The 61,756-nt window shown below is 64.1% G+C and overlaps 2 protein-coding genes across 2 annotated transcripts; both read left to right on the top strand.

The window, feature by feature from the left end:
* Positions 1–10,091: 10,091 nt before the first annotated feature.
* On the top strand, positions 10,092–25,852 carry LOC104141624 (uncharacterized). The gene is made up of 8 exons (XM_068933857.1): positions 10,092–10,597; positions 11,205–11,318; positions 12,830–14,203; positions 18,516–18,762; positions 21,292–21,656; positions 23,025–23,441; positions 23,968–24,081; positions 24,454–25,852. Exons 1-8 carry the CDS (start codon positions 10,381–10,383, stop codon positions 25,491–25,493), a joined length of 3,888 nt encoding a protein of 1,295 aa, XP_068789958.1. The 5' UTR covers positions 10,092–10,380; the 3' UTR covers positions 25,494–25,852.
* A 1,365-nt stretch (positions 25,853–27,217) lies between these two features.
* Positions 27,218–52,164, top strand: LOC104141626 (uncharacterized). The gene is made up of 11 exons (XM_068933859.1): positions 27,218–27,252; positions 30,064–30,190; positions 30,576–30,719; positions 30,888–31,037; positions 31,690–32,971; positions 41,842–41,935; positions 46,816–46,933; positions 47,169–47,291; positions 47,795–47,899; positions 48,227–48,316; positions 50,750–52,164. The coding sequence occupies exons 1-11, from the start codon at positions 27,229–27,231 to the stop codon at positions 52,153–52,155; spliced, it is 3,663 nt and encodes a 1,220-aa protein (XP_068789960.1). The 5' UTR covers positions 27,218–27,228; the 3' UTR covers positions 52,156–52,164.
* The last annotated feature ends 9,592 nt before the right edge of the window (positions 52,165–61,756 follow it).

Consider the following 61,756-nt stretch of genomic DNA (forward strand, 5'->3'; position numbering starts at 1 on the left):
GAGTCTCCATCCTTGGAGATGTTCAAGACCTGACAGATGTGGTCCTGGGCAGCCTGCTCTAAGTAACCCTGCTGGACCAGATGATCTCCAGAGGTTCCTGCCAACCCCAACTATTCTGTGTTTCTGTGGCTGCAGTCGAAAGCCGTATAATCAAAAGAATCGCAAAACATAACGGTGGCCCAATAAACTCCTTCATCTGTTTCACTAGCTGTTTCTTTCTTTCAAGAGTAAGTCTTCCATTACTCAGGCTTTTTATGAGTTTATGCTTCTTTTGGGGACCCTGATACAGTGTTTTGTCAGAGAGATGTTTCCTTTTAAGGCATGGAGGGCTGTTTTTGAAAGGACAGCTACTAAATCACCTGACCTTAGTAGAGCCCTTGCAGTTGGAGGAGAACAGCATAAACAGTTTTAAAAGGGCCCTATTCCTTTCCACACAACTGCATGTTTTTCTCAACAGGCTGTTGTCCCGGCTGGAGGGCAGACCCACTCTTAATCCTTAGGAGTAGAGACTGTTAAATCTGTCCCTTCTCTCTGTTCCCTTTGGGTACAAAAAGGATCTGGATAGCCCTCTAGTTGCATCTCAATAGCTTCTAGAAAGAACCCGTGCACTCGAGGATGCCTCTGACTCACCACAGTTGCAAGCTGCAACTTTTCCCAGGGTTTTTTCATCGCAGTCATGTAGGCTGTGTTTAGATTAATGCTACAACTCCTCCCCTTTGACAGAATATACCCTGGGCTGTGTTGGTGAGACCTGGCAATGTGCATGCTTGGTCAAGGCTGTGTCGATTTTGTCATTTTTTTCAATAACAGAGTCCATCATGTCATCTGTAATAACCAGATTTTTTTTTAAATTGCCTGAGAATAGCTGATTATCGCTAAGAGCAAAAGGAAGCTCTCTGCAGAATTATAAAAGGACGTTACCGGGCAGTGTTTCCTACAGTTGCCCACAACTGTAGAGCACACAAAATCTTCAAGTTTAACAGAGCATTTATTTAGTATTATCTACACTGCAACACAGGGGTAACTGTGTTACAGAGTAGATAAAAGGTAACACAGCTGGGGAAACTCCCTCAAGTATTTCAGGGGGAAATTTCTCCATATGCTCGAAACAGAGATTTGAACTTTGATAAACTCACAGGGGCCAGAAGATGATCTTTGTTGTTTAGGGTTTTGGCAGCATGCCTGCTGTGCTGCTGTCTTTTCGGGGTCTTCTCCAAATGTGGCAGAACAGTCAAGAGCTACTTCTTTGCAACTGTCCGTGTGAGGTTTTTCTCCCCACCTCTCAGGCTGCGGAGTAATCCCTTTGACTTGTGTGGAGGCCTTTCTGTCTGACAACATGTCCCTGCATGTTTTGGATGTGCTGGCACAAGCGCTCTGATTGCCGATACAACCTCGCTTGCGAGGCGTCCTGAACCAGCCCCGGAGGAGGCTCCCCGCTCTGCCGCTCGGCGCGCGAACCACGGGACGGATGTTGTGGTACAGCAATGACCCTGCAACATCTCTAGCACGCACTGTGCTTCCAAGCAAGAGGCGGCGACACGTTCGTATGAGCAGTGTCAGTGTGACGCTCTGTGGCATCCTTCCAAGATGTGCCCTTCATTTCCTTGCTGATACTCACATAATGAAATCTCATATCCTGGTGAAAGCTAATTACACAAGGGTTAATTGGGTTCTCTGGTGTGGGTGTCCCGGAAGTGTGATCTTTAGGCAAAAATACCTGACAAAGGTTTCTGAAACAATTGAGCAAGTTTTCATTCAATTGATCAAATTTTGCTGGAGATTGTGACATTGTCCTTCTGTTTTTCTTCACTGGTACCCAGGCAGAGTGGGTGCTAGAGAGGGTCTATACATCATTTACTGTTTTAAAGGAAATGTTAACATTTTCTTTCCAAGGAAGGCCTTTGGTGTCATTGTCCTGATCTGTCCTGTGCAGGATGCAAGCCTGCCTCAGCATTTTGATGTTCTGCTCACAAGACCAGAGCAGCTCCTTTGTGAACTCAGAAGTTGTATCTCTTGTTCCGTTGCCCTCCTAGAAATGTATTTATTTATTCTGCCAACACCACCGTGCTGCCCTGCAGGCAAAGGTCAGATGATATTCTGATTTTTTGATGTAATAGAAAGGTGGAAGAAATGTCCTTTACAGACTTCAAACCCCATCATCTGGAAGAGTCTGCAGATTCTTCATGGGTGGCAGATTCAAGCACTCTGCAACATGACTGTCCAGAGACTGCACTTCTGTGAATACCGGGTTATGCCCCTGGGTAACCACATCCAGCCTCACCTTCTCCTTCAGTAGCTGGTTAACCGTGATGTAGCCCCCATAACTGTTAGCACTGTATGTGCTAAGTACAGACCCAGAAATTTGTGTCTTTAATGGTATTAAGAAAAGGATGACAGACATGCTTCTGTATCTTATATTTCCTTGGTCCTTCCACCTTCAGTCACGTTGCAAAAATATAATTGGGAAAATGTCTCCCAGTCTCATGTATTCATTCAGAATTGAAAAAAAAAAAGTAATTTTTGGACTTTTCATGATTCTATTTGAGTCATGAAGCACAAATGAGTTTTCACATCAGCGTGAACTGCAACACTGTCCCGTGCTTCCTTTCACACTTCCCACCTCTGTGCATGTGATTGGCACTTAGCAAACAGAGTTTTAACCAAGCATGTGGCCTGGTTATCAGCTGTCGAAACCCCTCAGACAGCCAAGCCCGTTTTAGAATGACAATACAGCCTACAACTAGGGCATCCCAAAAAAGCCACTTGAGGTCATCTGCATACGTCGCACTCAAAGATGACACAGAAACGGCAAGAGGGGCTGTATCTGTGTAATGACTGGCATAAATCATGAGAGCTTCCTGCTCCAGGTAACTTTTTTTACACCCAGAGCGCCACATTAATACAACTATTCGACAAGATGGAAGAAGTCTTTGAGTACCCGTGAGTCTCTCATCTTTTCGAGAACTCCCAGGGTCCGTTCTCTCTGCACAGCACAGCCTGAATACTGGCCTGGAAATGCTTTTCAAACACTGCGGCATTGTTGAGCATGATCTTTTCTTAATCCAACTGCCCCAGTTTCTCCTGCAACTTTCTCACCCTGCCTAACAATTCTGTACCATGGGGTCACCAGCAGATGGGGAAGACATGAGGCTGCCTGCAAAACTGAGGGGTTTTTATTCCTTTTCCATGATATAATACAAGTGTGAATGTTTGCAATATGTCTCTTTATACTTGATGCAATGCCTCTGGCTACTGTTTTTTAAATTCCGTGTGCCGTGAGCTCACTGAAGCAGCCTGGCCTGCTTGTTACAAACCAAGGAAAATAAAATCCCCCAATTCATGCTTTTGAGGGATACATGTGTGAAGAAGTCTGCAGCTAAACTCTTGTGGTGCTGGTCATAGCTTAAAGGAACAGGTTTTCTAGAAGAGAGGCTGTAGCACGTTTGTCAGCCATCAAGAAAGTTGTTCTCCACCGGGAAGGAAAGCGAAGCACAGGGTGGTTAGCGTGCAATTAGGGCAGCATACGGACCACAGAGACACTGCCGCGTAGAAGGGAAGGCAGAGGCAAATCTTTACGCTATGACGGTGAAGTGTGCTGCCTCCCCAAGCGTGCCACTTCTATTCTTTTAACCTCCTTTTTCCCACAGTTTGCCTTGCACGTGATGATCGATGTCGGTTCTGAATCCTGACGGGGGCACGTGCTGTGCACGGCTGCAGGCGACAGTAACCTGCGGCGGTGCTGGGGCCTCTGCGCCCGGTGTCCGTGGAAAGCGGCTGCCTCCCTTGCCGGCGTCTCGCTGAAAGCCCGTCTGCGGCGAGGAGCTTTCCAGCGAGGGCGCTGGCGGTCGGCCCAGCCCGGAGGAGGCCGTCGCCCAGCGTGCTGCGGGTGAGCGGCATGGCGGTGCGCGCTGCCGAGGCGGCCGAGACCGTCGTCAACATCAGCGTTGCCTTGGAGTTGTTGCTGTTCTACCTGGTCCTGCTGCAGCCTGGACCGGCCGCGGGGGGACGGGCGCGGGACGCTCCGAAGAGGGATGCAGCGTTGCCGCGTGCTTCAGTCTGCACAACTCTCTCCCGACGCACGGTTCCAAAATCTCCGCCGCCAGCGGCTGCGTTCCCGGCAGGCTGCTGGCCCGGGGACGGCGGGATTTTCGCTGCCTCCCGGTTACGTAAGCGACGGCGGTGCCGGCTGCGCCACCCGCTCCCCGGGCCACCTTCCCCTGGGCAGCGAGGCAGCACCACGGTTTAACTGCGGCTCTGCACCCCCGGCAGGCGGGAGGCCCAGCCGGCCCCCGGCACAGCACGCAGCCCCCGTGGCGCCTGCCGCCGTGCGAGCCGCGCGCCCGCGCTCGTGCTGCTGCCGCGTCCCAGGCGCCCACGGCCGCTCGGCGAGGTTGCTCGTATGTGAGAACGGCAGCTGAAGCTGAGCTTGGAGACGCACGTACCTAACGCGGGTGTTTCAGCTGTCTGCAAAATCTCCTTTTGCTTTTGCAGAAAAAATTAAGGAAAAGACACATAGGATGCAACCAGGCAGCGGTTTCCAGCCTGAGGATGTGGGATGTGTGCAGGCAGCGGTTTCCAGCCCGTGGACAGGGATGTGTCCAGGCAGCGGTTCCAGCCCGGGGACGTGGGATGTGCAGAGATGTGCTGGGGCTGCACTGTGCAGAGAGCAGCTCTCGGCTGCCTGTGCCAGCAAAGCCCTTCTCCGCACTCTGCACCGCGGGGAGGCGGTTTCCTCGGCGCTGGGCGTGCTCCCGGCTTCCCCGTCTGCTGGGTTCACTCTTTGGCTTCTCTCGGCTCTGGGAATTTCGCCACAGCCCCTGGTGCCCGGAGGAGCGCCGCGGGCTCCCTCGGCAGCGCCGCGTCCCTGGGCTGCCCAGCCCCGCGGCACCGCTCCCCGCGCCGCCCCTGCCCGCCGGCCTCCTGCAGCTGCAGCGCTCCAGCAAAAAACGACTTTGCCGCCGGCTGTTCCCGCCGGGGCTCTCTTTGCTCCCTGCGCAGCCAGCTGCTTCCCGAAGGGCTGGTGCTGGCGCTGGCATTTTCTGGGCTGTTCTGGGGCAGGCAGGGCAGCACTGTTCAAGGATATATCTATACGTGCAAATATTTAAGATTTCGTTGGCCTTGCTGGGTGGCGGCGGAGAAGTGGCGATAAGAACACCGGGGGAAGGAAGGGAAGGGAATTTCGCTGAGCCTCCGCCGACCCACAGCCGCAGCCCGCTGCGCCCGCGCACCCCGCCGGCCCCTGCCCGGGGCACAAGCATCGCCGGCTGCCGGGTAAGAGCACGGCAGAGCTCACGCCTTGTGCAGGCTGCGCAGGGTCAGCGCGGAGGGCAGGGTGCTGGGAGGACGGACGTGTCCCCGGGAGGCTCCGGGCTGCAGTTGCTAAGGCTGCCGTCGGGGGAGCGTCCCCGAAGGCTTGCCCGCTCTCCGAGCCCCGTCCTTCTCCCCCAGCAGGGCCGGCAACGCGCCCTCGGGGCAAAGGCAGCCGCTGCGGCTGCGTTAGGCTGGGCATTGCCAGCCGGCGGAGGGAGGTGATCCTGGCCCTCTGCTCAGCCCCGGGGAGGCCTCGCCTGGACTGCTGCGTCCGGTTCTGGGCTCCCCAGGACAAGAGAGACCTGGAGCTGCCAGAGCGAGTGCAGCGGAGGGCCGCGAAGGTGATTCGGGGGCTGGAGCATCTCTCACACCAGGAGAGGCCGAGGGAGCTGGGTCTGCTGAGCCTGGAGCACAGAAGGCTCAGGGGGATCCCACCGATGGGTCTAAATACCTGACGGGGGGGTAAAGGGGACCCTGCTGCTGTGGGACCCCGGCTGCTGCAGGGCGACGGTTTTCTCGGGGCTGCGGAGACAGCGGCACCGGGCAGGTCGCAGCTCCTTCCGCAGCAGTGGGTGGACGTGGCGGAGGAGCAGCGGGGGCAAGACCAGGCTGCGATGAGCAGGAGCTACGAGCTGGCAGCCTCCCGGGGGGAGGATCCCGGGGGTCTCTGCAGCCGCAGCACTGGGGCTGGCGGGGGCTCCATCTCGCCCCGCGCGCCCCGGGCCGCTCCTGCTCCCCCGCGAGCGGCTGCAGCGGATGGTGCAGAGACCCGGGAAGCAGGTGCTTCAGGGACTTGCCGGCGGAAGGGGATGTTTGGATGGTCTCTGGGTGGCATGTTACGGGACCTGCAGCCTTCCCTGGTGCGGGGGGGTTAAAAGCCGTTATCCTTCCGCAGCTGCAGCCCGGGGCTGGGCCCCTTTCTGCCCCCTTGCTGCGGGTGCAGGGGGCTGATGCAGCGCTGGGAGAGGGCGTGCGGACTCTCCGTCTCGTGCTCCAGGTGACCCGACTCTCTGCTCTGGGGCATTTCTTTCTTGTGGGGGAAAAGCAGCTAAGTGTTAGGTTAGGAAGAAGAAAATCCCAGGCCCAGATTTCAGCGTAAAGCCCTGCTCACAGCACAGCCAGCCCCGATGGGTATGAACAGGCCTCCTGGCTGGGGTTTGTGCCTGTAATGGACACGCTGGTGCCAGTCCTTGCCGGAGCCTGGCTTGTTTATTTTTCTCATTCCTAATATTGTGGTCTCCCTGGCATTTAAATCACATGCAGAAACAGTGAGAAATTGGAGAGGTTGCAGAGAGGAGGTGCAGAACTGGTCGCAAGGCCAGAGAAAACTCCTGGGAGTGAGATTCCCTAGAAGCTAGGCAGTAAAGACGGCAGTGAAAGCAGCCGCCCAGGACTGAGAGCGCTCAGGCCAGCCAGGTAGGACACGAGAGATAACAGCGAAAAGCCAACCACGTTTCAAAGCAGAGGAGGGCCAGGTTTTGTAACGGGGGTGATTAACTGGCGGACAAACTGCCCGAGCCCTGGCTGGGTGCTCCGTCTTGGAGGACGTGGGCTGGCTGCACCTCCTCCAGCCCACCGTGCTCCCCAGGAAGGCGACGGAGACCCGGGGTGGGCAGGGACACCGAGGCCGGGCAGCCCGAGGCTTCAGGAAACCCCATCCGACCCTGCAGCAGTTCCATTATATTTCCACCTGCCTTAGATTTACGATTTCCGGGGTTAGTTTAATTTAGCGCTTGGAACATCAAGACAGGGGATTGCACAGGGTGAGTGATCACTAGGACTGTGCATCTGCTTGCAGCGCGGTTTTATGTTCTCTTTTATTAGCAGCCCCCTGCATGCTGTTATCTTTGGCCGCGCGCAGGCCATTCAAAGCGCGGGCGGCTCAGCGGGAGAGCCCGTAGCCTGCTCTGTCCTACTCAAACGCTCCTCCTTGAAACTCAGTATTTTGCAGTGTTTCTCGTCAACTCTTCCGCCAGTGCATGGCATTATAATTATCCATTATAATTATTTCAGCCCCTGCACAGCAGCAACACCTCCAGGAAGCGTGTTCCTTCCCTGACTCTAGCGAGAGAAAAACACCTCTGTATCCCTGACGGAGGACGATGGCTCCCGCTGCCCCGCCTGCGAGGAGCAGTGTCCTGCCGGTGGCAGGCAGGAGTTTGCAGGAGAGCTGCCGAGCGGGTCCCCATCGCAGCTTCAGTCTCGCTCCAGCTCCTGCCTCTTGCCTCCCCAGCAGGCTCCTCGTCCTGCCCTTCTCAGCGTCCCTTCGACTCTGCCCGGAGCCGGGGGCCCCTCAGCCTGCTCTCTCCGCGTGCTGCCCTCCCGGGGAGCGGGGGCATTTCCACGTGTTTCTGCTCCCCCTTCTTTTGTGCAAGCGTTGCGGGTTTTTGGTCTTCGGTGCTAACTTTCCCCGTTTCCTCGGGGACGTCAGGCTCATTAATTCTCTCCTCAGTACTGCTCCCCGTACCTCCCAGGCAACATTTTTAGATGTTTGACCTATATACAAAAGGCGATTTATTTTCCTGTTTGATGACATCCCAGACAGCAGCATCCTTCATCAGGGCGGCCCGTAGCTTCCAGCTGCTGCCAGCGGCTGCGGGGTGGCCCGTCCCCTGCTGCCTGCCCGCCCCGGGCCCCGCGCCCTGGGCCGGGTCAGCCCGCCGCTGCGGCCGCAGGCGGGGGCAAGGCCGGAGTCCTTCGCAGGGCCGCGAAAGGCCCGACCCCGGGAGAGGGCACGGCGAGCGCCGCGTGCCCCCCGCCCGAGCGGAGCGCGTGCGGGGAGACGCCGTGCCTGCGGTGCTCCCCTCCCAGCCGACTGCTGCCCGTGGCGGGGTTGCAGCTAACGGTGAAAAGGCAACGAGCAAGCGCGGCTCGCTGGGGTGCCCCGCGCAGCCCTTCCCGGATCACAGAAACCTGCCCGCATGCCTCCAGCTTGTACTTTTTTTAAGGGACGCTTTGCTGCTGCTGCTGCAGCTGTGGGAAGGACACGTCCTGTGGACCGCTGCAGCTGGGGCCTCGGTCCCCTCCGCTGGCTCTCAGCTCACCCTCAAGGCAGGATCCCCAGCAGTGGCGTCCCCAGGAGCAGGGTCTCCAGCAGTGGGGTCCCCAGGAGCAGGGTCTCCAGGAGCAGGGTCTCCAGCAGTGGGGTCCCCAGGAGCAGGGTCCCCAGCAGTGGGGTCCCCAAGAGCAGGGTCCCCAGGAGCAGGATTCCCAGGAGCAGGATTCCCAGCAGTGGGGTCCCCAGGAGCAGGGTCCCCAGGAGCAGGATTCCCAGGAGCAGGGTTCCCAGGAGCAGGGTCCCCAGCAGTGGGGTCTCCAGCAGTGGGGTCCCCAGGAGCAGGGTCCCCAGGAGCAGGGTCTCCAGCAGTGGGGTCCCCAGGAGCAGGGTTCCCAGGAGCAGGGTCTCCAGCAGTGGGGTCCCCAGGAGCAGGGTCCCCAGGAGCAGGATTCCCAGGAGCAGGATTCCCAGCAGTGGGGTCCCCAGGAGCAGGGTTCCCAGGAGCAGGGTCTCCAGCAGTGGGGTCCCCAGGAGCAGGGTTGGGTGCTGCCAGCCCGAGGCTTGCCCTTCCTGCCCTTCTGCACAAGCCCATGCGTGTGACCGTCCCGGACAGGCCTGGGGACGGGTTAGCAGCAGAGGGGGGCGGCTCTGGCCAGCTCAGGGGACCAGACACCACAGGGGGGCAGGCCAGGGGGTGCCCGTCCGCGGGCACCGTGCAGAGTCCCACTCAGCGCCAGGCGCAGAGGGGCGGCCGCAGCTTTTGGGGGCCGGGGCTCAGCTGTGTATGGTGCTGCCGGGCTGCAGGGCTGGCAGGGGCTGGCAGAGCAGGGGTCCTGCCCCCCCCTCAACTCTGCAGCCCTTCCCGCTTGCTTATGGGACAAGTGGCAGTGCCAGGCCGGCGGGGGGGGGGGGTCACTGCAGCTCCCAGCAGGGCTGGGCGCCGCCAGCATCCCGGGACGCGGGCACCCCGGCCCCGCTGCTGCCTTCAGCCATTGGCCCCCCCGGCACCCCGCTAGCCCCGGCCCCCCGGGAGCCCCCGTGAAACCCTGGCACCGCCGCTGTCCCGATCGCCCCGGGAGCTCACGCACCGCCGCCCCCCGGCACCCCGGGGCCCCCAACAGCCCCGGGACGCCCAGCGCCCCCCGGGCCCCCCAGCATCCCGAGCACCCGCTGTCCCCCGAAAACCGCTGCCCCCCCGCGGCCCCAGCAGCCCCGCTGCCGCGGGCAGGGAGCGCGCCGCCAGGCCCCCCCCGCCGCCGCCAGGGCCCCCCCGCCGCCGCCGCCTCCCCGGCCCGGCCCGGGCGGCGCCTCCTCCCGCCCGCCCCCGCCTCGCGCGCCGGCACCGGCGGCACCGGCAGCAGCACCGGCGGCACCGGCAGCAGCGGCAGCAGCGGCAGCAGGGCCGCGCGCCGGGCGGCCGGACCGGACCGGACCGGGCCGGGCCGAGGCGCTGCCCGGCGGCGGAGGATGGCTGCGGGCACCGGGCCGCGGGTAGGGCCGGGCCGTGCAGCCGGGGGGGCGCGGGGCCGGGAGCGGGGCCGGTGCCAGCAACGGGGTCCGTACCAGGAGCGGGGCCGGTAGCAGGAGCGGGGCTGGTGCCGAGAGCAGTGTCGGTGCTGAGAGCAGTGTCGGTGCCGGTGCCGGGAGCGGGGCCGGTAGCAGGAGCGGGGCTGGTGCCAGCAACGGGGTCCGTACCAGGAGCGGGGGCGGTGCCGAGAGCGGGGCCGGTAGCAGGAGCGGGGCCGGTGCCGGGGGCGGTACCGGGAGCAGGGCCGGTAGCAGGAGCGGGAGCGGGGCCGGTAGCAGGAGCGGGGCCGGTGCCGGGAGCCGGACGCTGTCGCAGCGCTTTGTCTGGGCCGCCCCGGCGGGAGGCGGCTCCCGGGACGCGGCTCCCTTTGTCCCCGGCCTCCTGCCCCGGCTCCCGGGGACAGCCGGTCCCGGCTCCCCTTCCCGGCGCTGCTGCCCCGGCCTCCGGGGCCCTCAACCCTGCGGCCTCCGCGCTCCCGGGGGCTCCCCGGGGACCTAGCGGGAGCGGGGGGAAGCGCTGAGCCCTGGCGCAGACCGACACACCGATGCCCCGAGGCCCTGGCTGCTCCCCCGAGGCCCCCGGCTCTGGGGTCTCCGAGACAGCAGAGGCTGAGCTGGAGCAGCCTGTTTTCCAGGAGCCGGTGACCTTTGAGGATGTGGCCGTCTACTTCTCCGCGGAGGAGTGGAGGAGGCTGGCAGAGTGGCAGAAGAAGCTTTACAGGGACATGATGATGCAGAACTACCAACTGATCACATCTCTGGGTAAGTCTTGCTTGTCCTACCCCGGGCAGGGCCCCCTATCCAGCAACCCCAGGTTTCCTCCTCGCTTCGGGCCCTGTTTGGGGCATGTCTGCACTGCTGTTAAACAGCCCTTCCTGGAGCTGGGGAAGAACCAAGCCAGGACTGTGAGAAGGAGCCAGAGGCCAGTGGGGAGGGGGAAAGGGGGTGCCAGGGGGTGGCAGGGAAGACGAGGTGTGCTAAGGAACACGGCTGAGGGGCGTCTGCAGGGGCTGTGTCTGCTCCCCGCGCAGCCAGGCTGGCCCACGGCTTTCCTTCTGCCCCCCACAGCCCCCCAGGAGCGGGGGGCTGGCGGGAGAAGGGCTTGTGCTAGCGATGGCGCAGCCCACGCGGGGACGGGGAGGACGTCGGGGTGCTGCATCGGGGGGGGCGGGGTGGAGACGGCCCCCCCCTCGCCCGTGGGGACCCGGGGGGCTTAGGGCTGAACGGCCCAGAGCAAGTCGCGGCGGCCAGGTCTCCTGCGGCGCCGGAGCCCTCCAACGTGCGGGGCGCTGGTGCCCTGCGGCCCATGGAGCCGTCGCAGCCCCGGGGGCACAGCGGAGACGCGGCTCTGCTTCTCCCCCCGGAGCAGGCTCGGCGGGCCCCAAGCCAGAGGTTGTCCTGAAGCTGGAGCAAGGGGAAGATCTGCATCCCGGGGATCCTTCGGACGAGTGCGTGGCAGAGAGCTGGAAGGCCCCCGACACAGGTGGGTGACGCGCAGGCCTGCAGCCCCCGATGGGCCAGCCCGGTCGCCAGGTCGGAGCTGGCCCCGGCTGCGCGCTCCTCCCCGTCCTGGTGGCCTGTCTCGGTGCCCGCGCTCCTCGCTGTGGAGCAGGGGTGAGTTGCCTCTGTCCAGCTCTCGGACCGGGTTTTGCAGGGGTTTGCAAGCTGCCCGTGCGCTGTGCGCGGGAGCAGCGAGGGCCGGCTGCTCCGCGCCGGAAGGTGAGCCGGGAGCGGAGCGCGGTGACAAGGCCGGTGCGGAGCCTGGACCAGCACGGAGCTGGGATGCAGAGCGGCACGGCCGGGTCCGGATCAGGGTCAGAGACACTGACACAGTCACCCAGCCGACCCGCAGTGATGAGGCAGGTCCGAGGCCAGGCCAGGGAGCCCAGCCGGCGGCGGGTCCAGGTCTGGGCAGAGCTGGGATGCAGCACAGGCGGGGGCCAGCGGTAAAGCCTTGGCATAAAAGCAGCCCCCAGGGAAAGCAGAGGCAGGCCTTCCAGTTTTTCTAGCTTTCTTCACAACAGTGCTTATCAGCCGAGGAGCTGACCTTGGACTCAGCCACTGAGCTCTCTGCCTTCGCCAGCCAAACTTCTGGAAGGGGGACGCGCTCCGGGCCCTGCCAGGCTGCTGGGTGGGAGGTGCTGGTGTGGACACCCTGGCGTCTGCGCGGCGCATGCCTGGGCTGAGCAGCGCCCCGGCTGTACCTGAAAGCAGAGGTGCAGCTGGGGGCATGCGCCGATGCTCGCGGAGGAAAAGCATCTCTGTTCTCGGAGGGTCCCTCTGTTTCCCCTCGCCCCGTCTCCTTTGCAGCCTTTTTTGCACCGCTGTCCGGCGCTGCAGGCCCGGTGCTCCCAGGCTGTCCTTGCACAAGGGCCACGTGCTGCTTCTCCCTGATCCCACCAGCAGCATCTCCTACCTCCTGCAGCCTGTTCTTTTCCCTCCTTTGCACACATGTTGCAGCACAGGAGGCTAAATCCTGCCCAATGAGAGCTGCTAAGGTGCTTTACAGCACTGATTCCTTCTTGAACATGAACCTGCTCCTGGCAGAGCTGTCTGTGTGAGGGGGCTGCCAGCCCCAGGCCCTTGGGTGCCACACGTGCAGGGGGAGCCGTGCCTTGCCGGGGGGCTGGCAGGGAGACCGGCCCTCCAGGGTCTCCACGTGGTGCTGGAAGAGGCTGGAGGTCTGTGGTTGCAGTGCAGGGAGCTGAGTCTGCATCTCTGTTTTTTCTCCCAGCTCTGTGGTTGAGCAGCACCGTGACTCAGTTTCCCCATTTGCAGAGGGGGTCAGTGCTATTCAGCACCTCCCAGGAGGGCTGTGAGCACTTTGCTGAGGTCGTGCCAGGAGGCACTGTGGGCAGGAGCTGGGAGGGGAGAGGAAAGGCTCTGGGGACAGGGGGTGAGGGCTGCCAGCGAGGAGCCCTCCTGGGCTGAGGACCAGCCTCGGGCAAGACACTGTGCGTAGCCCCGGAGCCTAACAAGGAATCTGTCTTGCAGCGGACTCCTCCAAGCAGCAGATCTCCTGCTGCACGGCCACCGTGGTTTCCAAGAGGAAGGAGCTCTCCCTGGCCGACAGGGTCAAGCTGCTGCAGGCCCTGGAGTCACCGTCAGCCTCCCTCTCCAGCGTGGCCAAGCTCTTTGGCATCTCCAAGAGCCAGGCGGGCCGGATCGGCCGGAGCCGGGAGCAGATCCTGGCCGACTGGCGCACCAACGCCAACCCGCTGCGCAAGCGCAAGCGTGAGGGCAAAGGCGGCGAGGTGGAAGACGCGCTCTTCGCCTGGTTCCAGCAGGCGCTGGCCAGGGGCGAGCGCCTCTCGGGGCCCATCCTGAAGGCCAAGGCGCAGGAGCTGGCCTCAAACTCCGGCCGAGAGTTCGAGGCCACCGATGGCTGGCTTTGCAGGTGGAAGACCCGCCACAACATTGTCTTCAAGCGGCAGCACAGCGAGAAGCAGGATGCGGACATCAGCAGTGCCCAGAGCTGGGTGAGCGAGGTGCTGCCTTCCCTGCTAGCCAGCTACAGCGCCGAGAACATCTTCAACGCGGACGAGACGGGGCTGCTATACCGCAGCTACCCGGACCGGGCACACACATCCCGGGACCTCCAGCTGCTGGGCGGCAGGAAGGCCAAGGACCGGATCTCCATCCTGTGCTGCACCAACCACACTGGCACCGAGAAGCGGCGCTTGCTGGTGGTGGGCAAGAGCCGGCGGCCTCGATGCCTGCCCAAGGACCTGCGTGCACTGCCGGTAGCCTACGCCAACTCGGCCAACGCTTGGGTGACGGCGCACATCTTCCAGGAGTGGGTTCTGCAGTGGGACCAGGAGCTTCGCCGCGACCGCCGCAGGATCGTGCTCTTTGTGGGCCACAGCAGCGCGCACCCTTGCGAGCTGAAGGCCAAGCTGCGCAACATCAAGCTGGTTTACTTCCCCCCCAACACCACCAGCATCACCCAGCCCATGGACATGGGTGTGATCTGCAACCTGAAGGGTCACTACCGGGCGCTGGTGCTGGCCAAGGCGCTCCAGAACCCGGAGCTGGGCCAGGCAGGGCGGGCGGCCGAGATCGCCGGGCGCGTGACGCTGCTGGACGCCATCTACATCTTGCACCAGGCCTGGAGCTTGGTCCAGCCGGCAACAGTGCAGAGCTGCTTCCAGAAAGCTGGTTTCCACCTGGTGCCCTTCGAGAGGGGGGAGGCCGACCCGGCCCCGCTGGCGGACGTGCCCCGGCCGCCCTTCATGAGCGAGCAGGACTTCCTGGAGTTCGTCAGCATGGACGCGGAGGAGCCGGCCGTGGGCGAGATGACCGGCGAGGAGAGCTGGCTGGCGCAGCAGAGCCAGCAGGCTGCGGCTGCCGACGGAGAGGAGGAGGACGGTGAGCCGGACCCCGGGAGCCACGTGACGGCGTCCGAGGCCCTGGCGGGGCTGTCCGCCGCCATGAGGTGGTGCCAGCTCCACGGCTTGGTCTATCACTGGGAGAGGCTGCTGGAGACGGAGAGCGCCGTGCAAATGGCCATCCTGGCTGAGGCCAGCCAGGGCAAGCTCCCAGCCTGCTGCGGCTACGTGCCCAGCACGGTGCCGTAGGCTCGAGGTCAGCGTGTGCCAGGGCCTGGGTGGCCTTGCGTAGAGCAGGAAGGGCAGAGGGCTGCAGGGACTGATCCTGCGGCACCTCCCTCTCATCAGCACCTTGCTCCGTCCCCGTCCCCCTCGCGCTGCCTGGCGGAGGGGTGGGCGGTCACCAGGCAGGAGCAGGACGCGTGCGGGGGTCTGTGGGGCTGCTGAGGGCCCTGGAGCAGATGGGGAATCCTTAGGGGTCGGGTGTTGTTAGTATGCTGTAGGTTAGACTGCAGGGATGGCTGTGAGCAACCGCAGAGAAGGGGAGGGGAGCAGAGACACAGGGAAGTCGTAGGTCTGCAGGGAGCAAGAGGAAAGAAAGCTTGGAGGGGCCCGTGCTGTGCTGCAGCGAGGGTCCGTCCTGGGCGCAGACCCTTTGCAAGGGATGCTCTCCCTGGAGCTGTGTCCCAGGGAGGCCGTGGCTCCCAGGCCCATGCTGCCAGCCCCAGGGGAGTCTCAGTGCCCAGGGCTGGGCTCGTAGCCCCGGCAGCAAAGGCTGCAGCTGGGTTCAGCTTGCTTACCTGGAAGTAGACCCGAGGTTGCCATTTGAGAAGCTTGGGAGCTGCTGTTGCCGGCGATTTGTGGGGCAGAGCAGAGTTAACGGCTCTCCCTTGGCCTGCAAGGAGATCAGCAGCGGCTCCAGGTTTTAAACAGCCGAGGTGGCCCTGATGGTCATGGGTCATGTCCCATGCGCTGCCTTCCTGGGCTTGCTTTCACCTTCGCAGCCCTGTCCGAGGGTGCCCCCGCGCCCCGCTCTGCCTCCAGCGGGCACCTGGATCTGTGGGCAGCGCTGAGCAACGCAACCGGCAGCACCTGGCTGGCGGTGCCGGAGCTGGCGGGACGCCGTCGTGGCTCTGCTCTGCGGGCGAGGCAAGAGACCTTGGTGGCAGCAGAAGCAGCGCATGGGGGCCGCTCGCCCCTCTGCAGCGCAACCCCTGGCCAGAGCAGGCGAGCTGGGCTCGGACGAGTCGCCCACGCGCCGCCAGAGCTGCTCCCGGCCGCCCGGCCTGCCCTTGGTGCAAACGTGCTCCTGGCGCTGGAGCTCCAGCAGCGGACACGAAGAGATTCCCCGAAGCCCCGGGGCCCTGCGGGGCAGGCGCGGAGCGGGAAGACGAGTGGGTCTGGTCCTGGTTGTCTCCGTCCCCAGCTGGGATGGTAGGAGGGGCGCAGCGTTGCAGGGGACGCCCTCGCACGGGCCAGCTTTGGGCCTCTGTCTGCTCTCAGCCCAGCTCCCCGCCGCCCTGCCGCATCTCCTGCCGCGCGCTTGGCGGCTGGGTCTGTGCGGCGGCTGCGGGTCCCCGGGTGCCTCGCCGGCAGGGTGTCCCCGGCACCCGCGGCTGCGGGGCTGACCGTGCAAAGCCCGTCGTCCCAGTTAGTGGAGCTGGAGAGACCACTGCTGTTGGCCCTTTTGGCATTCAGGCCAGGAGTCCGCACCTTGCACCTCGGGACATCCGCGGGGACCTGGCAGTTCAAGGGCTTTCCTGTAAAACAGGGTCTGTTGTGTTTGTCCTGCTCCTGTGGTTGTTTGCTCCGTGTACCCTCTTGCAGTCCCGACATCCTCCGGTAGGCCGTGCGGACCTAGAGTAGCTCCTCGCTGCAGGTCCTGCTGGGGTCCCCTGCGGTTTCCTGCCTCCCTGGTTTTGCAGCGTGATCTCGGGGGCAGGCGTGTTTGCCTCTGACCGGACGCGTGTGCGTGTGTAGTACAGAGACACAGACCTGTACCATAACAGAATAAAGCAAACCGCCCCAGTCTGCCCTGCAGCAAGCTGCAGGCCTTGGGGCGGCCGGTGAACCTGCTGCTGCCGGTTTTGCTCTGCCCTGCTCCTGGCCTGTCCCAGCTGCCTGTTCCCAGCGCCTGGTGTTCAGCATCCTTCGGGGCTGCAGCAGGGCCAAGGCTCCTGGCGGCTCAGCCGAGCGGCCGCCTGCGGTCCCCAAGCTCCCATCCGCGGGGTCGGGCGCGGGCCGCGCACAGCATCTGCTGCACAGGCTGCACCTTTTGGGAGGCTGCTGGAGTGCCCGTAAAGCCCTGAATTTCTGTCGGGATTTGGGCACGCAGATCATGGCAGGGGCAGGACCCTGTTGGCAGGAGGAGCGCCCGGCTCCGGTCACCGCCAGCCCTGCTGCCTGGGGCATTGGGGCCATCCAGACCAAGCGCTGGCCAGGACGTGGCTAGCAGCAGTCCGTGCCGCGCTAGCCGGGGCGCTGGCCAGGACGTGGCCATGGGGCCCTCCCTGTGCCTCCCTGCTGCCTCCGCTCCAATCGCTCCTTGATCCTCCTCGCAGTGCGACCTGCCGCCTCCATCTGCAGAGCTGGGCAGGCTGCGGACGCCCCGCAGACTCCAGCCTGGGGCCAAAGCGCCTGGAGGAGCTGCTCCCAGGCAGGGGGAGGGTTGTTTCCCCGCGGGCACAGGGCGAGCAGTGCAGCGGGCGGTGCTGCTGGCATGTACGGTGAGTGACGGTGCAGGACTCTGCTGGCAGAGCGAGCCCCCGGGGGCCCAGGCCACCATCTGCTCTGGTCTTTCCTGCAGACAGGCTGGTGCACGTCATCAGCGCAGCCCGCATGCCGGCTGGTGACGTGTCTGGCTACGGCATCACCCAGGGAGGCTGGTTTGCAGGCGCCAGAGCTGGCAGACCTCCATCGCCAGGTATGGGAGATGGTCCCACTCGCTCCGGGACCAATCAGTGCCATAGGTCGTCAGTGTTTCTCTGGCCTGAGTGCAAGTGCTGCCCCTGCCTGCTGCCTCTAGACAGGAGAGCCTGTTTCTGTGCACCCAGGGCAGCCCCCCCGTTCCCAGCTCCGCAGGCACTGGCCCTTGGCTAGCACCTGGCAGAGTTGCAGGGTGATGGGAGATGCTTGGATCCTTTCACCTTGGCTCTGGGGAACTGTTGTGGGTTGCAACCTGGAGGGCTGGTGCCTATCAGTGTATGTGACCACTGCTGCCAGCTAACACTGCCCCCCAGGGTGCCAATATATCTTGTTTAGCTTTCTGCCAGCCCTAGGAGCTGCTGCTTCTGGGCAGGCTAGATTGGGAGGACTCCTCCATAGTTGGGGGACTGTAGAGATGAAGCACAGAGCTACCGGAAGGAGTCTCATCCTAGTGCTGCTTGCAGATTTGAAGGATGGAGATGAGTCCACAGGGCTGGCCTGTTGCTTGGTCGCAGCGGGTGCAGCTCCAGCTTGCCTGTTTGGGTGGGCTAAGCCCATGAGGATGCAGCTGGAGAGACTGTAAAGGGAGTCAAATCTTGTCAGGGTAGCAAACATCTCTGTAGCATGTTCCAGGCAGCAGTCAGCTCGCTCAGGCGTTACCTGGGGCTGCCTGAAAGGCCTGCAATGGCATGGGTATGGTGCCAAGCCTGCAGCCATACGTCCATCCCCTCTGCAGAGCCTTTGGCTTGGAGACATGCTAATGCAGCTTCTGCTCAGCTGGAGACTGGCCAAAGCAGGCTTAGGTCTGACCACAATGGTACCAGTAGAGAAATGAGCGCTTTGCAAAGGCAGCATGGCATGGGCACATCTGGCCAGAGGAGTGTTCCTGGGAGACCTGTGTGAGCAGTGACGTGGGCTTGTCCTCCAGGCAGCAGTCTCCCTGCTGCTCTCGGTGCATCACTGGTGCCCCACTGTGTCCCTCAGTGTGCTCCAGGGGTTGGGAGCACTGAGCCAGAGCTGGGCTTGTGTGGGAAGGGTATTGCACAGGATGGGCAACGGGCTCCTCGGGTGCCGGTGGGGGAGGCAGAGCAGCAGTCTGGGGTGGGCAGGCACATGTTTGTGTCCTAGGGACAGCGGGTGCGAGTTGGGACCAGCTCACTGGAGACTGCTGGGAGGTGGAGACGATCCCTGGGCTGAGAGGAGGCTGGAGGGAGGAACCAGCTGCATGCTGGGTTTTCTCTAGTGAGTGTTGGGAAGAGGCTCCCTCCCGAGGCTCTCCATCGAGGAGAGCAGTGGAGCAGAGGCCCAAACATCTTTCTGTGCAAGGAGAAGTTTCCACATAGGTTTCCTCTAGATTCAGGGTGTGCTTTCCAACCCCCCCACCAGGGCCCTGGCACATGATATAACCTATGTCTCCCCTTTTCCAGAAGATCACCATGCCAGGACTGCCTGCGAAGCCCAGCAGGAAGCACCCATGGGGCAGGAGCCTGGTGTGATACCAGTGGCACAAGACCCCCAAGGGAACATGCCAGGGTCTGGCTGGGGCAGAAGCCAGTGTGGGTCCGAGCTGGTGCAAAGGGCCAAGGCACCTGGGGAGCCCTGTGGGGAAAGGAGTCAAGAAACCATTTGCTGTTGCCCCAGCTACAGACTCTCAAGGGTGGCCAGAGGGGAGCTGTGAGGGCAGGGCTGACCACAAGTCTAGCTGGAGAGGGACGAGTTGCAGCCTCAGCATGGGCAGCGGGAGATGGTGGAAGATCCACCCAAGCTGGCTGGAGGAAGCTCTCTTGCTGCCAGTTGTGCGGGAAGGTCTTTAGCAGCCGACTGGAGCTGACCAAGCACTGGCGGTTCCACCAGCCACTGCCGTCTTCTCCTGCAAGGAGTGCGTTCAGGCCTTCGGCAGCACGGGCAGCCCAGCACGGCACCAGCAGCTGAAGGCAGAGGAGAAGGCACACACGCGCTAGCACTTGGCAGATGTTCCTGTGACACCAGTGCATCCACATAGGGAAGGGGCCCTTTCCCTGTGCCCAGAGCGGGAAGAGCTTCGCACGCAATGAGAACCTCACCCACCTCTGGGACACGTATGTCCAGGAGCACTTCATCTGGAAGAACCAACCTCACAGCGCAATTCAAGAGCCACAGCCACGTGGTGGAACAGCCACATGCTGGGAGCGTGGGCAGAGCTTCCCCCGCCGCAGGGACCTGCTGCAACACCAGTTGTGCACAGGTACAGCACCCCTCTTCTCTCCTGGGGAGACCTTCAGGGCGCTCATCCGGATCCACGAAATGCTGATATCCCGCAACCATGCCCACAAGCCCCCGTGGGTCCAGACGAAATACAAATGAGACCGTTGCAGGGGAAAGACAGCCAGCTTCTGCCAGAAAAATGCCTTGCAGGCACCAATCCCTCCCCAGAGCTGCAGCAGTAGAGGGGAATGTGGCCTGGTTTGGGAGTCCCTGCTTCCTGGGCTGTTCCCTCTTCCCCTCCAAACAGTCAGGAGGTGCTGTCCAGCTTGGGTCTGCACTGGCTCCTGAACCCGAGGGAATATTGACTCACTGCTTAACGTGCTCTTGTAACTCGGGTCCCAAAGTACTACTGCCCAGTGCACACTCACCAACCTTGCAGATCTCAGCAACATGTACCCTGGCTGAGATGTGCCACCTGGTGCCAGAGCAGGACTTGCTGGACGTGTGCCACCCTCCGCTCAGGGAAGAGCTCGAGCCCGGGGCTCCCCAGTCATGCTGCTACCAGCCTCAGATGAAGCCTGCATGGATGTCACGGCTACGCAGGTGGCGCAGGGAAGGCTGGTGCTTCTGGGCAGGGGGCAGGCGGACAGACGGAGCTGGCACGGCAGGTAGGAGAGAAGGACAGCACCTGCCCCCCAGCCTGGCAGCAGCCCCTGTGCTGTCACACCCAAGCTGTGTCTCCTCTGCTGCAGCTCTCCGGGAGCTGCGGAGGGGCTCCCGGGGGGCCTGTGGACAGGTTTGTGGCCGTGTCCTCAGACCGGGCTGCTTTAACACCTCCTTCGTGAGGAGGGAAAGGAGGAGTAAGAGGAGCTGCAGCCAGGCCCAGCGTTGTCCCTCTCCCCTCCGCCCATGCCTTGTCCCCTGGCCCGGGGCCCGGGGCCCTGGCCCAGCGTGCTGCAGGGAGGCGGCCGGAGCCGGATGGCGAGCTCAGCGGGACAGCGCATTGCACAGCCAGGGGCCGGGGCCGGGACCAGGACCGGGGCTGGGGCTGGGGCTGGGGGCGGCCTGGCCCAGAGGGACAAGCAGGCCCGAGGGTGGTGGCCAGAGTCCCGCTCCTGGTGCTTCCCGCTCCCAGTGCTTCCCGATCCTGGTGCTCCCCGATCCCGGTGCTCCCTGTTCCCGGTGCTCCCACTCCCAGTGCTCCCCGATCCTGGTGCTCCCCGATCCTGGTGCTTCCCACTCCCGGTGCTCCCCGATCCTGGTGCTCCCCGATCCTGGTGCTCCCCGATCCCGGTGCTTCCCGCTCCCGGTGCTCCCTGATCCTGGTGCTCCCCGATCCCGGTGCTCCCTGTTCCCGGTGCTCCCACTCCCAGTGCTCCCCGATCCTGGTGCTCCCCGATCCTGGTGCTTCCCACTCCCGGTGCTCCCCGATCCTGGTGCTCCCCGATCCCGGTGCTCCCTGTTCCCGGTGCTCCCCGATCCTGGTGCTCCCCGATCCTGGTGCTCCCTGATCCCAGTGCTCCCCAATCCCGGTGCTCCCTGTTCCCAGTGCTCCCACTCCCAGTGCTCCCCGATCCTGGTGCTCCCCGATCCCGGTGCTCCCTGTTCCCGGTGCTCCCGCTCCCAGTGCTCCCTGATCCTGGTGCTCCCCGATCCCAGTGCTCCCCGATCCCGGTGCTCCCTGCTCCCAGTGCTCCCCGATCCTGGTGCTCCCCGATCCTGGTGCTCCCCGATCCCGGTGCTTCCCGCTCCCGGTGCTCCCCGATCCTGGTGCTCCCCGATCCCGGTGCTCCCCGATCCCGGTGCTCCCTGTTCCCGGTGCTCCCCGATCCCGATGCTCCCCGATCCCGGTGCTCCCCGTGCCCGGTGCTCCCGGGGCCGGTTCTCCTTGCTCCCAGTGCTCCCCGATCCTGGTGCTCCCCGATCCCGGTGCTCCCCGTGCCCGGTGCTCCCCACGCCCGATACCGGCTCCCGGTGCTCCCCGTTGCCCGGTGCTCTCGGTTGCCTTGCCGGTGCTAGATCCCTGTTCCAGCTCCCGGTGTCGGCTCCCGATGGTCGCCGCGCCCGGTGCTTCCCATTCCCGGTGCCGGTTCCTCATGCTCCCCGTTCCCGGAGCTCCCCGCGCCCGGTGCCCGCTGCCCGCCGCCCGCCGCCCGCCGCCCGGCGCCCGGCGCAGCCCGCCCCCGCCGTGTCCTTCCGGCGCCGCCCCGGCCGAGGCTCCGCCGGCGCCATCGCGGAGCGGAGCGGAGCGGCGGGCGCGCTCCGTGCCGGGCCCGCGGCGCCCGGGGGAGGCGGCGCGGGCCCCGCCGCCCTGCGCCCGCAGCCCGACCCCGACCGGCACCGGCGCCCCCGGCCCGTGGCCGCCGGCGCTGGAAATGCAGCGGGTGAGTGCGAGCGGGAGCCCCGGGGCGGGTGGCGGTGGAAATGCATCGGGTGAGTGCGAGCGGGAGCCCCAGGACCGGCGGCGGTGGAAATGCATCGGGTGAGTACGAGCGGGAGCCGCGGGGCCGGCGGTGGTGGAAATGCATCGGGTGAGTGCGAGCGGGAGCCCCGGGGCGGGTGGCGGTGGAAATGCATCGGGTGAGTACGAGCGGGAGCCGCGGGGCCGGCGGTGGTGGAAATGCATCGGGTGAGTGCGAGCGGGAGCCGCGGGGCCGGCGGCGGTGGAAATGCATCGGGTGAGTGCGAGCGGGAGCCGCGGGGCCGGCGGTGGTGGAAATGCATCGGGTGAGTGCGAGCGGGAGCCGCGGGGCCGGCGGTGGTGGAAATGCATCGGGTGAGTGCGAGCGGGAGCCGCGGGGCCGGCGGTGGTGGAAATGCATCGGGTGAGTGCGAGCGGGAGCCGCGGGGCCGGCGGTGGTGGAAATGCATCGGGTGAGTGCGAGCGGGAGCCGCGGGGCCGGCGGTGGTGGAAATGCATTGGGTGAGTGCGAGCGGGAGCCGCGGGGCCGGCGGTGGTGGAAATGCATCGGGTGAGTGCGAGCGGGAGCCGCGGGGCCGGCGGTGGTGGAAATGCATCGGGTGAGTGCGAGCGGGAGCCGCGGGGCCGGCGGTGGTGGAAATGCATCGGGTGGGTGCGAGCGGGAGCCGCGGGGCCGGCGGTGGTGGAAATGCATCGGGTGAGTGCGAGCGGGAGCCGCGGGGCCGGCGGTGGTGGAAATGCATCGGGTGAGTGCGAGCGGGAGCCGCGGGGCCGGCGGCGGTGGAAATGCATCGGGTGAGTGCGAGCGGGAGCTCCAGGGCTGCTCATGGCAGTGTGGCCAGCCCATGCCCGGTCTCTGGGGTCTCCCAGGTCCAGACCTGGTCTCCCAGACCACCCAGGTCTGGGTGGGAGGGAGGCGGCTGGGGAGGCAGGTCTGCGAAGAAGGCCCTCACCTCCTCCGGGCCCCACCAGCTGCTTTGGCCACCCCAAAGCACTGCCAGCCATGCCCGTCTCTGTGGCTGAGGCCGAAATTTCCCCCGTTTCCCTCCTCCCATTTCCTGCTTCTTGTTTCAGTGGCTCCCAGCTTGCTTTTAGCCTGACAGCTTTAGCTCAGCTGTCACGGAGATCCCACCCTGGGCCACCTTAGACCAGGCCCTTCCCTGGAGCCGTGCACAGCTTGCACGTGGCTCTGTGCTGGGACAGGGTCGCGCAGGGACGTGTTCCCTTTGCTGGGGAGAGCGGGCTGTGCAGCCCCTGGGGGCGGCAGGCAGCGGAGCAGGAAGGGCCCGTTGACCGGGGAGCCCGTAGCAGACCTGAGCGCTGGGGCCAGGACTCAGGAGCGCCTGGCCAAGGCGGCCGGGGTCACCGGCTCCTGCCCACCTCAAGCGCCAGGTAATCACAGCCCCCAGCCATGCCCCGCTCCTTGCCAGGGCGTCCAGGCAGTGGTGTTTTGGCAAGCGCGGCAAGCTCCAGCAACACGTCTTCCTTGGCAGCGGGGCTGGGAGAGAGCAGCCACGTGGGGAAGGGGGTGACAGGGACACCCCTCACCCTGGCGCCCAGGAGGTGATGAAGGTGCTGCTGGATCCACAGCTTCTGTCAGACCCCCTTTTTTTTTCCCAGGCTGCAGTGGCGTTTGAGGACGTGGCCGTCTATTTCTCCCCCGAGGAGTGGGTAGAGCTGGAGGGATGGCAGCGGGAGCTGTACCAGGAGGTGATGATGGACAATTATGATCTGGTGGCCTGCCTAGGTAAGGACGACCCCTCGCTAGAGTCAGGGCACAAAGCCGGCAGTGCTACTGGGCTGGGAGCGCGTGCAAGGGCTCAGCCGCCGGGGCTGCAGCCGGGGCCGGGCGCCCCTCGGAGCAGCCGGTGCTCGTGGCCCGCTCGGGCCCGTCCCCGAGGCACTCTGCTGCCCTGCAGCTCCTCTGGGAGGTATTTGCCAGGTGTGACCGGCCAGAGCCCAACCTGCCTTCTCTCCACGCAGAGCGGGGCTCCACCTGGCCAGCTGTCCACCCTGGGCTTGCTGAGTCCATCCCCTGTGTGTGAGGAGTATGAACCCGCTCCAGGTACCCTGGCCCCCGCTGCCCCCTCTCCCCAGCCGCCCCACAGTCAGGTCAGTACTGGGGCTGAACCGGTGGCTCCAGAGGGCCCTGGATGGCCCTGCTGGTCCTGCAGCCCCCTTCCCACCCGGCACATCCCCACCGCCTCCTCTGCCCACTGGGACGCTCTCTCGGCGGCTCCGGGGGATACCCAAGTGTTTCCCTCCCCACACAGGCTCTGTTGGCCCCACGTCCAAGCTCGTCCACAAAATGGAGCCAGGGGAGGAGTCGCGTGGCGAGGTCCCCCAAGGAGAGCGGGGCAGAGGAATTCCCGACACCTCTGCTCTCGGTGAGTGGCGTTGGGTTTCCCTCTCTGTGCGTGGCCCCAGCAGATGAGAGTGGAAAACCGGTGCAATTTTAGCACCAAACTGTAGCATGAGACCGAGATGGCTCCAGCCAGACCCTCACAAGGCCCTGTCTGAAATCTTGACTCTTTTTTGTGCCGGGTGTCTGCTGTTTCGCCTCAGCCCCTGGGCCGGTTTGTCCCGGGCGGTTGCAGTGGGTGAGAGGAGGCTGCAGGAGCGTCACAAACTTCCCCTGCACCCGAGCGAGGGCCGGTGCTAAATGTGTTGGGTCTTCAGTGGGTTTGTGTTAGGTGCCCAGCTCTGGGATGAGTCCTTGTCCCCTTCCCACTGTGATTGTTGGCTTCTGCTCCCAACAGCTGGCTGGGACATGACCACTGCAGAGGACCTGTCTGAGGAAGACCATCAGAGACACTGGGTCCCACGTGCCTCTCCAGATGGTGGGCCAGAGGGGCTGGCGATCAAATACCCCAAGCTCTGTCCTAGCTGGTGTGAGGCAAAGCCTGGGGCCTGGGCAGGAGATGCTCCCCAGGAGCTCCCAGGGTGGGACCGGAGGGAGCAGCCGTTGGACATGCTGGAGGCAGGGAGTGAAGGACTCCTCATCTGCGGCACCTGCGGGAAGAGCTTCGAGGATGAGGCTACCCTGAGCGTGCACCAGCGTGAGCACCTCCGCCCGGTGCCCTCGTACGAGTGCACAGCCTGCGGGAAGGTCTTCCGCCACCACTGCAACCTCCTGACGCACAAGAAGCACCGAGGCAGGAGCCGCCACGCTTGCACAGAGTGCAGCAGGACCTTCTGCTTGAAAGGGGACCTCCTGCGGCACCGGGCAGGCCACGCGGGCGAGGGTGGCCACGTCTGCCCTCTCTGCGGGGAGAGCTTCCGCCACAAGCGCAACCTGCAGGTGCACAGGAAGGGGCACGCGGAGGACGCGCTCCACAAGTGCCCCGAGTGCGAGAAGCGCTTCCAGGACGAGGCCAGCCTGAGCCAGCACCGAGCCACGCACTGCGAGGAGCGGCCGTTCGTCTGCGGGCGCTGCGACCGCAGCTTCAGCTGGAAGGAGAGCCTGATGATCCACCAGCGCAGTCACACCCAGGAGCGCTCCCACAAGTGCCCTGACTGCGGCCGTAGCTTCAGCCGCAGCGGGAACCTCTTGGTGCACCAGCGCGTGCACACAGGCGAGCGTCCCTTCGCCTGCGCCCAGTGTGACAAGACCTTTTGCAACAAGGCCAATCTCATCACGCATAAGAAGCTCCACCGGCGATTCAAGTCCTTTGCCTGCTCCAAGTGCCGGCTAGGTTTCAGCTCCAAAAGCAAGATGCTCTTGCACCAGCGGGCGCATGGAGAGGGGGACAAGGTGACCTACGGGGCAGGGGACAACCCGCCGGACTTCCAGCAGTAGCTGGGGCTGCTTTTGAACAAGGCCGGGGAGTTTGCCTGCACGTGAAGGGGCCCTAAGGGCTGCAGCGGGACATGAGGGGGGTCTTGTCCTGCTGGCTGCCAGAAGTGACCTTCCCTGGTATTTGATGCATCCTTACAGGGCCTTGGTGCAGTGCAAGTTCAGGACCTCTGAGCCTTGCTCTCCTCATCACCTTCAGACCTCTAAGAAATCCCTCCAGGGCATTCTCCCATTTACCTCATCCCCCCACACTTGCCCTGCCCCATGCATGCCCAGGAGGCAGTGTTCTCCCAGGAGCTCTCAAAGAGTTGTCCAGGGTTGTCTTGTTGTCATTGTTTATATTTAAAGCCATAAGAGATTTATGTGAGTGTGGAGTCTGATCTTTTGCAGCAAAGGTGGAAAGACCTGGTCTTGTTCGGAGTCCCCGACCAGCTGCACTTAAGGGAGGGCAGCCCAATGGTTAGAGCACTGCGCTAGGCCTTGACAGTGGGGCCGTGTCCCTTCTGCCCAGGCAGCTTTTGGCCCTTGGCTTTCCCCTTAGGAGGGGTACCTTCTCCTCCCCCCCTCCTGGCTGCTGGAGGGCAGGAGGTGGGCTGGGTGACTGGGCGGCACCCAGGGCTCCTGGAGCGGCCTGTTCCCCTGCGGCTCTGAGCAGTGTCCTGCCCCGTGACGTCTCCCCCGAGCAGTGCTGTGTGCGTGGGGAGGCTCCTTCGGCTGCCACGCGTGGGCCCTCCGCGGCCAAGGCGTTCGTGTCCGGGGGCTCCTGCGGCCACTTCATGTGCAAGATCAGAGCTTGTCCTATCCCTGTACCATCCCTGCAGATGCTTCATGTGCGGGGTCAGAGCCTGTCCTTGTCCCTGCCGAGGGGATGGCCCTGCCTGCGGTGCTGATCCGGCTGCCCTGCTCTTGCCGTGTCGGGTTTGGCTGGGGCAGCTGGGCAGAGCCGGGTGCCGGGAGGGTGCAGAGCAGAGCTCGGGACCCGGCCCTGCTCCCTTCTGCCCAGCCACCTCCCAGTCCCTGGTGCCTTGTGGCCCTGCTGCCGGGGGAGGCCAGGAAGAGCCCCGCAGGGGAGCCAGCAGGTCTTCAGGCTCACCCTTCCCGGGCGCCTGCCTGGCCGGGAGCGAGGGCTGCCCGGGAGCGGGGTCCCTGCACTGCCCTCGGCCCCCCGCACCGGGACGCGGGGGCCGGCAGCGCTCTCCAGCCCGCCTCGGCACGGGCAGCGGGGCCGGGCTCTGCTGCTGCTGCCCGAGCCCCGGCGGCACCGGCAGCGGGGCAGGAGCGGCCAGGGACCCCCCGCCGCTCCGGGGAAGGGCCAACCCCGGTGTGCCGGTGCGGGAGCTCCCGGTGCCCCCCACCGCGCCCCGGGTTTCTGCCCCGCTCCCTCACTGCCTGCGAGCGACGCTGCTCCCGGCGGGCAGCCGGGCCCCGCCGCCCCTCACCGCGGCGTCGCCCCTGCAGCATCCCGCCCGCGCCAGTGCGGGGCCGGGCGGCTGTAGCCCTCCCGGCCCGGCGGACTACAGCTCCCACAATGCCTCGGCGGCCGAGCGAGCGCTTTGTCTTTTCGCCCGTCTGCGGTCTGCGGGAGAAGGTCCCGGGGCGGCGGCCATCGGGCGGAGCGGCCGCTGCCGGGCGCCGTCCATGCCGCGCCGGGGCGGGCGAGGGAGCGCGGGGCGGCCCCTTCCCCTGCCCGGGCCGCCGCTGCCCCGGCCGCCGCCCCCCCCGCCCGGCCCCCCCCGCCATGCCCCGCACGGGCGGCGCCCAGGTGAGAGCGGCCGGGGGCGGCGGGCACGGGGCGGCGGGCGGTGCGGGGCCGGGGGCTGCGGGTGGTGCGGGGCGGGCGGTGCGGGGCTGCAGGCGTGGAGGTGCCGGCGGTGCGGGGCCGGGGGCTGCGGGCGGTGCGGGGCTGCAGGCGTGGAGGTGCCGGCGGTGCGGGGCCGGGGGCTGCGGGCGGTGCGGGGCTGCAGGCGTGGAGGTGCCGGCGGTGCGGGGCTGGGGGCTGCGAGTGGTGCGGGGCGGGTGGTGCGGGGCTGCAGGCGTGGAGGTGCTGGCGGTGCGGGGCCGGGGGCTGCGGGTGGTGCGGGGCTGCAGGCGTGGAGGTGCCGGCGGTGCGGGGCCGGGGGCTGCGGGCGGTGCGGGGCTGCAGGCGTGGAGGTGCCGGCGGTGCGGGGCCGGGGGCTGCGGGCGGTGCGGGGCTGCAGGCGTGGAGGTGCCGGCGGTGCGGGGCCGGGGGCTGCGGGCGGTGCGGGGCTGCAGGCGTGGAGGTGCCGGCGGTGCGGGGCTGGGGGCTGCGAGTGGTGCGGGGCGGGTGGTGCGGGGCTGCAGGCGTGGAGGTGCTGGCGGTGCGGGGCCGGGGGCTGCGGGTGGTGCGGGGCTGCAGGCGTGGAGGTGCCGGCGGTGCGGGGCCGGGGGCTGCGGGCGGTGCGGGGCTGCAGGCGTGGAGGTGCCGGCGGTGCGGGGCCGGGGGCTGCGGGCGGTGCGGGGCTGCAGGCGTGGAGGTGCCGGCGGTGCGGGGCCGGGGGCTGCGGGCGGTGCGGGGCTGCAGGCGTGGAGGTGCCGGCGGTGCGGGGCCGGGGGCTGCGGGTGGTGCGGGGCTGCAGGCGTGGAGGTGCCGGCGGTGCGGGGCTGGGGGCTGCGAGTGGTGCGGGGCGGGCGGTGCGGGGCTGCAGGCGTGGAAGTGCCGGCGGTGCGGGGCCGGGGGCTGCGGGTGGTGCGGGGCTGCAGGCGTGGAGGTGCTGGCGGTGCGGGGCCGGGGGCTGCGGGTGGTGCGGGGCTGCAGGCGTGGAGGTGCCGGCGGTGCGGGGCCGGGGGCTGCGGGCGGTGCGGGGCTGCAGGCGTGGAGGTGCCGGCGGTGCGGGGCCGGGGGCTGCGGGCGGTGCGGGGCTGCAGGCGTGGAGGTGCCGGCGGTGCGGGGCTGGGGGCTGCGAGTGGTGCGGGGCGGGCGGTGCGGGGCTGCAGGCGTGGAAGTGCCGGCGGTGCGGGGCCGGGGGCTGCGGGCGGTGCGGGGCTGCAGGCGTGGAGGTGCTGGCGGTGCGGGGCCGGGGGCTGCGGGTGGTGCGGGGCTGCAGGCGTGGAGGTGCCGGCGGTGCGGGGCCGGGGGCTGCGGGTGGTGCGGGGCTGCAGGCGTGGAGGTGCTGGCGGTGCGGGGCCGGGGGCTGCGGGCGGTGCGGGGCTGCAGGCGTGGAGGTGCCGGCGGTGCGGGGCCGGGGGCTGCGGGCGGTGCGGGGCTGCAGGCGTGGAGGTGCCGGCGGTGCGGGGCCGGGGGCTGCGGGCGGTGCGGGGCTGCAGGCGTGGAGGTGCCGGCGGTGCGGGGCCGGGGGCTGCGGGCGGTGCGGGGCTGCAGGCGTGGAGGTGCCGGCGGTGCGGGGCCGGGGGCTGCGGGCGGTGCGGGGCTGCAGGCGTGGAAGTGCCGGCGGTGCGGGGCCGGGGGCTGCGGGCGGTGCGGGGCTGCAGGCGTGGAGGTGCCGGCGGTGCGGGGCTGGGGGCTGCGAGTGGTGCGGGGCGGGTGGTGCGGGGCTGCAGGCGTGGAGGTGCCGGCGGTGCGGGGCCGGGGGCGGCGGGTGGTGCGGGGCTGCAGGCGTGGAGGTGCCGGCGGTGCGGAGCCAGGGGCTGCGGGTGGTGCGGGGCTGCAGGCGTGGAGGTGCCGGCGGTGCGGGGCCGGGGGCTGCGGGTGGTGCGGGGCGGGCGGTGCGGGGCTGCAGGCGTGGAAGTGCCGGCGGTGCGGGGCCGGGGGCTGCGGGTGGTGCGGGGCTGCAGGCGTGGAGGTGCTGGCGGTGCGGGGCCGGGGGCTGCGGGTGGTGCGGGGCGGGCGGTGCGGGGCTGCAGGCGTGGAGGTGCTGGCGGTGCGGGGTGGGCAGTGCGGGGCCAGGGGCTGGCGGCGGTGTGGGGCCGGGGGCTGCGGGTGGTGCGGGGCTGCAGGCGTGGAGGTGCCGGCGGTGCGGGGTGGGCAGTGCGGGGCCAGGGGCTGGCGGCGGTGTGGGGCCGGGGGTGGTGGGCGCGAAGGTGCCGGCGGTGCAGGCTGGGGCTGCGGGCACAGAGGTGCCCGTAGACCCCCCGGCGCTGTCCTCTCCGCACTGCCGGGACCGCAGCTCTGCCCCTCCGTGCCCGCAGCCCCCGGCCCCGCATCGCCCGCCCCTCCGTGCCCGCAGCCCCCGGCCGCGGCTCGGGGCTGCCGATCCCTCCCCGTCGGTTCGCCCGGCTCGGCGGGCGCTCTGGGGCTCGGCAGGCAGCGTGAAGCGGCGGGGCAGCTCCCGGGGCCGGCGGAGATGGGAAGGTCCCGTGAAACGAGCCCGTTCATCCCTCCTGTATATGTCTTCAGAGCCCCGGAGGGTTTTGTGTGGCCGAGCTGGTTTTGCCCCGCAGCACGGCCCGGGGGAGCATAGCGGCTGGGACAGCCAGGGTGCACTGAGAGACGGGTCTGGGCACCCGCCACCCCAAACCAGCCAGCCCTCGAGGGGGCCGTGCCATAGGGCTGTGAGCAGGGGTCCCCGGGGCTCGCTGCCCCTCTAGGCTGGTCTCCGCCGGGTGCAGCTCTCCGGCCGGGGGGGCGCTGAGCAGGGACCCTTTGCTCTTGCAGGTCCCGGTGACGTTTGAGGACGTGGCCATCTACTTCCCCCCGGAGGAGTGGGCAGAGCTGGCAGAATGGCAGAAGGACCTTTACTGGGATGTGATGAGGGAGAATTACGAGCTGGTGGCCTCCCTGGGTGAGAGGGTTTTCCCTGGCTGCCCTCAGAGCCTGCAGGATGGGGTGTTTGCCAGGAGGCCTGCTGGGACCGGGGCCGCAGGGAAGGCTGTCAGGAAGCGGGGTGTTGTCTCCTGTGCTCGCAGCTGTCGCTGCTGGTGTGCTTCTGAGACCGAGGACAGCTGCGCGCTTTCCGAAGGCTGGCTTTGCCCGGTGGGCACCTCCAGGACGCTGAGACTCCCGAGCCTGGAGGGCAGGAGTTGGAGGAATAGGGCACCGAGATAAACGTACAGCTGTGTGTGCAGTGTTGAAGCGCTTTGCCGCTTGCCTTGCCAAGGGGAATATCCTGTGTAGGGCCAGGATGCGCCTAGTTCCTAGGTGAAGGACACTGCGATTCCCTCCCCTAGGAGCAGAAACACCGGGCCCCCAGCTGGATCTTCTCTCCAAGCTGGAGCGAGGGGAAGAACTGCACATTGAGGATCTCTTGGGGGAGCTGCGTATGGGAAATCTCTGGGGAGAGCGGCCCGGAGGCCTGGACACCCCCAGCATGGGTGAGTGACCCTGGGAGACCCCTGACACTGGTGCAGCGCTGGGGGAGCCGGGTGGGGAGGCAGCCGTCCACGCGCGTGTCCCGCTGTGCTCCCGAGCCGGCTGCGGCCGCTCCCTGCGCTCGGCTGCTCCGCTCCTGCGGTGACAGGGAGGGCGATTGTCCCCCGCAGGTGCCGGCGTCGCAGGCCCCAAACCCTCGCCGGTGTCTAAGCTGGAGCGAGGGGAAGAACGGCGCGGCAGGGACGGCCAGAGCGAGCCGCTCGTCTGCAGTTCTTGCGGGAAGAGGAGGAACGGAGGAATCCTGAACGCCTCCTGCACGGGTGAGTGACTCCCGCGGAAGTGGCCGTGCAGCGCGGGAAGAGCTGCCAAGGCAGGACCGGCCGCTTTGCCGCGTGCCTTGAGCAAGTCCAGGGCCGTTGCTGGAGCTCGGCGGTGTGATTCCTGGCGCGTGTCCCCCAGCCCAGCACCGTCTCTGCGGGCGGGTTCACGCCTCAGTGAGGGCATGAGAGCTCTTGTTCAGGATGCCTCATCGTGCCAGTTTCCAGAATGAAAGGTGTTAGTGCTGTGGAGCGCAGGAGCAGAAATCCAGCTGGCACTCTCCCATGGAGGACTTCCCTTTCTGAGACAGTCCTGCCTGCTGCCCAGCCCCTCCTGGGCTTGCTGCATGGCATGTAGGCTCATGTCCTGGCGCTTGCCAGCATGAACTAGAGCAAAGCATGCTTACTGCTCCAGAGCCGCACTGTCCGCAACTGTAGGGTTGCCCCATGGGGCCCACTCTGCGTCTGCCTGGCCCCTTTCAGGCCATACCCCGTGTTTCTGGAGTACGGACGCTGCCTTTCTAGGAACTGGCATGTGATGCCTTGTGCTTCCTCCGTGAGCCCTGGGGCCAAAGCAGACTTCAGCAGCTGTGACTTGAGGCTCTCCTGGTCCTGCCTGCTGCTCACCTCTGTTCTTTCTTGCCGGTGGTCCAAGCCAGGGATCCGCTACACGAGCTGCTCCTGATGGCCAGCCACTTGTTCATGCTGTGGGGCAGGCGTGCCGAGCGGCGATTCATGGCCTTCCGGGCTTTCCTGAGGTGTCGGCGGGTGCTGAATTGGGAAGACGACGATGACACCTTCATGGCGGACTGGGAAGACATGATGAACGCTGCCATCGCTGCCCAGTCACCATGCGTTGACCGGCGTTTCTGGAGCAAGAGGACCAGCACGGCGTGGTGGGACCACATCGTGCTGCAGACCTGGGACGATCAGGAGTGGCTGCAGAACTTCCACATGAGGAAGCAGACCTTCCTGGAGCTCTGTGAGGAGCTCACCCCGGCCCTCCGCCGCCAGAGCACGCAGTTCAGGGAGCCCATCCCTGTGCAGAAGCGAGTGGCCATTGCTATCTGGAAGCTGGCCACCCCAGGCTGCTACCGCTCTGTGGCTAGCCAGTTTGGTGTGGGCAAGTCAACAGTGGGGCTGGTGGTGATGGAAGTCTGCGATGCAATCCTTAAGGTAGTTTACCCACGTGTTGTGGCCATGAAGAACATTCCTGAAATAAGGGCTGCCTTTCAGAAAATGGGTTTCCCAAACTGTGCGGGGGCCATTGATGCAACGCACGTTCCCATAGTTTGTCCTCCGGAAGGAGCCAACGAATATGCAAACTGCAACGGGTATTACTCCCTGGTTTTGCAGGGCTTGGTGGACCACCGGGGCAGGTTCATGAACACCAACGTAGGAAGCACTGGCAAGGTCCATGATGCCAAAGTGCTGATGAGGTCAGGCATATACATGCTTGGACAAGCGGGAACGTTATTCCCTCCCAATGACATTATTATCAATGGTGTGTCAGTGCCGACGGTTATTTTGGGGGATCCTGCCTATCCCCTCCTGCCGTGGCTGATGACACCTTATCACGGCCACATGAGCCCTGGGAAACGGAAATTCAACGAAACCCTTGGCAATTGCAGGGTGGTTGTGGAGCACGCCTTCGGCAGGCTGAAGGCACGGTGGCGCTGCCTGCAGAACCGGCTGGATGCCAACGTGGCAAACGCCATCCGCATGATCGTGGCCTGCTGCACCCTCCACAACATCTGCGAGGCGAAGGGTGAGTATTTCTGCACAGAGTGGTCCCAGGACACGGATGGTTTGCTCAACCGGTTCACTCAGCCCGAGAGCGCGCCCATCAACACGAGCACGTGCTCCCGAGAGGCGCGGGAGATCAGGGATGCTATTTGTGCCCATATCCTGGCCACCCAGGAGGACCCAAAGGAGTGAGGAGTCCTGGGGCATGCATTTCTTTCTAGATTTTGGTTTACTGTGGGACCTGCTGTATGCATTTTCTGAACTACTTTGTATATTATTTAGTTTGAAATAACGTGTAGTGCCTGGGAGGAGGGGACTGCTCAGATTTTTAGGGAATATCGTTACCCGGTTCAAGTTTCTGCCGTGGAGGAGCCAGTGGCTTTTCTCTCGGGTTCTACATAATACTGTTTTGCCTGTTACCAGGGCAAGCGTTAGGCTCTGTGTGCGCGTTTGAAATCATGGGGCATCGTGTCATTTAATTTTCAGACTGACTTGTGTTTTCTCATAGTTTAATAAAATCCTTTTTGCAGAAATGTGGCTGTTTACTTAGACAAGTAATTGCCCTCAAAGCATTGCATTGTGCTGTCAGGCGCGTTGAGGGGAGCAGGCAGAGCAGTGCAGTGAGACCTGTTGGGAAGCAGTAGGGAGGCATCTTTTGCAAACGGAAAATTAAAGTGCAGTAGGGGAAGAAAAGCAACTCTTGGGCGGCCTCCGTCCTGTGGCGTTGGCAGTCGGGGAGCGCAGGCGAGGCGGGGGGGTGAATCCTCGCCCTGCGAGCGCCCGGGCCGGCTCCCTTCCTCTCCTGCTCCCGGAGCTGTGCAAGGAGCCTTGCCTCGTCCATGCCCGCTGCTAGCCTGTGTCCCACGCTCCTCCGCTCTGCCTCCGAGTTATTTCCCATGCCTTGTTCCCGTTTTCCCTCTCTGCTGTCCTACATAGTGGCTGAGCTTCGGGGCTAGATGGCAGAGTCCATAGAGGCAGAGCTGACTGGGTAAATTAAATGCTTCCACGTGAGAAGCAATTTGCAACCCTTTGTCATTTGTGACACTAGCTTGTTGCCACTTGCAAAGCTGGCTTCTCGGATGCCGCAAGTGCGGAGCAGCTGTAAACACCAAAGTCATTTGGCGCAGCCTTATAAAAGTTTCACAGTGACTCAAAATTGAACTGGCTGCCCGTGACGGGGTGTGACTGGAGTCCTACCACGGCCTCTGCGGCTAGTGTCGGACTCTGACCTTCCCTGCAGCTGGGCAATGTTCAGGAGATGCAAGTATTTCAGAAATACCGTGGTGCAGGGCGGGTGGTGTGTCGGAGCAGAGGCAGGACTCCAGCGACGTGTCTGGGGGCTGCTTTCTTGGTGGCACAGGGTCAGTGAGCGGAAGCATCCGGCCAGTCATAGCGGTGGTTCAGCAGAGCTCGCTCAGCGCCTGGCCGGGGTTTCCTCTGAGCGACTGTGCCAGCATCACCCGTGGAGAGAGGAGAGGATGGGAAGAAGATCAAGCGCCCATTGCGGTGAGCGGTGGATGCTCAACGCTGTCCTGCTCCCCATCGCAAGCACAAGCGTCCGTGAATGGAGAGAAAGCGGGTGTGAAAACCAGCAGGGACTGGTGTGCAGAAGGCATAGCAGGTTAGAGGGGGCTGGCAGAACGCCGCGGGCTATTTGAGCAACTGAGGAGCTGCGGTGCTCGCAGGAGCCTTGCGCTCTGGCAGGCTGCCGTCCTGGTGTGCCAGTGCGGGGAAGGTGTTTGCACAGTGAGAGGCCAAACGCTTCGTCCGCCTCTCCCGGCGCATGGCCCATCTCCCGGCAGGCAGCGCCCCGGCCGTACGGCGATGCACCGGGACAGCTGCGCTCCGCTTTAAGGCCGAGGGCAAACGCTCAGTCGCACCCGAAACGTGGAGCCTGTGCAGCGTGCCTGAGAAACCTGCAGCAGGATGCTCTTCTTGGCCCTGATGCAGGACATGCAGATCACAGAATCACAGAATCGTTTAGGTTGGAAGGGACCTCTGGAGATCATCTAGTCCAACCTCCCTGCTCAAGCAGGGTCCTCTAGAGCAGATTGCCCAGGATCACATCCAGGCGGGTTTTGAATATCTCCAGCGAAGGAGACTCTACCACCTCTCTGGGCAACCTGTTCCAATGCTCTGTCACCCTCACAGTCAAGAAGTTTTTTCTCAGGTTCAGATGGAACTTCCTGTGCTTCAGTTTCTGCCCGTTGCCTCTTGTCCTGTTGCTGGGCACCATGGAGAAGAGGCTGGCCTCATCCTCTTGACACCCCCCCTTCAGATACTTGTACACGTTGATGAGATCCCCTCTCAATCTTCTCTTCTCCAGGCTGAACAGGCCCAGCTCTTGCGGTCTTTCTTCCTAGGAGAGGTGCTCCAGCCCTCTAATCATCTTGGTAGCCCTCCGCTGGACTCTCTCCAGGAGTGCCAGGTCTCTCTTGTACTGGGGAGCCCAGAACCGGACACAGTACTCCAGGTGAGGCCTCCCCAGGGCTGAGGAGAGGGGCAGGATCACCTCCCTCCACCTGCTGGCAACACTCTTCCTAATGCACCCCAGGATCCCATTGGCCTTCTTGGCCCCAAGGGCACACTGCTGGCTCACGTTTAACTTGTTGTTCACCAGCACTCCCAGGTCCTTCTCTGCAGAGCTGCTTTGCAGCAGGTCAACCCCCAGCCTGTACTAGTGCATGGGATTATTCCTGCCTAGGTGCAGGACCTTGCACTTGCCTTTGTTGAACATCATGAGGTTCCTCTCTGCCCACCTCTCCAGCCTGTCCAGGTCCCTCTGCATGGCAGCACAGCCCTCTGGTGTGTCAGCCTCTCCCCCCAGCTTAGTATCCTCAGCAAACTTGCTGAGGGTGCACTCTGTGCCTTCCTCCAGGTCATTGATGAATATATTGAACAAGACTGGACCCAGGACTGACCCCTGGGGGACACCACTAACTACAGGCCTCCAACTTGACTCTGCGCCACTCACCACAACCCTCTGAGCTCGGCCATCCAGCCAGTTCTCAAGCCACCTCACTGTCCACTCATCCAGCCTGCACTTCCTGAGCTTATCTAGGAGGATGTGATGGGAGACAGTGTCAAAAGCCTTGCTGAAGTCCAGGGAGACAACACCCACTGCTCTCCCCTCCTCTACCCAGGCAGTCATCCCATCATAGAAAGCTATCAGATTGGTCAAGCATGATTTCCCTTTGGTGAATCCATGCTGACTACTCCTGATCACCTTCTTGTCCTCCAGATGCTTAGTGAGGACCTTCAGGATGAGCTGTTCCATCACCTTTCCAGGGATGGAGGTGAGGCTGACAGGCTTGTAGTTTCCTGGCTCCTCCTTCTTGCCCTTTTTGAAGACTGGGGTGACATGGTCTTTCTTCCAGTCCTCAGGCACCTCTCCTGATCTCCAGGACCTTTCCAAGATGATGGAGAGTGGCCTAGCGATAACATCCACCAGCTCCCTCAGCACTCGTGGGTGCATCCCATCGGGGCCCATGGATTTATGGAGGTCAAGTCTGGACAAAAGATCTCTAACCTGATCCTCCTCCAGCAAGGGAGAGTCTTCCTTTCTCCAGACTTCTTCTCTTGTCCCCAAGGTCTGGAATTCCTCAGGACTGGCCTTAGCAGTGAAGACTGCAGCAAAGAAGGCATTCAATAACTCTGCCTTCTCTGTATCCCTCATCACCAGGGCACCCGCCCCATTCAGCAGCGGGCCGACATTGTCCCTAGTCTTCCTTTTGCTCTGGATGTGTTTGAAGAACCCCTTCTTGTTGTCCTTGACATCCCTTGCCAGATTGAATTCCAACTGGGCCTGAGGCTTCCTTGTCGCATCCCTGCATACTCTGACAACGTCCCTGTATTCCTCCCCACATAAACATCCCCACATCTCTCACACCCCTCCTGAGCCCCCACCTCTGTTAGTGCTGCTCCCCTGTGCTTGAGAGCCTTTGGGACACAGCAGAGACTGAGCCCTGGCCTGGAGGAAGGGGAAAGACGGGATCTCTGGAGCAGGAACCCGAGTTGTCTCCCAAACGCTGGGAGGTGAAAAGCAATGCTTCCAGGCTGTGCCAGCATCACGGCCGTGTCTCCCGCCGCTGCCTGGTGCAGCAGGTTTGGCATCCCCACGCGGACACGGTGCCCTCAGTGGAGACACCGCGGTCCTCGCTGGCCCCCACCGCTGCCATCCCCCCAGAGGGATGCTGCTGCTGGCAGACACCAATGCACGCCGCAGGTGTCTTTGGGCACGGCACGGCCCCCGCATCCCCTGTCCCGGTGCCTGTCTCCCGGAGCAGCACCGGGGTCTGGGTGCAGGGCTCGGCGAGGCAGAGCGCTCCAGCCCCTGCCTGCCCGCCGAGGGCCTCGGGGCTGCACCACGGCCATGAAGCTGCCCCTGCTGCAGCTCTGCGTCCGAGAGGCTGCAGTCAAATCCAGGACACGCCATCTGCTTAACTGGACAACGCTTGCAATTTTCATGCTCTGCTGATAGATTTCATGCAATGCAACTTCTCTGATGAACACTTTACAAATCTCAGCGTTAACTGAATTGCAACAGCAGAGGCTATTGCCTCCAGGGGATGGTGCTCGCAGCAGCACCCCAGGCAAGGTGCAGCGTGATACTGCCTTGCACAAGTTCCCATCACAGCAGAGGACGTGTGCTCTCTCCCTGCCAGCCTGTGCTCTGTTAATAGTGTCTGGACTTTTATGGCCAAGTACAGCAGATGACACCATAATTTTCTTTTTTACTGACGGTAGAATAACGAGCAGTCACAGAAAAGCACAAATGAAAATAAACTCATCCCAGGGGCTGTTGTGTATGTGTCTGCCCTCCTCTGCAGCGCAGCCAAGCGAGGATAACAGTGGTCTGCTGGTGCTGCTCCTGCTAGCTCCAACGGCAGCGCGGGCAGCCGCAGGCTGCGGGTCCTGGCTCCGAAACGCTGGGCTGCGGTAAGACCGGTGCTGCCACTGCCTGCGGCTCCAGCTCCGAAAGGACTCACGGACCTCGCGGGCTGACACCGTTGGTGGCTGTGGACCCGCACCAGCACCTCCCGCACACGCCTGTAACGTGCTGCCAGCACTGGCTGCTTCCCCGGATGTTCCCCCTTGCTTTACTGGCCCTTGGGGAGAAGCCAGGCAGTGGTCCCCCACAAGCCATTTCCAACCTGTTTCTCTGGCTGTAGCTGCGGGCTTGCGGTGTTGGGCTGCTGGGTGGAAGAGCCGCCTGTGCCCGCGTGGAGGCCCCTGGGTGTCTCCAGCCTTCTCCTAGGAGAGCTGAGCGCCCCGGGCTGCTCTGGGCTCAGCGCAGCTTTCCCAGTTGTTCCTGCAGCTCCTTTCTGAGCCTTTCTCACCGCTGCCAAAGCAATGAGCAGCCGAGTGCCCTCGTGCCCTTGTGCCCTGCAGCCGGGGTCTCGCTGCAGGTGCTGGGCAGCAGGATAGAAAGGACGTAGGCAAGCGAAGGCAGCCGTCGGCTGAGCCCCCCCTCCGGCTCCCGCCTCTGCGCAGCCCGCGATGCTGGGCAGGTTCCCCCTCCTGTCCCAGGCCCCCAGCAGTGAGTTTGAGATGCGTTTGCAATGCCGTGGCTACGACTGCATCTCCCATCCCCGCCTTACCCCTCTGGATAAACCCAGAAGCCAAAAGAGAAGCACTAGGAGCAATTGCTGTCAAGTAGTGTGCAGGGAGAGGGACACGGAGGAGCCTGGGCTGCAGCCTGGGGAGCAGGAAGAGGGGAGGAGACGGAGGCCCTGTACCACCCCAGCTCCTCAGGCCTGTCCTCATGGCAGCCTCTTCTGTGCTCCCGAAAGGGTTCCTCACCTCTTTGCTCCACCAGCCCCTGCCTCTCCGTCTGCTGGCCCTGCAGTACCCTTCCTGCAGTGGTGTTCGCCTCACTCGCGCACTGCTTGCAGCCCAGGCTCTGCAGCCCGTTCCCGGAGCGAGTGGCCCTGGAGAGAGGCAGATCCGCGGACCAGCCCTGGCGGCAGCGGCAGGGCAAGGAGCAGCCGCCTGCTGTTGCAAGGTGACGGGTGCCAGCGTGAAGCAGTGCCTGAGCCGGGCAGGGAGCTGGTACAACCCGCGCAGTGCCAGGCTGAGTCCCAGCTCTGCTTTTGTGAGAACTGAAGCTCGTGGAACCTGGCTCAGCACATGGATTTAGGAGCCTGGAGCTTGTTGGAGGGGAAGGCTCAGCCACATCTGGCATCTTTGCTCTCTGTTCCTGCTCCTTTGCTCACGCTCCTGCCCCTGCAGTGGTGGTTGACCATTTCCCTTTCTGCAAGCTCTTCCCCATTTTCCCTTGTCTCCCCTCTTGGCTCCCTGTCACTTGCTTGGTCTCTGCTGGTCTCGGCCTGGGAATGTGCCACCTTCCCAAGCTGATCCAGTTGTTTTTGCACCATTTGTGCCATGCTTAAGGACGCCCTGGCTGCTCAGAAGAGCATCGTGGTTTCAGCTTCAAGCCGAGGAGTGTGTGCACGTAATGAGGGGAATGGTGCAAGTGCACGATTACCAGCACAAAGCCATCTCCTACCGACCTGGAGAGCAGGTCTGGGGAGGAGATGCGAATAGCTGGTGTCGAGCCGCCGCCAGGACAGAGGAACGCGAGTGGGTGTGAGGATGTCACAGCCCACCTGCACCCCAAGGAGCAGGCAGAGGTCACAAAACTCAGGGGCACGCAGCGGGGGAGGCTTGTGCGTTGGGGCTGCCCAGGTGAGGGGGGTGCGAGGATGCTCTGCAGGGGGGAATGGGAAGTCCCATGGCAGGGCCAGTCCGCAGGGTGCTGAGCTCAAGCCAGAGTAAGAGAGGAGCCAGGGTAGCCAACCCAGCTATGGAAGGTCAACAGACTTCAGGATGACAAGGACTTTTTAATACCCAGTCTGAGCATTTCCGCAGGCCCCGCACAGCCCATGGCTGGCTGGTGGGAGCAATGTCCAGGCAAGGTTTAAAGTCTCTGAGTGATGACTGGTCACAGTATTCCTTGAGAAATTGTTCCACAAGCAAACTACCCTCGCCCTTAAGAGTTTGCCCTTATGTCACGCTTTTGCTACAATGGGGATGAATCAGCCCATTGCATTTCCAGCCCCCCAAGCCGATTCTGCTCTCGAATGGCAGTGAAAAGCTGAAGCCGTGGCCTGGGCGGGTGCTGCTCTGCCTGCAGGCTCTCTAGGCCAGCGGCCAGGGCAGCAGAGCAAGGTGCCGGCAGAGCCACCGCAGCTCCCCGGCTCGGTTTACCCGCTCCACCGCCCTGCGGAGGCGGCCGGGTGCCGCAGAGACCGCGGCGGGGGGGACTGCTCCTCGTCACCCCGCTGCGGCGGCAGCAGGAGCGGAGCCCTCTCCCAGCCCTGCTCCTCTCCAGCCCCTCGTCCTTGAGGTGCCCAGTTCTGCCGACACAGCTGGCAAGGTGGACTCGGCCCTCAGATCAGACCGGCGAGGGCCGGCACCATCTAGAGCCGGCGCAGAAGGCGACGGGGCTGTGGGGGACTCACCCGCAAGCCTCTGGGGGGCAAGGGAGGTGCTGCTGACCCTGATGCGATGCAATGGCCAAGTTGTGTGCAAGGCACCTCGCCCGGGACTAAGGCCGAAGAACGCCCTCTCTGAAAGCCCTGCTGCGCTCTGCGCTGACGGGGTAGCTCTGACCTCTTCCTGGCTGATTTTTCCCATTTTGCGAGGCCACGAATGATCTGCGTGAGGAGAGACATCTCCATCACAAGACACGTGCTCCCCATGCTGAAGAGGCAGGCTTAGACACAGCAAAGGTGAGAAAGACCTGCCTTCAGGAGGGAAATCTCACGCACCGACTGCAAAGGTGTCACACGCAGAGCGGGGCAACGCGCGTGCGCACAGGGGACACAGGGAGAGCAGCAGGGAAAGCGCCGCACTGACCTGCAGCAAACGGGTGGGAGAGCGACTTCTCACGTCCTCACCTGCCTCCAGCAAAGCACGCACAGGAGAAACACCCTCTGTGCCCTGCCAGCACGGAGAGCTGCAGCCGGCTCACAGAAAGGCTTATTTCTTGCCCCTTTGCCCAAAGGCCTCCAGAAGTCTTGACCAATCCCCATATAAAGCAACGGCCCCTTATACAGTCCTTTCCAAAAGGACCAGCCGCTGGGACATCACCTGCACGCTCCTCTGCTCCCCCGGGAACTTACCTGCATTTCGCACCTGCTAGCGGCACCAGACCGGCAGCCTGCAGGATAGGGACCTGGTGGAAGCGGCAGTGCGGGCGAGCGCGACACGGAAAGGGAGAGCCGCTGCGCGCGAGCGGGCAGCGGGAGGCTGAGGGCTGGCCTGGCCGGGGCCACCGTGTGCCCCCAGGAGGCAGCCCAGACCCCAGGCACCTTCAGGCAGACCTTTTCCATGGCCGGTGCCGTGCTCAGCGGGGCATGCATGAGGGAGCCTCACCTCCAGCCGTCCCTGCCCTCCCTGGCCGAGCCTGGCGGCTGTTCACAGCCTCATCAACCGCCCACCAGCGCGCCCTCCCCAGCTTTGTCAGCCGCCACATGATGTACAAGCCTGCGCCACGGCTACCCCGCTGCCGGCAGCCGCGGCGGTCCCCAGCAGCGCCGGCAGCTCCTTCGCGCAGGGTCTCCCAGGGATATTTTGCACATGGGTCCCCGAAAGCCCGCAGGCGCCAGGCCGGGACGGCGAGGGGAGCAGCCCCCTTCCCGCTCTCCCGGGCCGCTCCCGGCGGCTGCGGCAGGCACGGAGGCGACGGGGACGCCGCTCTAGCCGGCTTTGGGTGCCGAAACCGGGCTCCTGCAGTCGGTTCCTCCGGGAATCCCACTGCCGACGAGCCCGAGCCCAGTGGCACCGCTTCGCCCGGGCGGCCGCGGCCAGGCCCCCGGCGGCGGCCGTTCCCGGGGGTCTGCGGCGCCCCGTCCGGGGGGGCCGGCAGGAGCAGCCCCCGCGCTGCAGCCCCCCCGGCCGGGGCAGCACCGGGCGCAGCGGCGGCTCCGGGCGCGGCCGCCGGGGGCTGCAGGGCGGCGGCGGCGCCGGCCCGGGTCCCGGTTGCCGGTTGCCGGCCCGGGGGGGGGCGGCGGCGGCGGCGGCGGGGGGGGGGCGGACTACAGCTCCCGGCATGCAGCGGGGTGCGGAGCCCTTTGTCTGCCTCGCCCCGCGCGGCCGCCCGCCCCGGGGCGCTCCGGCGGTCGGCGGCCATCGGCGGCGGGCGCGGAGCGGTGAGAGCCCGCGGGGCGGCGGGGGGAGCCGGGGGGGCAGCGGGGGCAGCCGCGGGGGTGCAGCGCCGTGCGCGGGGGGAGCAGCGGGGGAACCGGGGGGGGCGGAGGGGGCAGCCGGGGTGGCGGTGCAGCGCCGTGCGCAGGGGGCGCAGCGGGGGTACCGGGGGGGAGCAGCGGGGGCAGCCGCGGGGGTGCAGCGCCGTGCGCGGGGGGAGCAGCGGGGAGAACCGGGAGGGTGCGGAGGGGGGAGCCGGGGGGGCGGTGCAGCGCCGTGCGCGGGGGGAGCAGCGGGGGAACCGGGGGGAGCAGCGGGGGCAGCCGCGGGGGTGCAGCGCCGTGCGCGGGGGGAGCAGCGGGGGAACCGGGGGGGGCGGAGGGGGCAGCCGGGGTGGCGGTGCAGCGCCGTGCGCAGGGGGCGCAGCGGGGAGAACCGGGGGGAGCAGCGGGGGCAGCCGCGGGGGTGCAGCGCCGTGCGCGGGGGGAGCAGCGGGGAGAACCGGGAGGGTGCGGAGGGGGGAGCCGGGGGGGCGGTGCAGCGCCGTGCGCAGGGGGAACAGCGGGGGGAACCGGGGGGGGCGGAGGGGGGAGCCGGGGGGGCGGTGCAGCGCCGTGCGCAGGGGGAACAGCGGGGGGAACCGGGGGGAGCAGCGGGGGCAGCCGCGGGGGTGCAGTGCCGTGCGCGGGGGGCGCAGCGGGGGGGAGCCGGGGGGCGCAGCGGGGGGAGGTGGGGGCCCAGTGGGGGGGGACCCGAGGGGCGCAGCGGGGGGAGCCGGGGGGGCGCAGCGGGAGGACCCGAGGGGCGCAGCGCCGTGCGCGACGGCGCAATGGGGGAGAGATGGGGGGGGGGCCGGCGGAGCAGCACCATGCGTGGGGGCGCATGGCGGGGTGGGGGTCGGCACGATGCGCCGGGGGGGGCAGCGCCGTGCGGGGGAGGGGGTCCCTGGGGCCGGGACGCGCTCGCCCCGCCGCGGCAGCCTGTCCTGCCCGGCCGGGCGAGGGGCTGCAGCGGGGGGCGCGGACCGCCGCGGCCCCCGGGCAGAGGAGGCAAAGCCCTAGCGCCGCTTGCCGAGCGAGGCTGGGGCGCGGGCGGCTGTTTCCCTCTCCGCCCTGGGAAATGGGGGTGTCCTCCAGAGCATCCGCGTGGTCTGGGGCCGCTGAGCAGCGCACACAGCACCTGGGTGCCGGTGGCAGGAGGCCCTGGTGCGCGCTGGACCCCTCTCAGCCCCCCCCCCCCCCCCCCAGGGCCTCCCTTGAAAATGCAGGTCCTGATCATCCTGCTGCTTGCGAGCAAGGCGATCCCTTTCCCGGGGGGCTGGGTGGGGGCAGGTGCAGCGCCCCGCAGCCAGCGATGTTCAGCTTGTTTGTGAAGCGTCCGCTATAGGACGTAACAAGTAAACCCTAATAAAACAGAACGGCACTTATTATTGCGTGGCTTGTAAGCTCTGGGCTGGTTTCATTACGTAGTTTTTTAATTGGCGGTTGGAGTCAGGTTTAGGCAGCGTCCTGAGCGCAGGCTGACGCTCTAACGAAAGCTTTTGCTACCTGTCTTTTCTTGATTCGTGCAACCAGCGGCTCCAGTTGCAGGAACTTCTGTGTTCAGTTTTATAAACTTGTGTGAAAAGCCGTGGGCAAAAACACGGTCAGGAGTCCCGAACTACCAGTAGTAAGTAATAAACAAACCATCTGCGCTCTCTTCCAGGACTCTGGTAGTTCCAGATCCTGGAGAGGAAAGGCAGGAGCTGGCCAGGAAAGGGGTCATGTCTTGGGTGCAGATGTGCTTTAGGATTGTGTTTTCCCTAGCGGACTGGGAGGAGTGAAGAAGACGGGGTGGGAGGCAGGAGAATCACCAGTTTGTGGTTTCAGAGGGTGCAGATAAATACGGGTGGAGTCTGCGAGATGTTCCAGCTGGCTCCTGATGAAGCTAGTCTTAAATCCCCTGGCCGGAGGGTACCCCCGCTGACGGGGTTTGCCAGGACGAGGCTAGTCCTGCATTCCTTGGCTTAACCGGGAGTGCTGGCACAAGGCAATAGAAGGGAGCCCCAGGGCACCTTTGGGAGACGCCCCACCAAAAGCAAATCCTCTCCTGTTTAAAAACAAAACAAACGCCGGCATCCTGCCCTGCGCGCTGTGTTCCTGCCAGCGGAGCTCTGCACCCTGCCCTCTGACCCCGGGCTCGGGCCTCATCCTGCAGCCTGGCCCGGCAGCTCCTGGCCGGGTCGGGCAGCGTGCAGCTCTTGCACTGCGCCGCGCCGCGTGCTGGAGGCTCTCCTCCCAAGCCCGTCTGCCTGCTGCTCTTGCCCGGCAGCCTGCTGGTTCTGGTGAAACCCTGGGTCTGCCCAGGGTTGGGGTGGGCCTGCGGGAGACCCAGGGTGTCGCCGCTTGCTGCGGAGGGAAAGAGGTGCTTGCGGGGCAGGTAGGTGCCCGCGGAAGGGGCTCTTTCGGCTGGGGGTGCAGCGGAGGTTTGCAGCGAGGCGCGATGCAGCCGTCCTCTCTCTGCTCAGGCTCTTGCCGAAGCACCGAGACCTCCCTGGCTCGGTCTCAACTCCTGAATCCGTTCCCTGCGCGGTGCTGTCCCCAGCCGGCGGGGCGGTCGGGGCCAGGGGGCCGGGCGCAGGTCTCGGCCCTGGTGCTGCCACCCGCTTTGATGCGACGGGACGGCTGTGTTGGTCGAGCGGTGGGGGCAGCGCGGGCAGCGGGGCGTCGTGCAGAGCTCCGGCCGATGCTGGCGAGCTGCAGGAAGCCCTGCCTGCTGCCTGGCGATGCTGCCTGTCCCTTTTTATGCCCGTTCAGTAATATCTGACAGCGAGTTTGCGGACGGGCGGATTAAAGAGGGAAGGGAGCGTTGCTGAGCTGCTCGCCCAGCTTCGCTCGCGCTCGCTTGCAGCGCTGGCGCGGGCCTGGTCCGGGCCCGGGGACGGGCAGGAGCAGCACGGCGCTGCCCTGACCTCCGGCTCGGCCGGCTCTCCTCACCCTCCTCCTTTACGAGGTGGAAGGAAGGATAATCTCTGCACCGCACAGTTAAATCAGGATGCGAGACCAACCAGGAAGAGACTGCGGAAAATAAAGATCAAGAGGGAGCGGGGGGGCTAGCTGGGGCTGGGGGGGTGGGAAGGGGCTGGCTGCGGCTGCTCCGTGATTGCAGTTTGCCTGAGGCCTGCCGGGTGCAGAGGGTTTTGCAAACAAATTGGATGGCAGCAGCCGATGCCCCCCGGAGCGCAGAGCCTCATCGGGACAGATCCCCCCCTTTGCAGAGGGGGTCGGGGTGTGTTGGGGGAAAGGGCCGGGCAGGAAGCCGTGCGAACGGGGAGCTGCTCTTGGGCTGCCTCGTGAGCAAAGAGCAGAGAGCGTTGTTGAGAGGTTTCTGCTTTGCGTTGTACCTGAGGTTTGTGTGTAATTGCTGCGTGTGCGGGGCCAAACGGGGCAGGAAGGGGAAGCGTAGCGCAGTGGGGGTCCGGGGTCAGGGGCCCTGGCAGCCGCACCAGGGACATCGTGTGTGCGTTGTGCCCAGCTCCATGCTAGCTCAGCCCCCTGCAGCACCTTTCTCCTCGGCCCGGGAGCTGATTCCCGTGGTCGCTGCTGGCGCTTCCCTGGGCCCGCTCGCTCTCCCCGCCGCCTGCCCTCGGAGACGTGTGCTGGCAGCAGGCCGGTCCCTCTGCCTGGTCTCGGACTCGCGCTCCTTCTGGCTCTTCGCCCCTGGGTGAAGAACAGCCCTTTTCCTCCCCGGCTTGGGTCCCAATCCCTCTCTCGCAAGTGTGAGAGACCAGAACTGTCCAGTGCCGCCTCGGGGCTTGAAACTTCCCCATCGGCCCGGGAGAGGCGTCTGCTGGCAGTTCTGGGATTGCGCTGTCCTTCGTCAGGGCCGCGTCACGCTGGCTCCTGGGCTGTCCCAGGACGGGTCAGTGCACCCAGCTCTTCTCTGTCACTTCTGCAGCGGGGCTCTCCTGCAGCTGGGCTGACTGCTCCGGGTCCCCGAGGACCTGGCTCTGTCCCGTCACACGTTCTTCCACTGCGGTGACACCAGCCCGCACGGTCACTCGGCTCCTCTGGAGCGAGATCGTCCCCTCCTCTGCACGATGAGGTCTCCCGAGGGTGCTTCGTTAGCAGGTGTCGATGCTGCATCCCTGCTAACGAAAGCGTTTGAGGTCGACTGATCCCGAGCAAAGCTCCTGGCGGCCCAAACCAGCCGGACGTTTCGCCTTGCAGGAGAGTCTCCTGCACCTCTCTGCCCTGCCCTTCCCCTGGCAGCTCTGCACAGCTCTCGCCCGAGTGCTCCCCGTGGCACGGTGCCAAACTCCAGAGAGGTTCCAGCTACCACGTTTCCGTGATTTTTAGGAAAACTGAGCGCAGCAGCCATCTAGGGAAGCTTAGCAAATTCATCCGGCACAGCCTACCTCTGTCAGCTGTGCCGGGCTTCATCGCAGCCTTGCTTGCCCTCTGGCCGGTCAGCCGTTGTCCCATGCGTGGCATCATCTCCGCTGCTGGCAGGCCAAAAGGCGCAGCTCGTGGCGGAGGTGATGGGGGCAACGGCAGGGTGGCCCGACCCCTCGCCGTGCGCCGCCAGGCTCGTGCCCCCGGCACGCTGCTCCTCGCCCCCTCGGAGGCAGGCAGCGTCCCGCGGCAGGCTGGGGGCGAGGGCAGGGCTGCGCGGCGGAGGGGAGGAAGCGGCACGGCCTCCGTGCGCGGGAGAAAGGGAACCTGGAGCCGACGTGTCCTCCGGCGCATCCGTGTGTCCGGGGCCTTCCCAGACCCCGGCTGCAAAAGAAGTGCCCCCTCCCGCCCGCCGCCGCTGCCTGCTTTGGGGCTGGCTTGTCGCCGCGGGGGGGCTCATTTGCAGGCGTGCCCCGGGAAGGTGGCACGAGGCTTTTCTTTGCCTCGGACAGGTCGTCGTTGGAGGAGGGAAGCCGGAGACGCGGCTCGCGATGGAGCGAGAGGAGAAGCCGTTCGCGGGGGATCTGCGGGCAGCGAAGCTCGGCGGGACGCCGGGCGCCCCCGGTGCAGGTGAGCGGGTCGGGGCCGGGGACCCGGACCCCACGGAGCCCGGCAGGGCTGTTGGTGCCCGCGGCCGGGCAGGGGGTTCGCCGGCCCCGTGGGAGAGCGGTTGGGCGGAGGCGGGTACCCCGGTGCCCCCGGACGGCGGGTTTCGCCGCCGCGGCGGAGCAGGTGGCAGCGCCTAGCGCTGGACCCGGGCGGTCGGCAGCGCGCGGCGAACCCGGACGCGGCTCTTCTCCCGCAGGAGAGGGCTGGGCTGGCGCGACGCGCGACGTCGTGGTGAAGACGGAGCCGGAGGACGAGATGTACATCGGCCGTCCCCCGGACCTGGGTGAAAGGGCCGCTGCCCCCGGCTCCCCCAGCCCCGGTGAGCGGCGGCGCCGGGAAGGGCCGGGAGCTGGGTGAGACCTGCAGCCCCGCGGGGCGTCCGGTCCCCTCGGCGGACGTCCGGCGCGGCAGGGGATGCTCGGCACCCGCGGCCCGGACGCCTCTCTCCGAGGCTGCTCCTCGCCCCGGCGCCGGGGCAGCCGGTCCCTGCGGACCCGGCTCGGCTGGAGGTCTGAGCTCGCGGCGCCCCGACCCGCCTGGAGCTGCCTGGCCCTAACGTGGCAGGTTCCTCCCGGGAAACGGCGCCGCAGAGGCATCGCGGCGCCGACGCAGCCCCTGCTCCCGCGTGCCGGGGTGCCGCGAGTCGCTCGGCCCGCTTTTCGGAGCAGGGCTGCCGGGAAGAAGTGGGGGGGGCACGTCCTGCCCTCGGGCCGGGGCAGCGGACGGGGGCCAGCGTCGGCACGGGCAGGCCGCTCGGGGCGGGCGCTGCCCCAGCAGCCGTCCCCGGAGCGGGGCTCAGCGGCCGCGTCTCCCCTTCCGCAGGGATCAAAACGGAGCTCGTCATTAAAACGGAGCCGGAGGACGAGGCGTACGGCGATTTCTGCCAGACCTACCCGGGGAGGGAGGTGCCCCCCGACGCCTCCGCCTGTGAGTGGGGCCGGGGAGGGCGGGCGGCTGCATCTCCGCGGCGGGACCCGGGGCCGCGGCGCCGCAGGGCCGTGCGCCAGGGCGCTCTGGCCGCCGCTGCCTCCCCGGCCGGCTCGGCCAGGTCCCCGCGCAACGTCCCCGTGCCCGAGTTCGCCGTGGGGGCGATGCTCCCGCTGCAAACGCCGCGCGTGGGGCGCTGCGGGCGGGCTGCTCCGGGCCGCGCCGCTGCCGGCGAGCCTCCGCGCGGGTCGCGGAGCAGCCTGGCTCTTCGCCCCGGCCTCGGCGGCGCCCTCGCCGCCCGCCTAGCGCCGCGCTCTCCCGCTGCAGGCGACGCCAAGCCCGAGATCATCGTGAAGGTGGAGCCGGACGAGGAGCCGTGCGCGGGGGGCCCCCCGGGCCGGGGTGGCCGCGGCACAGGTGAGCGGCTCCCGCGCCGTGGGACGGGGCGAGCCGGGGATGCACCCGGGAGCCCTTACCGGCCTTGCGAACGGAGAGCCCGGAGCCCTGGGAGGGATTTTTCTCCCCTGTTTATTTCCACCGCGTGAGTGAAAAGCGTAAGTGTGTTGCATTTGAGAAAAGCTGAAATAACTGAAAATTTTGAGAGAGGCGCTACCGCAAACAACCCCTGGAAGGTGCATGGAGGCACTGGATGGACAGTTTGTGACTTAAAACGGAGACAGGAGCAACTGAAGTGCAGCGTGAGTCCCTCTGGCTTGTCAAGCGCTGTAGCTCCGTGCGAAGCGAGGACAGGCTCCTCTTGCAACGGCCGCGCAGAGCAGGGCCGGAGCCGTTCAACCAGCAAAGAGCCTGGCTATGCTGGTGTCCTGCCCGACTGATGGAAAACAGGCCGAGTGCTTTTATCACCCTCGTGCAGAAGTTGATCTTAAGGCATCCTCTGGCTGGCTGACTTGGCTGAAGCGTCCTTACGGCGTCCAGGAGATCCGTGGGGGTTCGGTTGGCTGCTGATGGACCTGGGGAAGGTTTTCAGAGGTTAATAGAAGTGGAAAGCCCACAACCAGCGTAGGTACGCAGCCAGGCTTTGCTGGAAACGGTTACCAAATGGGACATAAGCTCTTGGCGGTGCTGTTGGCTGCAAAGCGGGGAGGGAGGTAGTGATGTCCCTGGCCCCCACGGCTAAGCTTTGGGAGATGGGAAGTGAAGGAATGGTCCCCCCGGGACGGGACCGAAGCCCCGGAGGTGCCAGTAGATGACGGTAGCCCCGGGGTGGCACGGCACAGCCCTGGGATCTGCAGAGATGGGCTGGACGAGAAGTTTGTTCAGCGCTGCTTAGCAGACAGGCTGGCCTGTCAGGCGGTCTGCCTCCCACCCTCCAGGAGCCTTCTGGGATCAGGAGATGTTGACTTCTTGGCAAAGAGCCTATCGCCGTCTCCCTCGGCGCAGGGTGATGCGCAGGTGGCGATGCATTAGTGAGCAGGCCTGTTACAAAGCACACGGACGCGGGGGAAAGCTGGGGTCGCGGGCGCTCCTCCTGAGCGCAGCCAGCTGCAGCGACGGGGGCCGGCGCAGCAAGGCAACCGCGAAGGCTGGGAGAGGCTGCAGGGGCCAGCCAGGCGGCGAGTGCGGGGCGTCGGACGACCACCTGAGCCACCTCGGCGTGGGACGGCGCTGCCCCGGGCCACGCGGGAACGGCCCGAGCCCCTGGGGCGGCAGCGGGCTCGCTGATGGCAAAGGCGCCCTTCGCCGGCTGCGCGCAGGCAGGAGGGAGGAAGAGAGCCCGCCCGGCGATGAAGCACGGGAGAGGGGCAGTCTGCTTACGAGGACAGATGCAGCAGTGGAAACCTCTCACGAGGGTATATTTTTCATTGTTCGAATGAACGTTTTCCCCTTTATGTTTGCAGTGTCATCCTGTGCTTTCATATGTCTCGGTGAAGTACATCGCCTCTACTTGCACGTGCTTTGCATTATCCGCGTTTAGCTTTGCCCTCCTCCCAGTTCCCTTGGGTAACTGGGACACGAGCTGACGGTGGACTGCAGGCATGAGGTGCCGGGGCTCCAACGTCTGTGTCGGGAAGTCCCTGCTGCTTTCTCTCTCTTCTCCCAGAGCCCCCAGCCTGGCTCCCTGCTGGCTTCAATGTCATCGTGGTCCTCACGGCTCTCCTTCATCCAGCGCAGCTGCCTGTCGAGCTCGGGTGCTCTTCCTGGTGTCTTCAGAGGTGCCTCCCATAGCAGAAAAGGGACTTTTAGACTTAAACTATGGACATAGCCTCTGAGCACATTTGCCTTTGGAGCAGAGCTTGCACGAGGCATCGTTGAGCACGCTGGAGGCACGGTGACAGATCCGAGTGCGGTGCAGCTTGGTGCCAAGGGCTGTTTCTTCTCCCACACCCAGAATCTCCCTGCCCCTGCACCCAGGAACTCTTGGGCGCATTAAACCAGCGCCGTAGCCCAGATCTCTGCAGCTCTCTGTCAGTCTCACCTCCGTGCCCAGGGATCTCCAGAGTCCTGCGGTGCTCCAGGGAACAGCCGTTCTGGTCTCTGCTGCCCGGATGCCGCAGTGGTGCCGCTGTGCCCGCGCTGAGCGGATGCAGCTCTGCTAGCCCAGCGCAGGTCGATGCAGCCTGCACATGTCCTGGGAGTGCAGCGGGGGGTGAACTGGGCTGTGTGGGTCTCTGGAGGGCCCTGCCGGCTCCGGGCTCCCGCGGCGAGCGCTGGCGCTGGGGGAGGTTTCCCGACGGGCACGGGTTTGGCTCAGCGAGTCCCCGGGAGCAGGGGCGTACGCGGCTTCGCGCCTTGGGCTGAGGCTCCTCAGCTTTTTGCTTGCGGGTTTCTTTCCTGCTCTCATCGCTTGCCCGTGGCATGTGGTAACGGGGCTCCCTCTTCTCTTGGCAGGTAGTGAAGGTGGCAGCAAGAAGCAGCTTAAGGAAGAGCCGGAAGACGTGAAGCCGGACAAGGCTCTGCTGGTGAAAAGCCTGGAGGCCGCTCTGCGGGGCTCGCTCCGGCCGGAGCCCTGCGTCAGCCAGTGGACGGTGCAGCCGGTGCAGGGCGACGCGGCCGAGCTCCGGCGGGGCCCGGCAGGGCCCGAGGGGCCGCGGGCAGCCGCCGAGCCCATGGAGCTCTACTTGGAGAAGGGAGCAGCGCCCGTCCTGCCGACGAGCGACGCGGGGCAGAAACCGTCGCCGATCCGTGAGCAGGGCAGTGCTGCGGTCCCCGGCGCCGAGCCGGCGAGGCGCCCGCGCAGCCATGCCGCCGAGCGGCCCTTCACCTGCACCGAGTGCGGGAAGAGCTTCCAGCACCGGGGGAACCTCATCACCCACCTGCGCGTGCACACGGGCGAGAAGCCCTTCACCTGCACCGTCTGCGGGAAGAGCTTCAGCCAGAAGGGCGACCTGATGCGGCATCAGCGCATCCACACGGGGGAAAAGCCGTTCGAGTGCAACGTGTGTGGGAAGAGCTTTTGCTCCAAGCAGACCTTCATCCTGCACCAGCGCATCCACACGGGCGAGAAGCCCTTCTCCTGCACGGAGTGTGGGAAGAGCTTCAACCGCAAGGCCAACTTCATCACGCACCAGAAGATCCACCGTGGTGAGCGCCCCTTCATCTGTGCCGAGTGCGGCAAGGGCTTTTGCGCCAAGAAGACCTTCATCCTGCACCAGAAGATCCACATCGGCGACCGCCCCTTTGGTTGCTCCGAGTGCGGGAAGAGCTTCAGCCGCAATGGTGACCTGACACGGCACCAGCGGATCCACACCGGGGAGCGACCCTTCGCCTGCGCCGACTGCGGCAAGTGCTTCAGCCACAACGGCGAGCTGATCAAGCACCAGCGCATCCACACGGGCGAGAAGCCCTTCACCTGCACAGAATGCGGCAAGAGCTTCAACCGCAAGGGCACGCTCATCACCCACCAGCGCATCCACACTGGCGAGCGCCCCTTCGTCTGCCCCGAGTGCGGCAAGACCTTCAACCTCAAGACCACGCTCATGAAACACAAGCGGATCCACACTGGTGAGCGCCCTTTCACCTGCCTGGAGTGCGGGAAGAGCTTCAAGTACAAGGGCAACCTCCGGACCCACCACCTCACCCACACAGTGGAGCGGGTCTACCCCTGCACCGAGTGCGGCAAGATCTTCAGCCATAAGAAGGAGCTCACTGTGCATCAGAGTGTGCACACAGAGGAGAGGATCCTGTCCTGCTACAGAGATGGGGAGTCCTTCAACCCCTTTCTCCCCATGCACCCGCTCCTCATGTCCTGCACCCAAATCCAGGTGCCGCTGGAAGCCTTGTCGAAATACAAGTAGGAGGGGCTGGCAAAAGCGGAAAGAGCTCTGTGACTTGCCTGTGGCTCATCCCTGGAGCTGGAGTGGAGGGAGAAGGAACGACACGATAATTTTATGACTTAGACCTACTGTGGTGCTGGCAGAATATCAGGGCCCTGCCCTGGAGAGCTTGCAGCGTTGAAGAACAAGCCAACAAGCAAACCGCACGTCCCCAAAGCACATATGAACACACTTGTGACACATTCTGTGACCAAAACAGAAATAAAGGATTCAACCTTGCCCTGAAGGACGCCAAAGATAACGTAGCCCTTCCTCCGTTGCTGGTAAGAGAGGTTTCTGAAGCCTCCAGATTTAGCAGGATGAGAGCTTTCATGGACTGGAGGTCTCTGGGAAGGAGTGATCTGGGGAGCGGTTCGCACAGGGCTGGGGTCGACCTGGCCTCCCCGCGGGGTGCTTCATGTCTCACCACCTAAACGCAAGGGTTGGTGCTTGCAGGGTCTCCTGCCCAGTCCCAGGCTCGGGAGCGAGTGGGGAGGTGTTAAGCAGACTGTTTTTGCAACACGAAGGCCGGTGGTTTCTCAGGGTGCGCTGAGTGTTGCGCGTTACGGTGAAGCCCCAGGTTTCTGGGGCGGCTTCGAGCTGCTGTCGCAGCTGGTGCCAACAGCTTCCCGAGGGAAGACCTGGCAAGAGCAGAGAGCTGAAGCCCTGCCTGGTTTTCGACTAGGCAGGCACTGGAAGAAACGTCCCGTTCCAGCTTGGGCCAATGACAACTTGCAAGATAGAAACACAGCAGGCGAGTCGAGGCTCGGGACTCGAAGAGCAGCGCCCTGCCGTGGAGCTCGTGGTCTGGTCTCTCGTGGCACGGCCGCCATCCCAAGTTCACAAGGGACTGTGGCAGGAGGCATCATCCCTCGTCTAAGAGCTTACTATCTCCTTTGATGCTATTTAGAAATCTTTTGAAAGGGCATTGTACTAGATGGAAATGAGGAAGACCTTTGGGTCGCTGTGCCCTCCCTAGCCAGCATGGGGTTCTTCCTTCGCAGGATTTTCTTGCCCTGATGCTGCAACGGGTCTGATCTGGGCATCTCCTGCTGAGGGGTTTCCGTGCCCGCCCGCCATGAGATCGTCCACAACCTAACAGATACAGACTGGTCCTTGTCTTGTATAAAGGGACTTCAGCTTAGTTGCTAGTTAGGAAAGGGGTAATTTTAACGATAAGAGTTGTTGTCTCTCCTAGTGAACGTCACAGATGCACAGACGCTGGACCTGGAGGACGACTAACTCGCGACTCAGCCCTTTCCCTTGCTGGGCAGACTTGTTCGCGATGGTGCTTCACCAGGATAAACCGAATCTCCTCCCAAGTCCCCTCCTCGGGGCGACCGGGCTGCAGCCTCGTTCGTCTCTTGGGATGCGTCCTGCAGCTTCCACAGTGTGTTTTTGGTCGAAGCCAGTCGCCGTTGCGAGCGCTGCGCTGGTAACCCTGGGGTGGGTGTCTCGTGCCCCGGGCTGCCTGCGCTCCTCCCTGAACCCCGCGAGCGGGAGCTGGTTTCCTTCCGCTCTCGGCGTTCGCGGCAGCTCTCGTGCTGGAGCCGGCGGCGGCGCGCGGAGGGACGGGGCAGCTTCCGGCTGCTGCTGGCTGCCGCCGTCTCTCCGCGCCGGCGCTGCTCCGTCGGCCGGGCTGCCCGCAGCGGGAACCTGGGCTGCTCCCCCTCTCCCCTCTGCTGGGCTCCGTGGGGCTGCGCGCTCTCCTGCCGGCCTCCAGCCCTGCGCCTGCGCGTCGCCCTCGGGCGCCTTCCCCGGGCTGCCGACGGAGCCTGCCGGAGCCGGGGAAACCCGGCTCGCCCTCGGCGGGCTGCTCCCGGCGGAGCCGAGCCGCGGGGGGAAGGCTGCGGAGGCGGCACGGGCTGCGAACGCGCTGCTGGGACGTGCAGGCAGGGGCGGCGGAGGTGGGAATTTCAGTAGGTCTTGGGCAGCGGCCGGATGCCAGGGTGAGGGCCGCCTCTCGCCGCGCTGTGCTTTCGAGATCCTTTCTTTCCCGGCTCACGCTAAATCCCTGGGTGCGGGAAGCGGCTGGTTTGCAGCTCCGGGGAGAGCGCTGCCCACAGCGTGCTCCTCGCGGAGCCCCCGCGCGGCCCCATCGCCGGGTGCTCGCCCGGCCCCCCGAGGAGCCGGCAGGGGCTGCGGGTGCCGAGCCCCTCGACGGCCGTGGGACGCTCCCACCCTCATGGGCAGCGGGAGCCGGGTGGCGTGCGGTGCTGTCGGACTCCCCTTCTCCCCTGGGTTTATTCCTCCGTAACGTGTCCTGCAACGTTAAAGCCGGGCAATACTCAATGCAAGGCCGTTCCCTTTTCTGGAGGCGGCGGCTGCTGCTAGGAGGGCTTGGGGCTGCTGTGACTTGGCATTTGCAGCGCGGGCTTGAAGATAAGCAGGGCCGGGGTGGGGGTCTTCCTTCAGCCCTGCCACATTAATGAAAGGTGTTTGTAACTCTCCTAAGAAATATTTTGCAGATTGATTCATTTGTTGGTAACGTCCGTGTGGGCTGCTTGGAAAGGACTCTTCACTGACCTCTTCTGCATGATGTTCCTGTCGATATATAGCAAGCTAATCGTTGTGTGTGGTGTACGCCTTGGAAACGTGCTTCTTTGTAAAATTAGTCTTTTGTACCGTCGGCTGCTGGCTTGCAGTCGTGCACTGCTGCAGTCAGTTGGCAAAGGTGCCATTGGCAGGGCCCGTGGACGGTAGATGTTATCCCCAGGCAAACACTGATCCCTCTTGCTGCTGTCATTGTGGTGATAGGGCCCTTAGCTGAGAGGCTGTGGAGGCGAGAGGCCCTGGGCGGCGCTGGGAACCAAGGGCTCCCGAGCGGAAACTTGCGCTGACTTGCTGTGTGGCTCGAGGCAAGTCTCAACGTTTCTGCCTCAGTTTCCCCATCTGTAAAATGGGGATAATAATGCTTACTGTACCTACCTCACAGGGGTATTGTGAGGGTTAACCAATTACCTACTGTTTGTACAAAGCTTTGGAGAGGATATAAAGTGCTTGGCTATGAGACTGCTAAGTAGTAGTACTATTACTAGTACTACTGTGGACTAGGGACTGCTCTTCGATTAGATAACACCTGTGAGAATTTCTCCTAGCAAGCCTTTGTAATGCAGCAGAGCATGGACCATATGTATTTATATCTTTTTTTTTTTTTCTAATCTAGAAATTAATAAAAGGTGAAAACTGATATAAGGAAATTGGTTTGTCTGGTGCCATTTGCCTCGTGTTGCTGCTCGGGGTCGAGCCCGCTGCCCTCCTCCTGCTCCCCGGGGCGTTGCTGGACGCTGAGGCCGGACTCGCGAAGTGGGTGAGGACTGTTGGGTTCAGTTGTCTGTTTTTTCTCCTAGTGTTTCTATTTCTGCTCTGTTTCAGCATCAAGCTCCCTGCCCGCTTTTACAGCTGCTCTAGAGCTGGGTGGCCCTTGGCTGCAGGTGGTTTCCCCCGTGCCTCCCCCGAGCTCGGCTTCAGGCTGAGCTGGACGGCCGGGGACGTGGGTGGCTTTTCTGCGTCTGGGCACCGCCAGCTTTGCCCAGGGCTAGGTCTGCACAAATGCCCGAGGCCCCTGAAAAGGGCTGGCGTTTTCTCGAGAAGCTCGGAAAATCGCGGTCCTCGGCCTCGCGCGCTGCCGAGTCCCGGCTGCTCAGGCGCCTCGCTCGCATCCGGGCGGCAATTCCCGGGATCGCGTCTCTGAGCGGTCCCTCCGCGGCGGTTTCCGTGCGGTGGTCCTCGCCGTCCCCGCGCCGCTCCCCTGCGCGGCAGGGGCCGAGAGCGCTGGTTAGCGGGGACGGACAGCGCGGCCGGCCCAGCGCAGGGGGCCGATTCCCGCTGCTGCCCGTTCAGGTTTTGCACCTTTGCAGGAGCTTTTGAGAAGGGCAGCGCAAGCGGTATGGGCTGGATCTGTATGTTGCCAGGGGAACCAGAGGTGCCAACATCTCGCTAATTTGGCCTGCGGATTATTCAGGCGCCGAAGTGACGGTGTCTCCAGGTGAACCGGTGCCTGCGTTTCCCCGGCAGTCACCGCGGAGCAGCGCACCGGCCGGGCTCGGCTGCCCCAAACAGCGCGTGCGATGCTCCCCGGGGCGTCAGGCAGGCGCCCAGGGCTGGATCGACGCAGAGCAAACCTGGATTTATATAAAGCAACTGCTGCTGGGTGGCTGGGGCAAGAGGCATCGCCGCACGGCACGGGGGTCCCGGAGCCACGGGGAGGCGGGCAGCTCCGTCCCGGCGCAGGAGCAGCTTTTGCAAAAACAGTTTCACTAGGCAGCTCAGCTCTGCCCTACTAGGGGTACATACAGGAGACGTGCCTGTGCTGGTGCCTGTCCTCCCCGCTGTGTCCCCATGCAGCCCTCGTGTGCCGTGTCCTTCACGGGTGGCTGCAGGGCTCTCGGTGACGGGTCTGCTCCCCCTTCTTGTCCCTCCTGAAACACTGCCGCCTTTTCCTTCCCCTCCTGCAGTCCCAAACCTTCTCCTTTCCGTGGCTGCTTTGCTGCCGGTTGAGGAGCGCTCACAGTCAGGACACGGTTGCTGTGTACGGCCCCCCACTCGTGACCCCAGGCCCCCCGTCGTCCCGCGGACGCTGTGCCCCAGGGACCCCCTGCCCTGGGCTACGTCCCTCCCCGACAGCCGTTCCCACGAAGCCTGCGAGGCGCAGAGCCATCTGCGTCCCCTTGCCCCCGCGGCTGGTCACCAGCTCCGTGACCCAGCATGGCCCCGTTTAGCTTGGCCACCGCTTGTGCTGGTGGCCCCAGTTTCTCCTCGGGAGGTTCCCCGGATGGGTTTACGCTGTTTAAGCTGGAGGGGAAAAGCCAGAGTACTACAGCCTCGTGAGCAAAGGACAGTTGCAGCCCAGTGCTCACAGCTGCAAGACATAAAGCCCCTTTCAGCTCTGCCGGCCGGGGGCCAAGCACAAGGATAGCTCCGTACCCTGCTGCTGCCGGAGGGCAGCAGGTCACGCAACCTCCGCCTTCAGAGCGTGGGCTGAAGTTATCCCACCGCGAGCCCAGCAAGCCTGCAACGCTGGAGAGAGCCCGCGTTTGGGTGGCCCCTGGGAAATTGCACCACGGCACCTTCGCCAAGAAAACGAAATGCTGCAGGTAGCAGCCTGCCCTGTCCGCGACATTGTGCGAGCTCTGCCCTTGCTCACTGGAGACTCTCTGCTGATCCGGCAGGGCTTCGGGGTCCTTGCACGGGGTCAGTATCAGCTGCAGTGAGAAGAGCTGGAGGTGACAAAAAGGCCTGACTGGGGAGAAGGAACTGGGACGTCTGCTCTTAGGACTGCCATGTCTGAAACGACGGTGGCCTGAAATTGAAGAACAGACCTAGCTTCAGGAAAATGCATCATCCCCAGGGGCACCAAAGCCCCCGGTGCTGGTCCGGTGCTGCTGGCCCCTTGGACCAGGTCAGTCCCATCTGCACCGCGCCAGGCTGCCCTCGCAGCCAGCTGCACCGTAGCACCGTGCCGAGCTGTCGCCGGAGCAGCTCAGAGGTCTGTGCCGCGGAAACGCCCTTCAGGCAGCGCGCTTCCCTTCCAAAGGGCTCAGGCCAACCCCAGCGCCGACGGGCTCAGCGCCCCACAGCAGCCCAGCCTGCAGCGCGTGCCACCACGCGGCCGCGGCCCCGTGGGAAACCAGACCTCACCCTGGGCTTACCGAACCGCTGCTCCCCGCTCTGGTCGCACTGATGCTCGCTGGAGTCGCGAACGAGGAGGCAACCAGCTCCCGAGTTGTTCCAGGAATAGGAGGAAAAAAAGAGAAGAAGAAAAAACAAATCAGGAGTAAGTGGAAAGTGGCTCCTTCCTGCGGGGGCATTGCTCTCCCTGCTTTTACGTCCCCATCTGCCCTTCCCCGTTGTGTTGCAGGCTGGTCTCAGACTGCCAGTTGCAGCAGGCTGTGCATGTGTTTGCAATAGCGGGTTGGAGCAAACTTCCCAACAAACGCGAGCAGGCGGCACGTCCCGCTGTGCCGGGTGCTGGGCGAACGCAAGAGGAGACGAGGGGCCCTGAGGCACCGAGCTGTTTGGGGGAGGAGAGCCCTCAATTAGCTGTTTGTTAGTTTGTTAGATTTTAAACACTCACATTCATGATTTTGCCTTGGGAATACTCTCTGGTTTTTCTGTGCAAACAAAATACCAACTGTCTTTATTGCTAAAAGCAGAGCCCGCACTGACGGGCGAGCCCTGCCGTACCCACGAGCGCAGCGGAAGGACGAGCAGCCGGCGCAGAAGCGCGCTCGGAGCAGCTCCAGGAGCATCACGCTCGACCCTCGTCCTTCGCGCGGCGTGCGCCTGCTGGCCGCCCCCAGCAGAGCTGGAGCGCCGGGCTGAGCGTGAAACAGCGCCGTCTGCACCGACGTCAGCACGCTTCGCTATACGCAGGAGTGCACTTAAAAGCTGAAACAACTTGTTCCAAAGTGTTTTATCGGTTATATCTGGGTAAGTATTCCTGCTTTAGCCAAATCCTCACAAAGTTTCCTCCCCGTTTGAGGAGCTTGCACTCTGGCAAGCAGCACAGACAGACTTTCTGAAAAGACCTAACGAGGGTTTTCCCTCCCTGCGTGGAGGGAGAGGAGGGGCAGGCTCTCCGGCAGGTATTTCAGCCAGCAGCTGCCCGTCTCCACGCGAGAATCAGAGGCAGAACCAAATTCCCAGAGGCTGAGGAGCCGAGAGGGTTCGTGTGTCCTCCTCCGCAGAAGCTGCAGCGTCCGAGAGCAACGAGCAGCAGCCAGCGCTTGACCCTGCCCTTGCCTTTGTCATCCCGTTCACTTATTTGCTGTCGTGATACGGACAAAGAGGGACCATGTTTATTGATTCAAACTCTGGCTGAAGGCCTGGCCCTGCGGAAAGCATCCAGCTGCTGAATCTGGGCGCACAGCTGTTACCTGTATGAAAGCAGTGTGGCCAGCACCCTCTGAGCAGTGTCTTCTCCTCTCTGGACAGTGGCCCCATGGGAATCGCAGCCAAACCCCGGGGGGGCTGTGGTCACCGGCTCCTGAGCAGCACCCAGACGGTGCCTGCTCTGCGCTGGCCCTGGACACAAGAGAGCAGAGGCAGCTCAGCAGAACCGCATGCAAGCCCAGCTCATGCCCTTTGCAGATGGACAGATTTGGCCTGTCTTAGGGGCCACCACCACACCTGATGTGGCTGGGGTTTAAGATGCTAATGGAAACCTGCTCGCTGCAAACTCAGCAGCCCTGCTTGATGGACACCAGAGCTCAAGCTGAAGAGGAAAGCTGAAGCCTTAAGGTTCAGAAAAACCTGACCTAAGGTTATAAGGACATTTTAAGACCTTCACATAAATTAGGAAGTAGAATTTTATCATCGAAGAAGGAAGTTGCCAGAGACTGAAAGGAACTGGAGCTCACTATGGACGAGCTGCAGAACAGGACTGTGTAATTTAGAAGACATGAAAAAAACAACAAAAAACCAGTATGAGGATGAAAAGGTGGCGAGAAAAGATGCTGAATGTGAGTGGAAAAACAGCTCTAGAGAAGAAGCTTCTCTGGAGAGGCCAGCAGAGATCTACTAGTGAGCAAGAAAGCTGGGCCGTGTTGGTGGGCGTGATGGGAACACTGAGTGTCTCTGGCTCGACACTTTCTTCTTGTCCTGGGGGGGTTTGCATGCACGGTTCCACACTGCTACACACATGGAAAAGGGTGGGCAGGTCCTGTGTGGCTGTGAGCCACGTCCTATAGTGCCCATGAATTCAACTTGCTCTGTCTTCAAATCAGTGAGCGAGTTCCCTGCTCACATGTGCCAAATCCTACTGCAGGGTCCCGCAGATGGAGAGCACATGTGGGTGTGCATTTTGGAGCACATCTGGGCTCCACATGACTATTTTCTGCTGCTGAAGATCTGAGAACTGATGGCCAAGGTTAATCAAGGTGTGTATGTGCGTGCATCAGCCTATGCACTTTTGTGTGAAAATGCTTCAAAGGTCAGTGAGCCCAGACCCAAACTGGACATTTGTATGTGTCCATGTAGGGCTGGCTGTCTCATCCCAGGTCCTCAGGCTTTCTGGGAATCCCAAATGTGAAGAGAGGCAGACCAGAAGGAGCTTTCCACTGCAATGCACGCATGTCCAGCTCTCACCGGGACCCCCACTGGGACTTTGTTGTCCCTGTGGGGGTCTGGCCCCCGAGCCCCTCTGCCAGGCTCGACCTGGGCACCCCCTCTCACCTTCCTCCCTCTCACAGCCTTTCCTTCTCCATTGAATTTCTTCTCTTTCTTCCCTATCTTTGTTCCCTGTTGAATAAGAGGTCTGTTCAACCAGCTAAGGGTTTTTCTGCTCTCCCCTGAATGCATGAGCAGAGCACAGCCAAAAATAGTGGCCCAGGGGCCATGTGCTATGGTGGCACCAGGTCTCGGTGTGCTGCCCAGCTCCGTGCTCAGCCGCCGGCCCCGCAACCACCAGCTTGCAAGGGGGAGCCGGCCCCGAAGCTGCATTTCCCAGCTCTGCATCCCTTTGCCATAGCTGCTGTGGTGTCACCTTGCCCCCAAGACCAGCGCTGAGCAGAAACAGCTTGTGAACACCATCTGAATTCTTTACTTTAACCCCAGAGGAGAGTCTGGTCTCAGGTCTTCTGGGAATATGAAGATAGACCCAAACTTGTAACCAGCAGACACCAGAAGCTGCTCCCCAGACCCTTGGTTTGCAGACAGGATGGATGCTACTCCTTCTCAGAGAGAGGACCGGGATGTCCCCGCTGTCCCATGTGGTGAAGCTTTGCTCCAGGGTCCATGGCTGTGACCCAGACGTGTGGCTCAGCCATGAAAGGAGGGCTGAGAGAGAGGATTCAGGAAAAGAAACGCTTCCTGGAAGCACGGAGTGTTTCACAGCAGCAGAGCCACTTGCAGCCTTTGAAGAACTTCAGACTCTGACCTGGAGACTTCACACTGAGAGCCTTGGCACATCGCAGCTTGGCCTAAAGCCATAGACAACATAGCTCAAATAGGCTATTTTTTTCACGCAGACCCTGTTAACAGCACTGTTGGGTGTCAAACCAAAGGGTCAAACACTCCATGACCGTTTCTGCAGCCTAGCCATGCGACAGCGGCTGGGAAGCGCACACGCTTCCAGTCTGCCACACACCCAGGCACAGGAAGAACCTGAGTTGGAAACAAGCCTCCTCGTCTCGGAAAGCAGCACCTTTTCCTCCTTCCCTCGGCCCAAGCAGTGATGTTGCCTCGGTTCCCTCTGCACCTTCTCGGTTCTTGCCAGCCATGCCCGCAGCACAGGCCAGCCATGCTCATGCAGACCCTGCCTTTACAGACCCGGCCACCTCCTGGTCGGATATCGGCTGCTGGCAGCCAGCTGGCTGCCATCTGGTTCTTGTTCCGGTGGGAATCACAGCCCTCCCGCCAGGATTTCCCAGTCCACATCCTTAAGGACAGCAATGAATACCTTCATGAAATTCATCTCTTACTCCTTTGCATCAAGGAATTCACTGAGTCTCTGAATATCGAATGGTGAGTGGCCCATCTTGGTTAAGCTCTCTGCCAGAGCCCCTTCCTCCTTGTCCCCTCCACGGATGGATGGTAAAACCTTAAGGATGTGACTTTGGTGTCCTCCCAGAGTCAGCTGCAA

Source organism: Struthio camelus, chromosome 2 (genome assembly GCF_040807025.1).
Source record: "Struthio camelus isolate bStrCam1 chromosome 2, bStrCam1.hap1, whole genome shotgun sequence".
Lineage (NCBI taxonomy): Eukaryota > Metazoa > Chordata > Aves > Struthioniformes > Struthionidae > Struthio > Struthio camelus.

Coding starts and splice junctions, on each gene's coding strand:
- LOC104141624 (XM_068933857.1), top strand. CDS start 10,381: ATGCCCCGAGGCCCTGGCTGCTCCCCCGAGGCCCCCGGCTCTGGGGTC. Junction 14,204..18,515: donor CGACGGAGAGGAGGAGGACG/GTGAGCCGGACC, acceptor CCCCTTTTCCAG/AAGATCACCATGCCAGGACT. Junction 21,657..23,024: donor CGGCGCTGGAAATGCAGCGG/GTGAGTGCGAGC, acceptor CGCTGGGGCCAG/GACTCAGGAGCGCCTGGCCA.
- LOC104141626 (XM_068933859.1), top strand. CDS start 27,229: ATGCCCCGCACGGGCGGCGCCCAG. Junction 41,936..46,815: donor TCGGCGGCGGGCGCGGAGCG/GTGAGAGCCCGC, acceptor TGCCTCGGACAG/GTCGTCGTTGGAGGAGGGAA. Junction 46,934..47,168: donor GCCGGGCGCCCCCGGTGCAG/GTGAGCGGGTCG, acceptor CTTCTCCCGCAG/GAGAGGGCTGGGCTGGCGCG.